The sequence below is a fragment of the Cupressus sempervirens genome, chromosome 3, assembly GCF_028749045.1.
Source record: "Cupressus sempervirens isolate cs-2001-9-10 chromosome 3, ASM2874904v1, whole genome shotgun sequence".
Classification (NCBI taxonomy): Eukaryota; Viridiplantae; Streptophyta; class Pinopsida; order Cupressales; family Cupressaceae; genus Cupressus; species Cupressus sempervirens.
Genome location: NC_143120.1, coordinates 656,891,349 through 656,963,437, shown reverse-complemented (window position 1 = coordinate 656,963,437; position 72,089 = coordinate 656,891,349). Strand labels below are relative to the sequence as shown.

Below are 72,089 nucleotides of genomic sequence, written 5' to 3'. Positions count from 1 at the left end.
CGGTGCTACGTGCACCCTCCATGGAGGTGGCACGCACGTCCTCCATGGTGGCATGTCGCACACGCACCCCTCGTAGAGGCGCACTGCGCATACCCTCCATGGTGGTGTCGCGCGCGTGCCTCATGAAGGAAGCTCTCATGAAAGGCGTCACGCACGCCCTCCTAGTGCATGCGCTCATAATAACAAACCACGCACCTTTGCCACAAGCTCTGCGCTCTCCTCCACGCACGCTTTTGTACCACACACCTACACATTTCTCAAAAAACCAAAAAAATAATAATTAAAAAATATGATGATAAAAAATAAATAAATAAATAAAATAAAATAAAGGACGTACCTAGCGCACCTCTAATGTGTGCAAGGTGCACTAAAATTTGTCTTTCAGAGGTGTTTGTCTTAAATTAGGTATTTTTCATCTCTCTAAACTAATATTTGCTTTTTTTTGTATGTAAAAAAGGTATCCTCAACTTGTCGGGGTCATAACTTTTGACTCGGAGCTCGAAATTCAAAACCGTTTACACCATTGGAAAGAAGAACTAAAGATCTAATTTCAGTCCCTAAAATAGTGAGCCTTTGGCTACCCATTTTTAAGGACCGATGAAGGTTTTGACTTGAAATTTGGAGCAGAACACCTCCAAAAAAGCCATTTAATAATGCTTAGAAAAATTTGTGAAAAATATGAAAAGTTTCAAACATTTGATCATCTAGATGACTTCGTTTCTCATTGGGAAGGATAGGGTAGATGGAGAAAAGACAAAGGTCAAAGATACAAAGGTTGGACACATGAAGCGGAACAGGTTCCTCATCTTATGCAGCCATTAATGACAAGATTCAACGCAGGTGCCTTGGAATTTTAGATTGAAGAAGTAGAAGGAGTTCAAGTTTATGAAAGTGATTGGCTATAAAGAGGGGATAAATCATCAAAAAGGGGCAAAGTATGTACACAAAAAGTGATCTAAAACCCCATTTGAGCATAACCCAAAAATCATTTTCAAAATTGACAACTTTGATTTTTTGGTGATTTGACCTAGTCGAGCTCCGCAGGTCCACAACTCCGCATTTTAATATAGGTGCGCAGGTACATAGGTCTGCAACTCTGCAATTTAGTGATGTGCCACAGTTAACTACCAGTTCCAAAAATATCACTTTCCATGCATCAAGAATGCATTCTGATGATAGTTTAACTCCGACACACACCTAGTGAAGGACCAACTTCTATTTTTGGCACCTCCAAATTCTCCTACTTTGACTGAAGGCTTCCTCTTACTTTCTCTCTCATGCTTTCTCTATTTTTGACATGTAAAGGGCTCATGCATCCAATTGATGAATAAAATATGGATGGAGTCCCTCTAAGCACCAAATTAATTGTTAGTCTATATATATTTAGTTTGTTTTAATGTTTTAAAAGCATTTTATTGCATGAAGATATCTCTCACTCTTAACACAAATTGAGGAGATGATTTCCTATAAATACCTCATTGTAAATTGTTACAAAGGCCACTATTATTATGCAATAAAATTATGCTTTTGGTGCTCGCATTTGGAGTGTAGTCATTCTTTCCTAAATGTGTCATTGTTTTGTGAATTTTATTCATGGGATTGTGATTGAGCCAAAGGTTTATTGCATTGTTTCTGGTTGTGCTATCTTTTAGTTCTAGTGTTTTCTACAAATTTACAAATTCTACTGATGTATCTAGCTTGAGGATAGATCATAAATTGTGCCTGCATAACTATTTATCTCGCATGAGTGCACTTTCCGTGGCCTTGCGATTTGATGAAGAGTGAAACATCATTCGGTTATTGAAATTTCCCATTGACGATTGCATCAGTGGATTCTAGGAAGCGTTGCTCCTATTTTCATTGGTTTTCTACTGATTTCTTCCAAATTTTAACTCACAGTGTGTTGTTTTCTGTAGCTTATGTCTATTTAGGATTTCAATTTCAAGTTATTTCGATTTCATGTTATTTGCTTTTAGTTTCATTATTTTCTTTGCTAACCCCTTGTTAGAATAGGATCTCATATTAGCTGCATTCATCAAAAAAATAGAAAATACAAAAATATTGTTCTATTTGGTGTGTTATTTAAATGAGACAACGAACATATTTACTTCGATTCTGAGACAAAAAGTGTTTTTAGAACCAACAAAGGCCTCCTTGTGAACAATCACATTTATCTTCAATTGAGCGATTCTAGTGTGTCACAAGATAAACAAGGAACCTTGGAGTTGATCTCAAAAGGATTAGCTTTTCAAGAGAGGAATTACGCAACGGATTCTGGTCATTAGCCTTGTGCAAAATGAGCCCCCAATAGTTCATGGCCCAAAGAGCTCTCTGCAACCCTCTCCAAAGGGGAAGGTGGCTTCCTAGTAGTTGGATACCTTGGCTGACATAGTCTTCTACAATAGCCACATGCTACTAGTAGCAGTCATGACTGGGGGGGGGTGGAGGAGTAACCCCCTCCAATATATATAGATGTATATATTTAAAAATCAATTAAATTTTTATTTGTATAAAAGTTTTAATATCTATTTTTTTGTATTTTGTTTTTGGTGGAGAAATTTTTCGAACAAGATAATTTTTTTTTTTAAAGAGAGGAATATAGTCAAATTTGTAGATTTAATCTATGTAATTTTCCATCAAAACCCTACCCGATCAAATTCATTTTCTCCCTAAAAAATAATTCTAGTGGAAAATCAAATAAGGGTTTGGTAATGAATGAGTTTTTGAATTTCTTCAATTGAGATATAAGTTTCATTTCATTTGCACATATCCAAAATAATAAAATAAAATGGTAATCAAATTTCAAGCACCCAAAAGTCACGAAGAATACACATCTTTTCAAATGAAATATATTATTGCTAGTTCAAATCTTACCTTATATAGATGCTAACAATCTAGGAAAATCTAATAAAACCCTTCCAAGCTTCCAAAAATTATTTTGCCCAAATTCTTGGAAATCACTCCTATGTGAAATAGTGAATTGAAATCCTCTAATATAGAGCCCTCACTTTTCTTTAGGATAAAATAGAATTATTTTTATTCTTTTTTACTTGCTTTATTATCTCATGCACACTTAAAGCATTATTTATTTTTAAAAGATATATATATTTAAAATTCCTCACTAATTTAATGCAAGCATTTAAAAACAAAAATTTATTATTTTAATCAATAAAGATAGTTAGAATTCATGATTTATATGCAACTCTAATTTTAATCAAAATTAAAAATATTCAAAATAAAACAATATTCATTATCTAATACTTCTTCTTTTTTAAATTAAATCTTTTAAATTAGACATATATTCAAATAATTCCAAAGAATTAAATATCATCTTGTTTTAATATTTTTCTCTTTTAATCAAATAACATTTAATTATTCAAATATACCAAGCATCATAATTAAACCATTTACCAAGCAGAATCACAAAGTCAAAACCACATAAAATTCATAAGGAAAACTAACCAAAGAGAAAGTCAAACAACATACACAAAGAAAGCCTCACAGGTGAAAAAGGGTAGATAGTCAGATGCGAGTCCTTCTTCTCAAGACAAGTATTTTGGCTATGGCTAGGATTGGATCTAATCATTATCTTCCTGTTCTTACCATTGGGTTACTACAATATGGCACACTCATCCTGATAATTCAAGGAAGTTGATATCTAGTACTTGCAACCTCCATAAAAGATGAGCATTTAAATATGCATATATATAACTAAACTAAATGGTAAATGGTAGGGAGTGGTACATCATGTAGATCTTGATTAGCAGGTGACTATGACTCCCTCCCTTAACGACATCAGACACAGTAGATAGAAAAGTAAAATAGACATGCACACCATACACATACAAGTATGGTGTAAATACCATAGCAAATATTGAGTACAAATCATTGCATATTCAAACATAACAACTCATCGTCATGAATATAAAATAATCATTATTTAGAGACCTCTCATACGACATCATTATGAGAGTAATAACATTAACTAACTAAGAATGATTACAACATCATTAATACACAAGTAATTCTAATCATTAGATATAACTCATGAAATATAATCATCCAAGTAATCAACACTGATATGTAATCCAAATCATCAAATGATATCCTACTAAATATCTTTGAAACAAGCACATGCATAAGAATAGGCCTAAAAGAGCTTGGCAATCAGAATAGACAAGCAAACTATGGCTGGGCATTACACTCAATAGGCTGATTATAATCCTAGCAGGTTGCAAACATTCTTAACTAGATGTGTTCCCATAAGAAAAAAGTTGTAGCTCTTAACCAGGGAACCTTTTAGCTGCAATAAAAGGCTAGTGGGTATATTATCCCCACTATGATTTTCATCCTCTCATCAAATGTTTCCATATATAAATCCATGTCTCCATTAATGAATTCTTTTATGTATGACTTTACATAATTCTAGTTTACTGCATTTATAGTTGTGTTGGTATTTAAGTAGCTATTGTTTACTATATTTAAAATAGTAAAGAGGGATGTGTTACTATTTCACACCTCCTCTCATTACCAATTAGGACCAATAATTGGTATCAAATCACAGACCTTGATAGCTACAAGCCTAACAACTTGAGAGAAGATCAAGTCGAAGCCATAAAGTACAAAAAGCAATATGAGGAAGCTCTTCACACTATTGATGACTTGAAGGAGAAGTTGAGAGAATCATTGGTCAAGAGAAAAAAACTCATGAATAAACTCAGTGAAATCCATGAGATCATTGAGAAAATGGGAGATCACAATAACACAAACAATTTAGAGGAAACAAACTCTAACCTCGTGACAGATAGCAAGAAGTTAAGAAAGTCTATCACAAAGTTGTAGAAAGAATTGGAATAAGCATTAGAAAGGCTAAGCCAAGCACAAAAAGAGACATGTGGTATTGTATAGGCAATAGAGAAAGATGAAAATGCGGTAAGGGAAGCACTGGAAGCTAAGAGAATGGCTGAAGATAATTCTAGACAAAAGGATGGGCAGATTAAAATGATAAATGAGGAACTAAGAAGCACAAATGAAAGGAAATTGAAGCTGAAAAAATTCAACAACAACTCTGAGAAGATTGACAAGCAACTCAAGGTTTAGAGGAAGACCATGAGAACAACTAGTCTCTGCTATGAAGGCAAAAATAAGACTAAATAAGGTGAGCCATCTTAAAAAAGAACCATACACAACAAGGACAAGGGAAAATATCATCTAAAGGTAAGAAACCTAAGAAACCAACTTGTCACTATTGTGGTGAAGTAGGTCACACATCAGCGTCGAAAGGTTGCACCCACAACACATAATACCTTCTATAGGTATTTGAATACATGTCATTAGTATGGTGACTCTGTTAGAAATTTGTTCAACACTCCCCTCAAGATTCAAGATAGGACATCCTATGTACTATAATTTGAGTGGTTGTATCGAGCATTGATAGATCGATCTTTTGGTGCAACAAAAATCCTACTCTGACAAGTGGTATTAGAGCTTCATCACAGGTTCAAATCCTCAGATCTTTGAGTAATGTTGAGGGGGAGATTGTTAGAAATTTGTTCAACACTCCCCTTGGGATTTATGATAAGGGCTTAACTGCCTCCTATGTACTATAAGTTGAGTGGTTGTATTAGGCATTGATAGATCAATCTTTTGGTGCAACGACAATCCCACTCTAACAGACTCTTCTCAAAAGTGAAAATTTCATTCAAATGAGAAAAATATTTAATGGGTATTATTACTTATGTAACAAGTGCAAACATAAGGCTGAGGTTTGTAGAGCAGGAGAAAGGTTAATCTAGTAGTCTTAAAGAACCTCTAGTCTCGTCTAGAAGTTCAAGTTCATTGCATTGATATGTTCAATCTATGAGAATAAAGGATATATGATAGAACACTACAAACTGAGAGTTGATCAAAGAAACTACTCATGACCAGACATGACTTGTTACTATTGTGGCAAAATAGGTTATCTTTCTATAAACTATAAATAAAGAAGAGGAGCCCAAATGAAAAACCTAGATAGAAGATGAAAGAGGAAGATCGTGGACAAAGAGGAAGTTATAAGAGACTTCAATAAAGTACAGGTGCAGAGGTCTGATGAGCATGAAGTGGTTAAGTCTAAAGAAGTTAGAAGCTCACCAAGAGAGGGTGAGATTTATGAGGAAAACTAAGCTAACCCAATATTAGAAGGGTTTGTGTGTGAAAGTAAATATCATACATTGGTCCCCTATTCAAAATTGATGAAAGGATACACTAGTGAAGCATGAAGAACTAGTGACAAAATATGAATGTGTAAGGATTATGATCATTGTTACATAGGTTATTGGCATTGATTGTGAAATGATTGATAGGTGAGTGTTTTTCTTACCATTTCATATTAATGTTAACCTAGTAATTATTTATTAAAGGATATACTTAGTTTAACAAGGTGTTATTAAATACTTTGCAAATTCAAATCCTTGAGTAGTGCAAAATTTACAAAAAACCCAGTTGAACAATTACACACCATTCTATCTATGAAGAAATCCCTAACCTAAAGGTCTAGAGTCAAAAGTAACAAGAGAAAATTAGTTTCATAAAAGCATAAACGACATCATGGCACATGGTATTCACAAGATTGAGCTTGTTAGCAATAAGGAATTTGATGATCCAAAGTATGTGGTTACCCCACTAAGGGGATACATAGGGAACTAGATAGTAACATTATCCTCACTTCCTACAGACGTACTACTTTTTGAAGATGTGAGTGCATATTTAAAGACAAAAATCATGAAATTGAGAGTAGACAAGATTTATGAGATATTTGAAATGACCCTAGCTATAAAGGTCACTAAAAAAAACCTCTAAAACTGAAGTGTGTAATTACGTCGAACACTTGGCATACTACCGCTGGAGATCAATGTGAACTTAAGATATGGTTGTGTAACAACAAGCTGATGTAAAAGATACCAAACATGTACTGAACTAAGACAATATATCAAACAATTGGCAAGCAATTAGGAACAAGATGAACCATCCCAAACTTTGCAAAACTAAGTACTAATTTAATAGTTTATCTCCTTCCAACCACTCATTACATTAGATATTACCTTCAGCCAATACATGAAATCTGTAAGTTCGAATTGCCTCAGCAAGAAAGATACAAGCTAGATTCGGCACTGTTAAATCTTTTCTACAACATTTAATTCAAACTGAAAACTATCCTCTTTAAATCCAATTGATTAGCAATGACAAAACCTGGGAATGCTGAAGCCAAAAATGATAGTGAATGTCCAAACTGAAGTTCGAACTGCTTGTGAAGAATGCTGGAGTTGATAGCCAAATGTCCCTTCCAACCGAGCGATGCAGTCCTGTAACTGGCAGTGCCAGACCTGCCCAAAGAGTGCTTCCCGCGTGCGATATGGTCGGCTATGATTCGGCGGAACTGATACGATTTCCTCTCCTTATTTTGGTGTTCTGTAAGTAGTAATGTGGGGATCAATTCATAATACAATGGGAAGTCGAGACAACTGGTTGCAAAGGGGAATTGATGCTGGTTGATCTCCAATCTGACTCTTGTGCGATTTTGAACCTCCAAAGATAGCGCCCAAACTATTATGGATTATGCGGCCCAGTTCAACACATAATCTGCCTGTAAACAAATGCGTGGTCAATCTTTACCAGCCTTTCAAACTCAATCACAGTCCTCTACACCTGCGAAAGCCTTCTCCCCTTCGCAGAGGACCTCAAGATCATATCCAAATGCATTGAAGCTATCACATCCCCCGCATCAAACGAAACAGCTCAGAAAGGGGCTTTCCAGGCTCATAGCCAGCGGAAACCAATCCGAATGGCCTTCATCTCAAGAACATCAAAACCACCAATCCACAAAACTCTCACCACGGCCTTCATCTCAAGACCCACAAACCCACCGAAAATAATAAACCTTGTGAAAGCTTAAATCTACGAATATCAATTCTTAGAACTGATCCACCAAACTTGGCCTTAGACCACCCGATTCTGCCCCCTGATGAAATGACTGAATGTCACCTCCAATCTGCAATAATTCAGATGATATTTCACACCCTCAAAATTGCGTACCTATTGAGAGTTATCGTTCTCAATGGCCAACTGTGACAATTGCGAAAACCCTAGGTTCCACAATGCACCTGTGATTGAATCACAATCTGAAAACACAAAGAGAGATAATCAACTGCTTGATTCGAATGGAGCCCCGGGGTGCCTATTTATTCTTTTCCTCCATCCTCTCCAGAGACTTCTAGAACCTTTTTGATCTTATCCCTCAAGTGACTTTATTAAATACTCCAAGTAACTTTATTAAATATAAAGTTATCTTTTAATAACTATTTATTTAATTAAAATAATTAATTAGTCTTCCTTGGACAACCATTAATTAAATTAATTAAATCGAACTGTCACCAAAAATTTTGGGGACATGACAGTCCGCCCTTCCTGAAATTGCTTGTCCCCAAGCAATGGCTGAACCATGAACCAATCAGTCTTCCTAGATCCCAAATGTAAATCTGTGTATCATCCCAATCCTCATCATACTCCCGTGGAGAAATCATCAATACCAGTATCTGAGAAACTGTACTCAACATCCAAACAACTGACAATTCTGATGAAATCATCTGAAAACCAACTGTAGATGTCAGTAGAAGTAACCATTTTGCCGAACTCAAGCCAACTGAAACATCAACTCTATCAAAACTCAAGCCCCTGTCAAAAAGACACCTGCACCCAACTGTATTGTAGATATGACAACAGCCATAGGTACCTGAATCATTGCCATCAAATCCAATTTCTGAAAAACTGCTCCGAGTGTGTCGATGTTGCAGGCTGAGTAACTTACTACTACCAATTTTATTTTCAAAAGATGGTGCCAATCTGTCCCCTAATGGATGATAAGAAGCTGGAGCCAATCTACATCTACGTGAAATAAAATCTTCTATCTCTGTGTCAAAAGAGAAATGATGAGCGTACCCTACCGTATAATGCCGATAAGAACCTCCAAATTCTGCTGCTAGCTCATCATCACTGAACTGGTAATCAACATATGGCTCCAATCTCTGACTCCGAGTGACTGTAGGTCGGATAGGTCCCTGTGCACTTTGCTCAACAAACCCCTCCTCGAGATCCCTGTGAGGTAGCATGGTAGAAAGGACCCCTATAATCTTCTCAACCAATCCGCGAATAACACTAGTATCTTGGATGAGAACACCTTCTGTCACCTTATGCGAGTCTAACTGAACACACGCACTATCCAGCAAATATTCCATGAACGGTTCAGTGCAGTAAAAATTATACAAGGAAGCATCAATATACTTCCCTGCACACCACAACTGATCCTCCTGTGAAGGTGGCATACTCCACTGTACCACACTATCAGCTAACTGAGAAGAATCAGTCTGGAAACTTGACTCTATCGGTATCCCAAACTCATTAGAACCAGCGACTTCCAAATCCTGGACATGTGTTTCAGTCTTAACAATAAGCTCCTCAAAAGCAACTGTAGGAGTGTACTTACCATCATCTACCTCAATAGAAAAATGAACTGGGTCTGGGGCTGGTTTTGACCGCAAATGCTCCAACTCCACGGTCACCTCCTTCAACTGAAACTGCGACCTTTGTAAATCTCGCCGTGTGTCCTCTAACGCCTCAGTAGTCGCTATGAGCTCTTGGGAAAGCTCACTCACCTCCTCTTCACGATCCAAGAGTGCCTCATATGCTGTACTCCCCCACTCAACCAAGTGATCACGGTCGGCTACCAGTCGTAAATAATCCTGCTTCAAAATCCGAACAGCTTCACGCAAGGCATGAATCTCTGCCAAAGAAAAGTAACCACCGCTGGAATCATCTGTCATAGAAGAACCCCAACCAGTAACAGCCAACAACTGACGAGCAGTATCAAAATGCTCACAAGCGATAGCAATGTCTCGCTTACTAACTTTCAACTGGCTAACCACATGATGGCTCTGGCTAGACTGTCTTCTATAAACTCCCTTTGACACATTGACTGGAGGAATTTCTTCAAAGATACTGGTCTCTGGATTATTACCATCTATATTTTTGGAATCAACTTCAAAACTCATATCAACATCTAGAGTGTCAAAATCTGTAGTTTTGCTGTCAAGCTCTTCTGTACCTAAAGAACCTATCAAGGAAGTTGAATCTTCAAAACTGTCCATTTCATCCTCCCGGATGTCATCAAGGTCAAAACGATCCTGGGACTCACCTGTACATGCTTCCAAATATAAAAAGCCTTCAACACCTTTCAGCAAGGATGGTCGACTGGAAATATGAACCAAACCCAACAACGGTGCATAAAAACTAATACCAACATCGGATGTTCTGCTGGCACAAGGGAAGACAACACTGTATATTCTGCTAATCAAATTCATGATAGCATTCAAACAAACATTGCTACTATTAAGTGTTAAAGATCTCCAGTTAACTGAACCCCAAATGCCCCTGAAACATTCTCGAGTCCATATCCGTAAACAAGAAACAACTGGTAACTCAAGCAAACTCCTTACTTGAGTAATGTGACCAATACCCACTAACTTCACATACCTGTCTGCCATTGTCCTTGTATCCTGGATGTGAATGCAAGATGAACTCGTAACATTATCAGCTACCATATATGATCCGTCAAATGTAGAAAGCTGAGTGTTAGACATACCAGATGAAATTAAACTTAGCTCCATGCCATGCTCATTCTCATGTCTCTCCCAGTCCTGTAATGCCAAAGTTGCTCGAGTGTCCTCAAGCTCGCAAGAAAGCTTGACAACTTCCTCCTCCTTCCTCCTCAAGGCATCTGAATAATCTTTGGTAAGGCTTAGAAGATGATCACGGTCTGATAGAAGATGCAAATAGCTCAGCTTCGTCGTCCCCATTCCTTCACCAATTGCATGTAAGTCACGGCAGGAAGAATTTGCCTGAACTCCCTTATGTCTTCCTTGTAACTGAATCATCTGGATGTGCGCTTCTAACATTTCTCGCATTCTGTCATGATGAGATAAAGAAGCCACAATACTATCTGTGCTTACCTTCAGCTGGCTGGACAAATCATGTGAAGTACTGCCATTCTCATCCTCATGTGATGAAGCATCTAACTGAGCCTGGTACTCTCTCTCAGCAAAATCATGAATGCTCGATGTCTGCTCATTTCCACCAGATCTCTCATCACTATGCATAATGAAATCTTCATCATCATCTGAACTCACTTCGCTGTAATCATTGCTTGTCGGAACCAAACTACCTTGAGTACATGAGACATCACCTTCGGGAAACTCGTATTCAACTGTCTCAACTTGAGTGTCAAGTTGACAGTTACTATCCATCAGCGTAATGTCCTTCACCGCTTCTTCCTGTGACCGAACTGAAACCTCTGACTGGTTGCACACTTGTTTCTCGAACTCCTCATTAAGGTTCCTAGTAGCATCTCTCATTGTATCTGTCAACGCTTTGTGAGAAGATTTGTCAAAATGAAATCCAGTTGATTTATTCACCTTAGCTGGGACGGATAGCCTGTCAATCATATGGCGGTGCTTAACCAACAGTTCAGACATGTTATGTTTGATTTTTCTGAGCTCATCCTGAATACCTGAATAGTCCTCCTTTCCACATTTCTGACTCTGAATACTACGTCTATTGCTTGTCCGAGATTGTGTCCTTGGAGACTTGGTGCTGTACCTGTCCATCTTGGTTGAAGTAGAGTGCTGATCACTCATGTAATTCGGTTCTCACCCCACAGGATGGCAAGAAAACTGCTCTGATACCACTGAAATGACCCTAGCTATAAAGGTCACTAAAAAAAACCTCTAAAACTGAAGTGTGTAATTACGTCAAACACTTGGCATACTACCGCTGGAGATCAATGTGAACTTAAGATATGGTTGTGTAACAACAAGCTGATGTAAAAGATACCAAACATGTACTAAACTAAGACAATATATCAAACAATTGGCAAGCAATTAGGAACAAGATGAACCATCCCAAACTTTGCAAAACTAAGTACTAATTTAATAGTTTATCTCCTTCCAACCACTCATTACATTAGATATTACCTTCAGCCAATACATGAAATCTGTAAGTTCGAATTGCCTCAGCAAGAAAGATACAAGCTAGATTAAATCTTTCCTACAACATTTAATTCAAACTGAAAACTATCCTCTTTAAATCCAATTGATTAGCAATGACAAAACCTGGGAATGCTGAAGCCAAAAATGATAGTGAATGTCCAAACTGAATTTCGAACTGCTTGTGAAGAATGTTGGAGTTGATAGCCAAATGTCCCTTCCAACCGAGCGATGCAGTCCTGTAACTGGAAGTGCCAGACCTACCCAAAGAGTGCTGCCCGCGTGCGATATGGTCGGCTATGATTCGGCGGAACTGATACGATTTCCTCTCCTTATTTTGGTGTTCCGCAAGTAGTAATGTGGGGATCAATTCATAATACAATGGGAAGTCGAGACAACTGGTTGCAAAGGGGAATTGATGCCGGTTGATCTCCAATCTGACTCTTGTGCGATTTTGAACCTCCAAAGATAGCGCCCAAACTATTATGGATTATGCGGCCCGGTTCAACACATAATCTGCTTGTAAACAAATGCGTGGTCAATCTTTACCAGCCTTTCAAACTCAGTCACAGTCCTCTACACCTGCGAAAGCCTTCTCCCCTTCGCAGAGGACCTCAAGATCATATCCAAATGCATCGAAGCTATCACATCCCCCGCATCAAACGAAACAGCTCAGAAAGGGGCTTTCCAGGCTCATAGCCAGCGGAAACCAATCTGAATGGCCTTCATCTCAAGAACATCAAAACCACCAATCCACAAAACTCTCACCACGGCCTTCATCTCAAGACCCACAAACCCACCGGAAATAATAAACCTTGCGAAAGCTTAAATCTATGAATATCAATTCTTAGAACTGATCCACCAAACTTGGCCTTAGACCACCCGATTCTGCCCCCTGATGAAATGACTGAATGTCACCTCCAATCTGCAATAATTCAGATGATATTTCACACCCTCAAAATTGCGTACCTATTGAGAGTTATCGTTCTCAATGGCCAACTGTGACAATTGCGAAAACCCTAGGTTCCACAATGCACCTGTGATTGAATCACAATCTGAAAACACAAAGAGAGATAATCAACTGCTTGATTCGAATGGAGCCCCGGGGTGCCTATTTATTCTTTTCCTCCATCCTCTCCAGAGACTTCTAGAACCTTTTTGATCTTATCCCTCAAGTGACTTTATTAAATACTCCAAGTAACTTTATTAAATATAAAGTTATCTTTTAATAGCTATTTATTTAATTAAAATAATTAATTAGTCATCCTTGGACAACCATTAATTAAATTAATTAAATCGAATTGTCACCAAAAATTTTGGGGACATGACAATATTCTACACATTTTTTGAGAATGGAAGACTGGAGAAGAAACATGATCACCTATTGAACACCACATTGCATCATGCAATAGACATTCCTGACCTCATCCAAGAAGACTAGATGAGACTTATCCTATGAAAGGTACACAAAGAATACATGTAGCTTGACCAACCTTACATAATCACCAAGAAAGTCATTGATATGGTAATAGGGTTCAATAGAATTGGAACGAAGCTAAATAAAGGAAAGGTCACACTTGATGAAGTTACCACAATGATCGAAGCAAGCAAGGAAGGATGGTCATTAGCTATTAATGATATACCATGCCCTAGAATGAGGTTTTCTACCATCATAATTGCATACTAAATCTATTATTCCAATAAATAGAACAATGTACCCTACATAGTGGTACACTAAGCATGCCAAATTATTCACAACAATGCCCCACTTGACCAGATTAGATGGTTGTATGAGTAGTTAATGATGAACTTGACAAAGATCAAAGAGAACTAAAAGGTACACCCATTCGAATACAGAGCCATATTGGTATGTATATTCTTCTATTTTAAGTGAGAATATCTTGAACATGGAACTGTCAATTTGTTAAGGGATAGGCCTATTTCTAAACAAATTTGCAAAATGTATATGATGCTAGGAGATAATAAAGATGATTTGTTCAAAAAGTAATTTAATAGATTTAGGGAGGTAATGCAAATAAGGGAAAGGATACACTTTACCCTAGTAGATGAGAATACAAATGTGTTATGTTTTCTAGCATGCACAAACATTGCATGATATAGACTGTGAAACCTAGAACACACTAGGTTATAGAATTCTAGTATGGGATGATAGAGAAAGAGGCTAGATCCTCTATCAAGTTACCAATTTTAATGCTTGTTGACCGCAAGTTGCCAATATGTGACACTAGTACAGTGAGGAGGAGTGTGGTCGCCAAAATTGAGAAAGACAAAGACAAAACTAGAAAAGAAGCAATGAAGGAAAGAAGAAACAAAGGTAGAACCAAACCTTAAACCGGTTCAAGCAAGAAGATGAAGGTCACTAGTGAGGAGACACCAAGTCCAAAAAGGTAGGAAGATGAAGAAATAAACATTAACTCAAGAAGGGAGTCATCCTTTCCTATACCTAAGATGAGTGAAAAGGATGTGATCAAGAAGAGGAGGAGCAAAGGTGATGCAAAGAAGAAACACTCACCAGTGTAGAAAAGATCAAATCCATCTACAGAAAAATCATCGTCAATGACAACAAGACCTATAAAAATATATTGTAATCCAACCCCTTGACTTTCAATTAAGGATATAATAAATGATATACTTCATAATGGAAACTAAAACACAATAAAGTATAGATTTCCACTTATGAGTGAGAAGGATCATAACAATATTATAAGTGATTTATTAGTTAGTATGAGGACATACAATAAGACACCTGTAATGGTGAAGAGTGAGTTGTCAAAAGTTTTATTTCCTATCATTTGGAAAAGATGGCACACAAGAATTGTTAAACTAAAAATTATTCTTGATGATGCACTAACTAAGGTCAGGCCAAAATATGCCTCATTAGAGAGGAAGATTTATGTGGATGCATATTTTAAAGAATTTTGAACTCTAGAAAATGTTGCAATGATAACCACAATAGGAGAAAAAGAAGTATTTGAATTTGTAGTCAAAGGATGGAAGAACATAGCAGAGGAAATGGAGTTGATATGTGCTCAGATGTAAATTGAGAAAGTCAAAGGCCAAAATTTGGTAGATCCAAAGGGTAAGGGCATTTAGATACAAGAAAATAAGAAGAATATGCTCATTGGATCTAGTAGATTAGCTGAAGAAAAGAGATACGTTGAATAACTTCCAAAGATGCTAGTTAATTTCAACACTCTTACATCACCTAGGAGAGTAGAGTACACAAACAATCATAGTTGAGTTGTTCCAAAAAGTGAAAGATCACAAAGGATGATTTATCTACAAAACACTCCAAGAACATTAGAACAAACTAAGACTCCCAAGCAAACTGAGCTACCATAGGTAGCTGATACAGGAAAACTATGCACAACACATCAAGAGGAAAAAATAAGATAAGGGTGTTAGTCAACTAAGTGTGCAAGCATAAAATCATCAAGTGAGGCTAACCCTTACAAAACAAATGATGTAGTACAAGGTAGGTGAACCTCCAAAGGAGATGACCAAGCCTCCAACAAGAACAACACAAAAAAAGTATAACAAGATGCAATTGTAAATAACAAACTTTATTAACACCATATATTCATATACACCAGTAAATATTGATTGATTATACAACTCACATGAAAATAATAAGCAATATGTTGGGCTATAAGGCCTTCAAATAATAGACAATACATTCTAGATTATAGACCAAAAACCAATACTCTTGAGCTTCCTCCATGTATTAACTTGACTACTTAACCATATTGACTTTAAGACTCAAGGACATTACATATATAGCCATTAAGACACACATGTTGACTTTAAGTTCACAATATCCAAGCATAGGAAACATGTTATACAATATAGGACTGACCCTCAAATAATTAATGACTAGATACATAATACATTACAAAACATTATGCAACCTTAAGTATAGGTTAACACATTAACCATCTACCTAGATCCAAGAGCACTTACAAGCTAACTCTTAAACATATAATCTCATTGAATTAAATACCAGACAATATATAAAGAATAACATAGGAAATCAACACTTGAGAAGATGAAGCATAACTTCTGTCAATTATAACATTGAATTCTATGCAATTAGGATAATGTTGATAGGTCTACAACATGAAGCTAATATCACAAAATCTGGACAGGACAAATAGGTGTTTGTCGAATCAAACTATCAGATAGATAATTAGAAAATAGAAAACAATCAAATATCTTTTTGGGTGATGCAAGATTGCCAAAAGACCAAGGATGCTTTTGCATCAGACACCCAAGATGACAAAAGACGTTCCATAGGGAATTATGTACATTTGAAGGAATTTAGAAGATAAATTACATGCTCATTCTTAATCCACAAATCCTCTTCATCAATCAAAATAGAAGTCTATCCAAACTCACTATTGCAACCAACTCTGCCATCAGATATATCAGATCTCCTATTGGTGCATAACTTCTAGGATCAAATGAATCATACCTAGTGTACACCTTCATCTAATTAGAATATGTATATCCCTTACCTCTATTCTTAATTACAATATTAGATAACTTTAAGTCAGATTGTCTTTCATCAGAAATTGCCTTAACCACAAATTATGTTGTGTTCAAACTACAAGTCTTGAAAACACTCAAGTTTTTTGCTTTGTCATCTTCCTCGTCCTTAAAGGAATCAAAAAAAAATTCTTACTATCCTTCTGAACTGTAACAATATTCTTGCTAAAATCATGTACAACTCTATCAAATTGTCAAGGTCTTCCAAGTAAAAAATGACAAACACTCATGTCTACTACATCACATAAAATTTCATTCTTAAAAGGTCAACCACTACAATTAACCAAGCATTATTCTCTAACATGCACCCAGTGATCATCTTGAAACTAACTAATACCATAAGGAGTAGGATGTTTCAATCTTTGCAAACCAAGTTTCCTATCCATTTCTTCAAAAACAAGATTATTAGTACTACCTCCATCTATAATCTTCAAAAAAAAGATTATTAGTACTACCTCCATCTATAATAACTTTACACCATTTACCTTTAGACTTACAAATAGTTTGGAATAAGTTGCTTTTTTGCACTAGGTCCTCATCATGCTTAGCCAACATGATTCTTTTCATCAAAAGACATTCTTCAACTTCTAGTGAAGCCAAATCAACATTAGAATGTTATACTGTCTAATCTTCCTGTACTACCAAGTTTTATTCATCAACTTTTACACTAAGACATTCAAAATCTTGGTGTCCATCCTAAACATATTTAAAATAAGTACCTTTGAATACAAATTTCTTATCAAAAATAACCTACTTACCCTTATCAACCTTAGTCACTTACTTACCTTTCTTTCTTCCTAACTTTTCTTCAGCCTTAAATGCATACTAACAAACATCTTCAACTAAACTAAGTTTCAACATACTCAATTCATTTGGAACATTGAATTTCAAACCATTAATATACCTTGGAACCTTTTCCTTAGAATATTCACAATGTCTAGATCTGATTTGTATCTCATAATTTTTTTTAGTATAATTCCTCATAGAAATACATTTATTCTTCAAGTTCTAAAATTTCTTAAACAATTCAAGTTTGTATTCTTTAGGGATGAAATTATCCTTCAATCTAGAAATCATAGGTTTCCATCTAATAATCTTAGGTTCATCAGTATCTTCTCTATCTTTCTATAATTTTTCCAACATAAGGCAACATGACATTTCAACTTGGTTTGTACTAACCTAAGTCTCTATGGATCTATATTCCATGTTATAGACCAAAAATTGCTACTCTCGAGCTTCCTCAAATTATCTACTTAACTACTCAACCATACAACCTTCTAAGACTGAAGGACATTACATATATAGTCATTAGGACACACATGTCATCTTTGATTTCACAATCTCCAAGAATAGGAAACATGCTATACAATATATGACTAACCCTCAAATAATTAATGACTAGATATGTACTACATTAAAAAATATTATGCAACCTCATATATAGGTCCACACATTAACCATATTCCTAGATCCAAGAGCACATAAGATAAATCTTAAATATAGATCCTTCTTGAATTAAACACTAGGCATTGTATGAAGAACAACACAAAAAATCAACACTCAACAAGATAAGACATAACTTTTGCTAGCTATAACATTGGATTCTTCTCACTTAGGATAATGTTCCATGATAGGTCCACAATATGAAGCACAGTTCCAAAATCTAGAAATAATAGACAAGTATTCGCCGAATCAAACTATCAAACAGATAATTGGGAAACAAAAACAAGCAAATGTATTTTTGGGTGACACAATATTGCCAACAACCCAAGGATGCTCGTGCATCAAAAAGTTACAACAAAAGCAGACAAGGATGCAATAGATGTGTTGACATCGCAAGGAGATAATGTTAGCAAGGATAAGATGAGTCCCTAAATGGTTATGACTAGGGATGCATAAGAGAAACTAGTACAACAAGTCAAGTAATAGGAAGCTAACCCACTAATCCAGCAAGCTACACCAAACAAGTCTAGAATGACTATTAGAGTCATTCAAAGGCCTCAAGACTCAACTAAGCCCAAACTGACAAAGAGGAAACTACTGTTGAAAAGGAAGAACTAGTATAATGGAAAGATAAAAGGAGGCAAAGAAGAATATTACCCTCCCCATCTTCATTATCTTCAAGCTTTGAAGATGGATTATTATTTTAGAAACATGATCAAGAATTTGAAGACCCTAAGAAAATTCAGGAAGAATTGGATAGGAATGCAAGGAGAGTAAATGAGATGAATAATGAAGAGCTTGATTGCCATCATCAATTAGCTTAAAAGCTCAAAGAAATTAGTTAATCTCACTTGAAGAAGGCACAATAATGAACATTGATCAAAGTACGTAAGTGATCAAAGGAATACATATTGATGACAAGTATGATACTAAATTAGACCACATTGATCAACTTGAGAAACTACTCAAGACTATAGATATCAATGAGTCAACTAGTGAAATTGGCAAAAGAAGAAAAAAGGATAAACTCATGCAACTCATTGAACACCGTACAAAGGAACTTGTAAGAGGAAAGGACACAACAATAAATTTACTAAAGAATGTTATACTCATTCTACTAAACATGACAGTCTCATATTATTACATGACATATTTAGATGACACTCTAAAAAGGTCTCATGAAGCACTATAGGTCACTCAGACATCATTTGACATCACAACAAGTTCAATGATTGAGTATATAGGTCAAATCCAAGAAAAGATAGACCCAATCAACCAAATCACTATAGAGAAACACAAGAGAACCTCTACACTCTTTGAGCTATAATGGTTTCTATCCCCAATGATAGGAATTATCCAAGGACATGTATTAGAGGCAAACAAACTACTATCCACCAACTCCATGAATACCATCAAAGATATGGAGAGTCACCTACCAAAAATCACAAGTCTTGCACTGACACTCAAGAACCTCCACTAGTAATGGTAGACACACTTGGATGTTGTCAAGACAAGATACCCCAACATTTTGTGACCCTTTGTCATTGATGAAAAAGGGGAGATAAAGTAGAAAATAATAAGGGAGAGATAATGAAAATAATAAGGGGAGATAAAGAAGAAAAGAGTAGGAGATGAAGATATACCAAAGGAGGAGATGATGAAAAATGATATGCTAAAGAGGAGATGGCCCTAAGGGGTAGTTGAACATACTATGGAGAAGATACAGAAAAAAAGAGAAAGAGAACTAAGTAAAGATGAACAGACATAGGGGAGTCACAAAGACAAGTGATAAAGAAAATGGCTAAGTCCACTTATTGATGAGGATTCTACTAGTATCAATCCCAACAAACTAAAGCATCAAGGAGATCAAGTTTAGAAGGATCGTAACTTTTTCCATCAATGCCAAAGGGGGAGATTGTTGACCTTACTAGTCGCATTACAAAGGGTAGTCGGTGTTGTAAATACTTTGCATACCAAAATTTTGTCATTGATTGGCAATTGGTCAAGGGGAGTATACCATCTCATGAGTACTAGCATATATCTCACCTTTGCATAGGAGATGAAAATAAGACCAAGATTGTTACAGTTATCATGAAGAGTCATCACTATGACATGGCAGGAGAAAACATGGCAAGCATTCAAATGAAATTAGCATTTTGACAAAATGACAAAAAATAGAAAGGATAAAGGAGTTAAAGCTAGACCTAGATCAGACTGGTAGAACCACCAATCTAGACCCTATGATGTAGGTGTCATTAGTTGTTCATAAACCACTTAATGGTGAATTTTAAATTTTAAATTCACTAGTTTTGAGCGGGATAGGGCTTTGACACCCAAACATATAAGATATCATACATATGAAAAAATAGTGTGTGAGTATGTAAGAAGAGAGATGAGTGGTGTAAGCAGACACGTTGAACCAGATTGAAAGAAAGGACAATGAAGAACAAGTGTTGTTGAACTGAGTAGAGGAATGGAAGGTAATATTAACCCAAAATAAATTTTATGCATTGTAGATAGGGGAGAGCAAATAAAGAAAGAGAGTATCGATACAAAAGCTATCACAGTAATCACCAAGCGATTAAGAGAAGATAAAGTCATCTTCTAGGAATGCATGAGAGATCTATTAGGAAAGGTGTTCCATACAATCTAGATCATATGTTATTGCTCTCTAATTAGTATAATCATGTTGTAAGCTCTTAATTGAGCATGCTTTAGTAGAAATCATACGATAAATCCTCAAACAAGATGCCTCTTAATAGAAGGAGTGTTAAAATCTCATGACAAGGTAGTCTTAATAGGCTTATTGTAATCCTAATAAGTTGCAACCATTCTTAACTGGATGTGTTCCTAGAAGGAACAAGTTGAGCTCTTAACCAGACAACCTTTATCTATAGTAAACAGGTAGTGGGTATATTATCTCGACCATAGTTTTCATCCTCTCATTGAGGGTTTCCACATATAAATCCATGTTTCCATTGATGAATGCTTTTGTGTGTGAGTTTACATACTTCTACTTTACTGGATTTATAGTTATGTTGATATTTAAGTGGCTATTGTTTACTATATTTGAAATAGTTAAGAGAGTCACTAGTTTTGGAGGCAGTATTGATTCACTCCCCCTCTCAGTACCGGTTGGACCTACACTTTAGGTATCCTTAAATATTGATACCACCCATAGTAGACTAGAGAGTTGAATTAGACACAATTAGGAAGTAAGAGTGTGGACTATACTAGATCAACTTTGCTTCTTAGAAATTGAATCTATGTTTGTAGAGATTACTTAGTCCATTACTACAACCCTTCATAAATGTGACTAACTATTGTAATCCCAAAGTGAAAAACAATCATAAACTTACCATTCCTAGTTCGAAGACATATAATTCAATATATTGTAATTTTATTAAAAAATCATTCATTTCAAACTAAATGTCCTTAGCTTCTTGTACTAAATAAAATAATATTCACTATCTTGTATGTACAAACTAGGAACTTTGGGACTATATCCTCTTACATTGGAAAGAAGATGATTCACTAGGCTTAAGGAGGCTCAAGTGCAATGTGAATCTAATGATTCTTCATTGCCTACCCCTAGTTTACTTTTCAGGTTGTTTAAAGTCTTTTAGGTTAGTTTTATGGTTATGTTTTATGATTTAGTTATACTCAGTTACTTGATTTGATTAGATGTTATTTCATACTCAATTGATATGTTTGATGAGCTACTTGATACTTGGTTATTTCATGTGTTCATGATTATTCCCTCAATGATGATTTTTATAGTAATTTCAGTTATTTCATGATGATAGCTAGATAGATGATTTATATGTAGTTTCTATGGATACTTATCAACCCATACTTGCATGTGCGTGGTGTACATGTATGTTTTGCTTTATGTTTGATATTTCTAATGTGGTTGAGCGAGAGAGTCATAGTCACCTGCTAGTTGAGATCTACATGATGCACCACTTCTCATCATTTCCTATTTAGTTTAGATTTATATGCATATGTACATGCTCAAATTTTATGTAGATTTCAAGTACTAGACATCAACTTCCTTGAATTGCCAGGATGAGTGTGCCCTATCATAGTATCTAAATGGTATAGAGGGAAGATAGTTCTTGAGTCCAAATCCTAACCTTAAGCCAATTGTCCTAGAAAGTAGGACAAGTATCTGAGTTATTTACCCTTCAAAATTTGTCAAGTGATGTGAATTCAAGATTTTGACCCTTGAGTTTGATTTAGTACTGTGTCTTTTAGATGGGTTTTCTGATTTAGTTTTATGGGTCTGTTGTGATTTTTAATTATAATTAAATCAAATAAAAAGATTATTAAATGATTTAAACTAACAAAAATTCTATAAATAAAAATACATTTAAAATTATATTTAATTAATTGAGAAATTCATTAAATTTAAAAAGATCTGATCAAAGTTCTAAGTTTGGCATAATTATATTTATTTAATTTAATAATAATTTATTTAGAAATTTCATTTTAATAATAAACCATAAATATTATTATTAGTTGAATTAATAAATATATTATTAAAGATGTCTTGTGATTTAATAAAAGATAAAGAGAAAATAAATTAAATAAAGTTAATTTTAATTAAAAACATAAAAAGTTGCATGAAATTAAAATAAATTAGAATAATAAAGAAAAAGGGGTTTGTGTGTTTGCAAAACCAAAACTCTAAAGGAGAAAGCTCTTTATTAAGAAATTAGAGCTCATTTCTACGCACATAGGTTTAGAGGAGCAAATTTTGAGAAAGATGGTTTTCGAGGAGATGAGAATTTCTTGCAAGCTCTGAGCATTCATCTGGTTAGCATTAGAGCGAGGTAGGATCTTGTTGAGATTTGTACAATAGTTTTCCTTTCGAAATTTCTCTATCTTCTCCATGTTTGTTGTGGATATGTTTTTAGAAATAGTTTTGGTTGAAACCCTCGTTGATAAATTTACTATTCTTTGTTAGTTAGACTCTTGTTGCTAAATTTATTGTTCTTTGTTACTAAAACCCTTATTTTGAGAATTCATGTTTGGTTTATCAACCTAGATGGGGTTCATTTTTATTTGAGAATCAGATCTCAATCAAATTGGGAATCAATTTGGGGAAAAAATCGTTCTTATCATTATTCAAATAAAATAAAAATGGATTCGTTGTAAAAACTTGCATACTAGGGTTGTAGCAGTAAGTCTTTAAATATATATATATATATATATATATATATATATAATAAAATGTAATTTAATAAATTTTATATTAAAAAAAATTAATTTGAAATGTTTTGAAGGTGGGGCAGGGGCCACCACATCCCCACCCCACCCACGACTGCTTTAAGTAGGTCATACAATAGCTTGTTGCTACCGTAGCAGCAGGTACTGCTGTAAGGCAGTACAATGCTGCTACAACAACGACATTGTTGCGACTGTACAAGCCAATCGACAAGCCTTCAACATTTAATGTAATTTTAAAAAAAAATTATATTAAAATTTATTTAATAAATTATATAATATAGTTTATTTTAATATATATAAATAATAATATTATTATTATTAATATTTAATTAATATTTTATTGATTAATTTAATATTTATTATTAATAATAATTTAATATAGATATATTATTTTATTAATAAGTTAATAAATATTATAATTAATAATTAATAATAATTATTAAATTATGATAATAACATTTAATTATATGATTTTTTAATACTAGTAATTAATTGAATCTTTTATTAATTACTTTATTATTAACATATTTTTATGAAGTATATTGATAATTGTAATTCATTTGGGGAAATCGATTCTTTTTAATAAATTTGGGTTTTGTTTAGATGGTTCAACTTTATATGCAAATGTTTTCTAATACTAAGGAAATTTGAAATACTTGTAAACTCAAAAACCTTAGTATTTATGACACTTTGGAAATAGAAATCTGGAACCTATTTGTAAATTGAAACCTTATGTGTTCAAAACCAAACAAATTATGAAACTACACTTTTTGTGATGTAAGTTTTACTTTATGTTGGGTTTGGGGTTGACTTAGTATGTTGAGCAATTTTGGATGTTTACTAGAGGTTCGTGAGTTCCTATTTTATGATATATGAGATGTCGTGGTTTATGTTTTGATCTTTGAAATATGGATAAGTGTTATTATTTGGTTATGATCTTTTATTTCTAACCATTGTGATGTATTCATGCATTTCTATGATGAGTTTTGATTAGTTGTTTGTTCATGCATTCTGGTTGCTTATATATAATTGAGATGAATGGTGTGATTTTCGTAGTGTAACCTTTGAGTTTCAATCAATTATCTTTTGATTCTTTCTAGTTGCTTGTATAGGACTAAGGTGATTATTATGACTTTCTTGCTGTAACCTTTGAGTTTTCAATTGGTTATCTTTTGGTGCTTTCTAGTTGCTTGCATAGGATTGAGGTGAATATTGTGATTTATCTCTAGGTGCTTTCTAGTTGCTTGTATAGGACTGAGGCAAAAATTGTGATTTTATGAGTTGTACTTGTCATGAGCTTAGGGTAGGTAATCTGTGTTTATGTTGGGAAATGGCTTGCAATGGAGGTCGGAGCCCTAAAGAGGCTGCTTGGGTAACCCATTGTAAGTTGTTTTAATAAGTGATAACATCTCATTAAATGGGTTTAAAATGAATTAGTAAGAGTCGTTATTTTTTCTCCATGCCTCGAGTGCTACTACATGCCAGGATGGGAGTAGAAAGGATGCTTGGTTGTGACCTTGCCTCATTAGTATTTCTTGTCCGTACGAAAGCATATTGATGTTGCATGGAGACACTAGGGGGTCATAGTCCAAAGAGGTTGCCAGGGTAACCTTAGAGTTGGCTCATGCGATGACACTTGCCCACTTACATAGTAGATTTCCTACATGTTGTCTTTGTTGACTCTAGGTTTAGATGATATTTGTGTATTGGTACCTTTGAGATAGATTGCTATTATGTTTTCCTTGACCTAGATGTTGGTTAGGACTTTTGGGATTGATATCCGTATCAGACTTGAGATTATTTTCTCAACATGGGACTTGAGATTATCTCCTTAGCACAGTGGGAGTGGACCATTTAGGTTCCATGAGGTTAGGTGGTAGTGTTTCTTATACCATTGAGATCCGATAGCTTGATGTCATTATTGGATGTACTTGTGTAGTTGTTCTATTCTGATCTTGTGTTTCTAATGGATGGTTATATTATGTTGTATTGTATTTGATTATCAAAGATCTTATGAGATGATGTATTTTATTCATGATGTTTATTCTTTGAGCTTTTCATACCCTGTGACTTGTACACTAGATGATTATGCATTTTGGTTATGCCAAGTGACATCTTATCTATTTGTATATTATTTAATTGGATCAGCACTTGTAGTTATTCTATAATGTAGATCTTGTTTATATATCAGATTTAGTATTTGTTGGAATTCTTTAGAATAACTGAGAGGGAGGTGAATCAGTTATCAAAGGTCCAGATGTACAAATAATTTTTTTCACAACTTAGTGAACCCATATCCATAAAACATTTTCATCATGCACGTATCCTTTAGATCATACAACCACTTAAACTTGTAGGTCATTGTCAAATCAACTTTGTAGAAATGTAAGCATGAAACATAATAGATTCAATAACATATTTGACACAATGATTTAACATGGAAACCCAATTTGAGAAGAACCACCAGTAACATGCTACTCATTCTCACTCTTTTGAAGTGATGCCCTGTGAAAGGCCAACCTTGTTAAAGGTTACAATGTACACTGTTAAATGTGACTTGATTATGTTGGCATTAAGTTACTATTGTCATTAGTGACAACACTTATCTATATCAGTATAGCTACCGAGGTCAGCACTCAGTTTCCTACACTCACCAAGCTTAGAAGTGTTCAACAGTTTCCACCAAGCATCTCAGTATCCACCAAGCATCTCAGTCTCTACCGAGTAGTCAAACTATGTCATGAGAATTCAGTGTAAACTGAGCATGGAAGTTATAATGTTTACCGAGTGAAGCAAGGTAAACTCAACACTATATCTACTGAGTAACACTACATCTACCAAGTCACCAGTGGTCACCGAGTTCAGAACTACGTTGAGTGATTAGTATGGACCGAGCCTTCACTTCTACCAAGTGCATGACGATGCCGAGTAATGCATTGGACACCGAGTATTAGAAGGTCACTAAGTCAGTTTAGTGAACCTGAGTTATTTACTATTGGGCCGACTCAATAATGTTTTGTTCACTTGTGTTCTAGCCAACTTGCAATTATAATTATTGGAATGATATATATGTAATGTATTATATCATTTACAATGTATACATGAGAGTATCAAGAAATAGACATGTAATGTTTTGAGAAGTGTAAATGTGCATAAGCAATAGAGTAGAATACTCAACAAGGTCAACAAGGAACAATAAAGATTCATCAAAGGTGATCTGTACTTCAAGGATCTAATTAGCAATCAAGTTGTAAGTCAAATCTACTGTTTCATCTTGACAGGTGAACCAGTTTCTAAATCCTTTAACAAAGTAGACTTAACAGTCTTTTGTAAATCTCTTAACCGAGTGCATACTTCATTGTATGTTTATAAATCCTCTAACAAGGTGGAGCTAGCAGTCCTTTGTGCTCCTAACAGGGCAGATCACCATAAGTGGTCAATGTAAGCCTTAGTAGGCCAACTTTATACTGCAGTATTGAAGTTTTGTGGGCATCATCCCCACCCCAATTTTACTTTCTATTTGGAAGGTTTCTGGGTCACCAAATCACTGTGTACATGTGTTATGAATGTTTGATCTCTCATACATACAGTAGATTAGATGAATGAATGGTGAATAGTATATATGATTAAAGTGCTGAATTGTATTAAAGTTTTGAGGTTACTGATTCACCCCTCCCCTCTTAGTAACCTGTCATATCTTGAATATTTCTAACATGTTAAAGAATTTTAATCACCTTGTTAGGAGTGAGCCTTGTTAGAGGACTTTAGATCATTCACTTGGAATGTCACCTGGTTAAAGGATTTACAAATGATTGTTAGGTCAACTTTAATCCAAAGGATTTACCCTAGACTGGTACAATGATTAAAAAGTAACAATAAGGCTTGATCTGATAACAACTTACAACACACTTATAGATTACATATCTCTATTTTCAATCCTCCATTCTGCTTGGCTTTCACACACTTCAACTCCGATAGCTTGTTCACCCTTCAAGCATCTATACCCTTAAGCCTTCTTGCTTTGCTTGCCAATGCAGTCTCTTCTCTTAAGTCACTGAATGAAGCAATACCCTTGACTCCTTGTCTTCTTTAGGCTCTCGCACATGACAACCTTTGCTTCTGATCTATCATCTCTATAAATAGAAAATTAAGATCTTTTGTTGTTCAACCTTCATAACTCAACCTTTTCTCTAGGTGCTATTGTTACCTCATTTGATCAAATCCTCTTCATCAGTCAAACAAATGATAGTACTCATAATCGAAGCAATTGTCTTACCAACAAGTAGTAGGTTTGACATCAATGACAAAACAATGATTGAAACACATTATCATACTTGTATTAATCTATTTTTAACAATATTAATAAAACTTATATATATGTGATTCAACATCATGGGACCCTTAAGAGATGTAATATGTTTATGGATTGTATGTATGTTTGTGAGTTATTACTTTTGCTATGTTATCTCTTGTTATTATAATATTATTAAAAAAATGTTTGGAAAACTTTGTGAAACTTTAGGTTAATTTCTTTTGGGTTCCTTGGTGGGGTGTTATAATTATGGAAGATGATTATGCAATTGAAATAGAAAAAGGCAAAGTAGAATTAGAAATGCAAGATCTACGACTAGGTATAGAGAGAAATATGCTTTTTGCATATAAAGCTAGTTAATAGATGAAGAACCCAATTATAATACCATATCCAAGAATCCAAAATGTGAACTAGCCTACAATTCAAATCTCAATTCAAAATAGCAAGAACATGGCAACTTGAAGGGATCAAGATGACCATACTTGCTTGAGACCTTGGGAGGCATCTTAGATCCAACAAATTCTAATAAAAAATAGTTAACTATGACTCTTTATCAAACTTTCTTGTACCTTTTTTCTTAGCCACCCCACTTGTCACTTGCACAAATAAATGGGAAAAACAATATGGAAAGGGGTTTACCTTAGTCAAACCCCTATCTTGAAACTGACCATGCAATGAAAATAGAAAATTCTTGAAAAGAAAGTGTGCTTATAGGAAGGAATGACTAGATTTGAAAAAAAAGAAAGATGTCTTGTGCCTTAATGATGCAAATGCTCTTGCTATGAAATCACAAGTGTCAATGCAATAACATGACTCCATAAATGTCCACCAAGAAATCATAAAAATATGTTTGTATAATGGTTGTTGAATCTTGTGATAGTGGAGGGGTGAAACACTTCCAATTATTAAAATACTCCTTAAAATATTGAACTTGATTGAATGTCGATGGAACAAATTACAGATGCTTTTTTGTGATTACCAAAATAGGGAGGTATCTTTTCTTTTATACCTCTCCAAACCATTTCAATGCTCAAAAATCAAAGTAAGCCAATGAGATTTTGAGTATCTCACTAAAATCATGAGATGTTCTCCCATTTACATATAAGTCAATTTTATAGGGAACAAGGCTCCTCCGAAGACATGGGGTGACCTATCTCACTGCATGCCTTATGAGACATTTTATGTCAAGCAACTAGGGCTTAAAATTAAACTAGGGAGTCAATATATGGGAATACTCAAAATACACATGAAAATGAGATCTCAAATTTAGAGAAATACACAAGGTCACCCATAATTAAATAAGTCTTATGTATGCAAGAGGTGATAAATGAATGAAATAATTAAATGAGGCACACCTAAAATTAAGGGCCCTTGTAGAAATTAAACTAAGAAGAGATCTATTAATTTATTAATTAAGTGTATAGTAAAACTTTGCGATATATAAAAAATGCATATATTAAAATGCATACTAGAATACCAAATAAATGTAGAATTATAAAATCATATACAATTTACAACAATATACTTTTACATTTTACTAACTAACTTCACTTCTAATTATTTATTTGACACACATACAACTATATACATTTGAAATACTGATTTAAATTAAATTTGAAAAAATACGTTTAACATTATAAAAATAATTTCCTTTAACAATATAAAAACAAGAGCTTTATAGAGCTAGAGTCCCATCTAATGTTAAAAGTAAGGAAAGATAATTTATTATGAAATGAGTTTTTACTCATTACATTCCATAGCTAAATGATAAAGTGATACATTAAAAATTGTACCATGAAAAAAGGTTAAGTCATATTGTTAAAATAACTATAAAAATATATAATTATAAAAAATCTAAATATTCTTGATATTTCACACAACTATATGTTCATTTAGTTATAATTGCATAAATTTAGAAAATATTTAAAAATGTATAAATATAAATATAAAAAATGTATAGATATAAATATGTATCAATATTTTTAAACTTTAAATATAAAAAATAATTAATTAAAAATAAATTTTTAAAGAAATATTAAATCATTTCTTGTTTGCATATTTCTTATTATTGTATTTGACCTAGGCAATGTACTATTGCAATCAATTTTACTTAAATTGTGATTAATTTTATTTACTTCAACCAATTACATTTTAGTATTTTTATTTTGAACTTCCTTTTTAAAATTTTTCTAATGTATATATGAGAGATTTTTAATTTTCAAAATCCGTAAAATTATTTTACTTCACTTTTATTGGCTCATACCTTTGGGGTGTACCCATATTATGTGGCAATATTTTCGGTAAAAATATATGAAATGAAATAGATCAAACATATTTTAATACATTTTAAAAATACTAATACTTTAAATGCTAACAATTTATAAAAAATAGAATCATTAATTTAAAAAATTATAAATTGAATATAAGAATTTTTAACATTTTAAATATTATGAAAATATTAAAATTATAATTAAATTATATTATACATTATCATTACCAATCAATAAATTAGTTGCCTTATAATTATTAAAATTATAAGATTTAATGTACTATTCTATCTAATTAATCTATTATCTAATTAAAACTATTATAACTTGATGGCAAATACAAGCCACTATGTGACACTTGTTATTATTTTAAATCAAATTGTGCAACATTTCGTAACTTTCAAGAAGATTATTAAAAACATTAGAAATCTACAAAATAATACATTTTTGAGTCTTTGAATTAAAAATTAAAATCTACCAAATAGCCAATGACAAAAAAATATATTTGATAAAAATTAATATAAAAATAATAAAATTAGAACCAAACATTACAATTGTAGTTTAATATTATAGAGTGCAGGAAAATAAATTTAATATTATAGAGTACAACAAAATAAATACCAAATAAGAATTTAAGGTAAAAACATAAGTCTCGCGGGGCTAATAAAACAAGGGGCGCAAGCGCCAAAGTTCCTGCCTTCATGATTTTATGGTTGATTGAAGTAGGTTTTGGTTAAAATATAATGTATTTAGTTTAATAAAATAACAAATAAATAGTAATGACAAATAGAATATTATAGTGGTAAGCTAAATTAAATTATAGAGTATAGTCAGTATATTATTAAATTATATAACTGCAATGATATATATTAATTAAAATAGTAAAAGAATATATAAATAAATATTATAGTATCATGGTAAATTAAAATTAGATGACATCGTAAAGAACATTTATAATACCAAAGATATTTATGAACTAATTATATATAAGATATAGATAAAATTATATATTTTTAAAAAAAAAGAGTTAAATTGATTAATTTTAATGATGAAATTGTTTGATATATCTTGTTTAAGCGATAAATTCATTTAATTGAAGAAGGTGGACAATATTCTTAAGCTTAAATCTAATGCATAAAAATAAATAAACATAAATTAATTTAAAAATAACATTTATGCTTTAAAAAAATCGAACACACTTATCATAAATAAAGTTGATAATATACAAAACTAAACAATTTGAACTTTATTAAAATTGATACAAAATTAGTATTATGTAATTTAAAGTATAAATTAAAAATATCAATATAATAAAAATTATATATAAAAATAAAAAATAAAAAATAAATCTATTAAAAGCATTGGTTTAGATATGTCAAAATAAAAGAAACTAAATTCTAATTTAAACTTATATATAAATTAAAATTAAAATAAATATGAAATTAAGCTATATAAAAAATAATTTTTGGAAATTGACAATTTAAAAGAGTTAAAATGTCTATATCTAATTAAAATACCTATACTTGATTAAAATATCTATATTTAATAGCATTTTACAAATTACAAAAATAAACATCAATTAAAAGTGATTGTTTTTAAAAAAAAAATTTGTCCACTAGTCACAAATGTGAAAAAGATAAAATTGAAATTAATGCATTCATGAGATGTTAGGAAAATGATTATTTTTTAATAAAATTTATCCACTTGTCACAAGAAAAGAAAAGATAAAGTTGGAATTAATGCTTGCATTAATAGATGTGTTGGAAAAAATAGTTATATTTGTGTTGAAGAAAATTGAATTTTTTCATTGCCTTTTTCATCATGAGTCAATAAAGTTTTCAAATGATTATATTTTTCAATTCTAAAAAATTATGCAAATTACAAAACTTTTTGCAAACATTACTATATGAATGAAATCTAAAATCTGATTGGTGCAGCTATTAATACAATGGACTAAGCCAAAACCTACCTTAGAGAGGAACTAATAACATCTGGATATCCCTATCCAACTTATGTAAGACCTACAATACTCTTAAACGATAGACCTTACCGAGAACCTCAATCAACTCGAAGATCACAAGAAATACCAATATTCTGGATGTTGCCACCTTCTTAAGCTTACCTCTCAGAATACTAATCTGGAAGTAATACCACCGATTAATACGTTTTCGCACAAATTGGATTGTCGATTTAAGAATGAAAATCTAACTGTTTTTTGCTTTTATTTTTATTTTTAATTAGAATCGCTTTTGGTATATCCTCTTCAAGATTTCATATACCTTTGAAGAGTTTGAAGAGGGCTCAACTTCGCCCTCCTCCTTATCTCGTGACACGCTAAGATTGCTTCCCTATATGCAGGTCCGAAAGCTTTGCCTTCGTTGCTTAGCAGTGTCCAACACGATATGTTTCCCATCCGAGCATTTGAATTGGGTCTCCTTCGAAATGTCATTTGACTCTATCAGACTAAATGGGTGTGCTTCGTAGCCTCAGACTTGATTACTGGCACTCCACATTGAGCAATGACTTCAGGATTGGTGGCACCAATTGTCTCAAGTTGAAACACTTCGGCGGCAAAAATTCAGTCCCCATTTGGCCCTCAAGGCATCACTACCATTGCACGAGAATTTCAGTGGTTAAAAGCAACAATAACAATGGCAACAGTAGCGACAATTGGGCATTTATACATGGGGTTTCCTCAGTGGCCCCATTGCTTGCAGCCTTGGCATTGGTTTTTCAGAACATGAGAGAGAGAACAATATTTTGTGGGGAGCAGGGTCCTTCCATCCTTGGAAAAACAGTGAAAAAATGGATGGTAAGACTATATAACTACGGGGATGTGGTGAAGGAGGCAGAGCTGGGAAACGATAGGTTTTTACAGCAAGGTGGCATTGGAATGGCTCTAATGAGTACAACTTTAATGGCGAAGCAGAAGTTAAGCCCTGTTTTGGAGACATTATGGGCAAACCCAACATTTATGTCTGGTCTCTTAGCGTGGGCAATTGCCCAAACCCTGAAGGTCGTGACCACCTTTATCGTCGAAAGGAGGTGGAACCTAAAAATGTTTGTGAGTTCTGGAGGAATGCCTTCTTCTCATTCTGCTCTCTGTTGTGCCCTTACAACTTCTGTGGCCCTCTGTCATGGGGTTAGTGATGCTCTGTTTCCTGTTTGCTTGGGTTTCAGTCTTATAGTTATGTATGATGCCATTGGTGTGAGAAGGCATGCGGGCATGCAGGCTGAGGTAAATTAGTGGTTGCCTTTTACAGTTGATTTTTTCATCATCATTTATCTCACGTTTATTCACGTTTTAACTATTCTTGTAAGCGTAACTGGGGGAGAATTGCTGTTGAGAAATTTAGCGTCCTTTCTACATACAAAGAATTTAATGCCTAGAATTTAGAAGCTTTCTAAAAATTCCAAGTTTCATTAAAATGGCGTGTTCACACAAAATCTCATGTGAAAATTAACACTATTGCAGTCACTGATTATTAATCTCCTATCATAAACGATTATTAAACTGCTGAAAATAAATTCTTAGCTAATATCGAAAAGTAACATAACTGCAACTTCACCAATAAGATACGGAAAGAAATTTAGAACACAAAGAACACAATATTTTCGGACAAATTGTCCTTGGAAAAACCTCTAAGGGAAAACTAGTTCTATAGATGAGAAATTATATTAACTTCAACAAATCAAGAAATACAAAATTTCTTCCCTCTCACTGGCATAATTCAGACAACCTCTTAATTTCTCCCACTGATATTCATCCGTTGTTATCCCCAACATTATCATTGCGCCCTTGCTAACACTACAAGACTATTTGCTATCATTGCAAATTCATTTGCTAACACTGCAAATGCTTCTACAACTCTTGTTGTTCTCTGTTCTGTTTTGTTCTCCAAATGCCTCCCTTGACCCCCTTTTATACTGCTTAACTAAGAGGTTTCTAATTGCTTCTTGATCAAGACAACTTAATCAAGAAGTTAACGGGAATAAGTAGTCTCCATGCCCTTACGTTCGGGTAGGTGACCCCCTTAGGGGGGTCAAGGGGGTCACCCACCCTCACTACAGGGCATGTTGACTACAAGTGCACTGGCTTGTCTTAAAAGGCTAGTCAAGGGCAAGGGCAAGGGCAAGGGCAAGGGCTAGGGCTAGTCAATTTTAAAGATAGTGTGCGATGGGGGGGACAGGGGGGGTTCCCTTCGCGCCCAGTGGACATGCCTTGTAGTGAGGGTAGGTGTGCCCGCCCCCCTCCCTAATTTGCTAACATTGCAAATGCTTCTACAACTCTTGTTGTTCTCTGTTTTGTTTTGTTCTCCAAATGCCTCCCTTGACCCCCTTTTAATACTACTTAACCAAGAGGTTTCTAGTTGTTTCTTGATCAAGACAACTCAACCAAGAAGTTTCTAGTTGCTTCTCGATTAAAACAACCTAACCAATAGGTTACTAGTGGTTTCTAGAAGGAGTCAATTAATTAACAAATATTTGTTGTAACTCTAACAATTGTTTGTCAATTAATCACATATGGACGAACAGCTGTCCAAGCTACCTAAAACTAACATCTCAAAGAAGCAAGTGTAACATTACATCTAGCTAGTTTGGCGAGAACCAGAGATGCACTTATCTCCTGTCCAATACTTGTACTTGGTCTACATTGTTCTCCCCTCAGTCAAATGTTATATTATGGCCTATAACGTATGACTGCATTCTCAGTCAAATGCTCATAAGTAAACCACAATAGGTTGTTAATTGTGTCATATGAATCTTCATTTTCTAGCATTTCCTCCTCTTCATAACCGTGGAGCAGATAGGAACAGTTGCCTTTACCGCGTAATTATACAGTGGCTACTTCCGCTAATGGTATGAACTAAGAAGAACTAGATAAACTCACATCTCTTTTTGAATTGAAATTGTGCCGATTGTCATTGCATTTAATGGATTATACTTTGAGACTAGATAAGATGATCTTTATGAGAGTTTATAATCTTGTGTAGGACTTTCGTATGTTTACTTTTATGTTCTCATTTGGATCTGTGCTTGGTTGGCCTTCTTTGATATTTCCATTTATGTTGAATGTGAATTAGATACATCGAAACCCCCCATTTCTCATCGAGCTTTATTAAGTGCTATTGTCAATGGGCACCATCATATTTTTTCATCTCCTTTTTCGCATCATCCCATTCTTGTTAAAGTTGAAACATCATTCCTTAGCGTATCTGCTATTTTCTAAATGGTATCAAAACAAGCAAGTCTTTCAAGACATCTCAATCTAAAAAATATGTTCCAAAGGAACCCTAATTTTCAAGAATCATGCATATTATGTAAACCACGTGTGATTTTTTTTAATGCAAAATTTCATAGTATTCAAGGATCCACGGAAGGTAGCTAGACTCTTAATTTCAGTTTTCTAATTTCTGTGGTTGTTTTTCACCAAGTTGTTGCACTCTTAGGGTTTTTCATAAATTTGCACAATATTTGTAATTTGTTTGATGTCTTTGCATTTCTGGAAGCTTAAGGAAAATTGTTGTGACATCATCTTTCATTCTGAAATCAGTTAGTCAAATTCTGGCCATTAGAAAATAATCTCCATGCTCCCACATGGGGGGGACAGGGGGGGTTCCCTTCGCGCCCAGTGGACATGCCTTGTAGTGAGGGTAGGTGTGCCCGCCCCCCTCCCTAATTTGCTAACATTGCAAATGCTTCTACAACTCTTGTTGTTCTCTGTTTTGTTTTGTTCTCCAAATGCCTCCCTTGACCCCCTTTTAATACTACTTAACCAAGAGGTTTCTAGTTGTTTCTTGATCAAGACAACTCAACCAAGAAGTTTCTAGTTGCTTCTCGACTAAAACAACCTAACCAATAGGTTACTAGTGGCTTCTAGAAGGAGTCAATTAATTAACAAATATTTGTTGTAACTCTAACAATTGTTTGTCAATTAATCACATATGGACGAACAGCTGTCCAAGCTACCTAAAACTAACATCTCAAAGAAGCAAGTGTAACATTACATCTAGCTAGTTTGGCGAGAACCAGAGATGCACTTATCTCCCGTCCAATACTTATACTTGGTCTACATTGTTCTCCCCTCAGTCAAATGTTATATTATGGCCTATAACGTATGACTGCATTCTCAGTCAAATGCTCATAAGTAAACCACAATAGGTTGGTAATTGTGTCATATGAATCTTCATTTTCTAGCATTTCCTCCTCCTCTTCATAACCGTGGAGCAGATAGGAACAGTTGCCTTTACCGCGTAATTATACAGTGGCTACTTCCGCTAATGGTATGAACTAAGAAGAACTAAATAAACTCACATCTCTTTTTGAATTGAAATTGTGCCGATTGTCATTGCATTTAATGGATTATACTTTGAGACTAGATAAGATGATCTTTATGAGAGTTTATAATCTTGTGTAGGACTTTCGTATGTTTACTTTTATGTTCTCATTTGGATCTGTGCTTGGTTGGCCTTCTTTGATATTTCCATTTATGTTGAATGTGAATTAGATACATCGAAACCCCCCATTTCTCATCGAGCTTTATTAAGTGCTATTGTCAATGGGCACCATCATATTTTTTCATCTCCTTTTTCGCATCATCCCATTCTTGTTAAAGTCGAAACATCATTCCTTAGCGTATCTGCTATTTTCTAAATGGTATCAAAACAAGCAAGTCTTTCAAGACATCTCAATCTAAAAAATATGTTCCAAAGGAACCCTAATTTTCAAGAATCATGCATATTATGTAAACCACGTGTGATTTTTTTTTAATGCAAAATTTCATAGTATTCAAGGATCCACGGAAGGTAGCTAGACTCTTAATTTCAGTTTTCTAATTTCTGTGGTTGTTTTTCACCACGTTGTTACACTCTTAGGGTTTTTCATAAATTTGCACAATATTTGTAATTTGTTTGATGTCTTTGCATTTCTGGAAGCTTAAGGAAAATTGTTGTGACATCATCTTTCATTCTGAAATCAGTTAGTCAAATTCTGGCCAAAAGAAAATAATCTCCATGCTCCCACATGCTCTCTGCCCAATATTGCTAGTAAGATCTCTGGATATTTGGAGTGCAATTACCAAATCACCTAAAATCTGGCATTCGCTCTAGTTTCATGCACTGATACATGTTCGGATAGTTATCTCTTTAGCAGCCTCCTTCAAGTGGGAGCTGTATTAGAGGAATATTAAGAGCACACTTCTTCATGAAGATTTTTATTATATCTGCATGGAATGACCTTTTGGTTTCCAGAAGGAATTTGATTTGCCACCTGCTTATTGCTTTTACTTTTTAGAGATCAATTAATTGACTTAAGTGTGCTCCTTATGCATGGTATAGTCAGTACGCTTTGGATTTACTACAGTGATTTGTGCAAGACTAATCCTCCCCTCCTTCCTTTATCAACAGGAACATGATTATACCGCTTGTGGATGCTACCTTATAGGTCATTGGTGGGAATTCTCATATATTTCACAGCTACTTGCTTGAACATCTCCTTATTGTCAGTCTGGGTTCTTGTTCCACACAGACTCCTTGGATCTTCATCTTCAAGAAGCCAAGCATATCCTTTGATATACCAATGGATCTCTACATCTTGGCATTATTTATTAATTAGCCCCACTAACTTGGTTGGTTATTGAGATGCCAATTATGTAGGGGATTTGGATGGATAGAAGAAACATTTGGTTACATGTTCACCTTTGGTTGAGGACCTGTTTGCTGGAAGAGTAAGAAGTTAAGAACAAATGTCTCTCTCTGCTTAAAGTTGAATATAGTGGAGAGGAAGCCCCCTGCAAACTTGTATGGCTTGGTATCGATTTCTCTCGGCTGGGAATTTGATGCAGGAGCATCTTGCATGGGAAAATTTAAAAAATAAAAATAAAAAAAATTGGAGGAGAGAGAAAGTGACGAAAATTAGAGGAAAAAAAAGAAAAAGAAAAAAAAAAAGAATTTCTATTTTTGAGGTGCATAGGTGGCGTAAATAGAAAAATTAAATAAAAATGGTTGTCATTCCATTTATCGAGGTGTGTAGGTGGAATTCTAGAAGTTTGTGGACATTTTATTAAATCATGCATTTAATATTTGTTGGGCCACATGGTGGTGCTTAGTTGCATTTGGGTGGGAATTAAATATTTGTTGAAACGTAGTTGCATTTACCTTTTATCCCACATTGGTTGCGTTGGTAACATTTTGGGTGGTAAGTGCCTATTTAAGCAAGGCATATGAGCATTTCTAATCAAGCTTGAAGGGATGATCTCTTCTTAGTAGAAGCTTGGAGAGAAGGAGGAAGCAAAGGAGTGAGTTTTCCTGAGTCTATGGATAGAGTGCCGAATGTGAGGCAGTTTACAGCAGGATTGTGGTGGAGTTGTGAGTGTGTGGACAGAGCACCGAATGTGAGGCAGTTTACACTTGGATCTTGGATAAAGTTGGAGAAGAGCTAGTGGCTGCGGTTTAGAAACAAAGAGGTTGCTTGGTGGCTTGCGAGTACAAGTTGAGATCTTGGAAGTTTCTACCAGAGTGGTGGATCTAGACTAGTTAGTGTTTGGATTGGATCTTGAGAGATCTTGCAGAACTATTATTGTAATTGCTATTGTATTTGGCCATAACTGGGAAGGCCCGGCACATTGCATGTAACAGTTATTTTATGAATAAAGAGTTGTGATTTGATATCAGATCTTGCATTATTGCTTCTTCTTGTTGTGTTTCCGCTGCGTGGTTAGATTGTTGGAGGCTAGGACATCTCCTTTGGGGTTACTCCTGCCTTGCACTGCATTATAATTCCTTAAGAGGAGACTCCTCTTATCTACCCATGGTTTAAAAAGTCAGACTTGGGCATTACTTACCTGACCCTAAATTTTTGAAAACTCAGGACTTGGGCAAAAACTCAGCAAATAATCAGATATCTAAAGATAAATTTTAAAAATATTTATTTGAAAACATGCATGTTACTGAGTTTATGGACCATTATACCAATTTCCTTTATATATACAAGCATATGTATGTACATACCTATGTACGCACATGTGTACTTGCATATATATGTATAAGTTATAGTTCAATATACTTCATGGACCTTGAAACAAGTTCGATGTTTCAATGCATATGAACTTGAGGTTTGACTATCAGCAAAATTACAAATCATAAGTTCGTTCCATGACTAAGCTCATAAAGTCTGCTGCTGTTGTGTGGGTGTAATGGAAGTAGGTGATATAGCCGTATATCGCTTGGGCATAGGACCAAGCTGGGCATGTGGTGAACTTGCATCTGATCTCTGGCCATTGCTAAAGAATAAACTGTTCGCCTTTGTCTAAATTGATGTGAATCCTTCAACAGTTGTACCTAAACAAAGTACTTTTGGAGTTGGTACAATCTAGAAAGAACTGTGATGGCCCTTTCTTTTATAGTTGGTAGGCCAACTCCTGAACTTGTAACCAGTTGCTCGAAACATTAAGTTGCCTCACCATTTACCTCTTACAGAGGGTGACCAGTTATTCCTGTGCACTTTTCTTTTGTTAATAAAGAAAATGTTTCGAGATCCTTTTGCTTTAATCTTGCCTTCAAAATTTGTGGTTGAAAGGAAAGAGACCAAATGAAGAATGATTCGGCAATACCAAAGTGTCTCAATGAATGCATGACCAGAATGACATGCGAATCTAGCAGATCAGCTGAATGTTTCATATGGTTGATAGTTCTTTCCACCAACATGGGTTGGCTGTTGATAAAATATCATCTGAAAGAGCTTTCTCAACAGTCCATCCATACGGAAAACAGATGAGCCAGAGCAGTTAGTATCATCTTTACAACATTTACAGCACAGCCATTTGGAGATTTTGTGAGCTTAATACTGCCATCTAGGTGCTTGCATATTTGGAGGAAAATTTTAAGCGGATATTGACTGCAGCAATTGAGCAAACCTTTTCCTACATCTTTCATTGTCAACCTCATGTCTGTAAGGACTATCATTAAGAACGTCATTTGCATTGTCATTTTGGTGGACTGGACTATTTTGATATTTTCTTACAGCTTCCACCATAGTGATTTTGAGTTTTTCGAGAGATTATTTATTTATTTATTTCACATGTAAAATGAATTTGTATTTTGGAAGGGAAAGGTATTTAGGAGATTTTTCATATGAGTTTTAACCGTTTTCATTTCGTAAATTCAGTTGCTGATTAAGTTCTGTACATCTTTGAAGAAAATCTGTCATTACCAGGGCTTCTCCCATGATGCTGCAAGACTGGCTATAATACCATTGTTATTCATGGCTGTTCTATTATGAAATTGTCTCCATACTTGTTTGCTTCCAATGCTTGGACCATCACACCTGTGAAATCATCTGCTAATGTAACTACTAACAACTTTAGTGAATAATACCATGTTTTTGAAATGAAACTGGATGGTCTTACATCTGTCGTATTGAAACAACCCTAAGTGACATCTTCTCTTGAAGTTGCAGTAGTTAGGGATTCATTGTTACACATTTGACATTAACATAAAATGATGAAGTCTGACTTTTTTAATACAGAAGGAAATCTATACACTCGCACAGTTTAAAGTAAGTAGTATCAATCCAATAAATTACTGTGAATCAATTGTTTTCCACCAGATCCAAATTTGAAACTGTAGTTCTATAAACATTAATCAATTACTGCAGTCAATGTTCTGACCATATTGAGGCCGAGGACCTAGTGGCTGAAATCTGCATGTCTGTGACTGCTGTTAATTTTCTGTTGGTGACAAGAAACCTTTTAATACCCTCCATTCAGATCTGTGAACAAAGGTTCAACTGGATTAAGCAAACACCTTCAGAACTCTGAATTGAAATACCCAGGGACTGAGTAGATGAGCTGGATATATAGTAAAGATCAGGCAGGTGCGTCTACAGTCAGATGTGTGAAACAAGAAACCTGGATGCTAGGGTTTGACCAGAACTCTCAATCAAATGTGGAATCAATTTATACTCAGCTGATTTGCTGTAGACTGGAAGTGTATAATTGCCCTAGGCATGAAGATCCCCAAGCTTGATTATCGCTGAAGTTGCTGGTCTAGATTTGATTGATGATGTGGTTCAGTGCTTCTTCAAATTCCCTAATTTGGTCTTTGAGTTCATTGCACAGGGGCCTGCACCCCCTATCCTTCTCAAGATATGTTAGTGGCTGTAGCAAGAATTGCCCAGCAGAAATTAATGATATTCTTGTGTGCTGAAAACTCTTCAGTCCTTCCCATGCAGCATCCTCAAGTGGAAGATTCTTCCATTTTGCCATATATTTTGGAATAACTTTGTTTCTCAGCTTCTTTTCTCTTACAACCATGATTGCGTCAGGCTTTAACAGCAATTTCCCTTTGTCATCAAGCAGGGGCAGCTCTATTAAAGGAGTGACCTGCTGTCCAAAGGCCTTTTTGAGGTATGATACGGAAAATATTAGGAGTTTTGTTGTTCTCTAGAAGTTTCAGTGCATATGCAACCTCAAAAATCCTCCTAATTGCGGCTTTAATTTCTCAGCATAACTTCACTTGAGGGAAAATTGTCTATATGGTTGTAATTTCAATAATACCATGTCTCCCACCTCAAAAACCCTTTCAATTCAGTGGCGACCAGCGTACATTTTTTCTGGTTTTGCAATTACTGTAGGTTTTCTTTGAGTGCATTCACAATGTTTAAGCTTTCTTGAATCAAATATCTAGCCTTTGGTACTCTACTATCCAAAAGAATCAAATATGAATGAAATGGTATCAAATTGTAGAGTGCCTTGAAAAGAGTCATACCTGTTGGGAAATAAACAGGTTCAATACCAAAGATTGTGAAGATCAATCTCTGTCCAATAAACTGATCAAAGGATGAGATACAATGTTTGGATAGTTACAGCATGAAAAACTAAAATGCACGCAAATCTCAGAACTAAGTTGTGTTAATGTGGAGAACCATGATTAGACCCTCTTTAATGATGTGAAAAATCGGCCAATATATCATGCTTAATAAATCTATCTTATTTGAATTTAGAACAACAATAAATAATGATTAACATCAGCATAAAATAGCAGCAATAAGACACAAATCAGTGATATGATGAACACATGACACAAGTTTTTTGTGGAGAAGCCCTTGAGGGAAAAAACTAGACCATGAAGAGAGGCCAAGCTTGCATTATCAACAATAAATGTGCTTACAATACATTCACTTTTATTCACCTCTTTACCTCAACCATAGAAGAACCTGTGGACATGTGAACAATTTCCTTATGTCTCCCATTTATTGTTTGTTCCTACAAAGAAATCTACATTCAATTGTTACTCTTATAAAGTCTTATGCTTACAAGGTTGGATTGATAGAACGGCAAGAGCTCCAAAACCACCAATAAAAATGTCTCAAGAAGCATCTTCATTCCTCATGTAATGCCCTGCCCAGAGATCCTTTAAAACATACATTGAAAAATTCTTTTCTTAAGATAAGTAAGATAACAACAACATAAAGTAACCAAGTGCAAGAATGGAACATTCAAACAAGGTAAAAGAAAAGGAAACATGGCTAAACTCACTTGTTCACTTACACCAACAGAAGCCTAACCAACACTTCCAAAGATCCCCAAGCACCAAATGAAACTCAAAATCGAAGATCACACGAATCATGAGAATACCTAAAAGAGATGTTCTTTCTAAGCCCAAGGTAAAATTTCCTAGCATGGTTAAACATACAAGTCCATTTCCAACTAACCATAACATAATCAAGAATTAGAAGCAGAGACCCTCAGATGATCAAGCACAAGACAAGGGCTCAAGGTTACAACCACTCATCTATTGGGCACCATGTTGAAAGACAAATGCTGAATCATGAAATTGGCTAAGTCTGAAATCTTGAAGCCCTAAAATCTGACTAAGTCTAAATTCTTAAAGCCCTAAGATTTGCTAAAATCTTTATCTTCACTCCTAGATGGCTGGAACCTATCTCAAATGAATCGTTGCATATATATATAATATATCTTAACTATAAGAAAGAATAAGGAAGAAGAAGAAGGAAGAAGAGAATGCCAACTTATATATAGGAAGCAAGAACCCCCCAAAAGGGTGCCCAAATCACCTTTAGAAGCTGCACGATACTTCACACAACTATCATGTGATACTTCTCATTACTATGGTGAGATATACTTCACCAATATCGTACGATATTTGATATAATTGTGGTGTGATACTTTACTAGTATCGTACGATACTTCCTCCAATTGGGGGCAATACTTTAGTAGTATCGTATGATACTTCTTCCAACTAAGGGTGATACTTTACTAGTGTCGTACGAGATGCTGTCCTAGTGTTGCCTAAGGATAACAACAAGGGTAAAAGGCTAAACTAGGATGCAAATAAGGTTAGAACCTCCACACTATGGAGTATTGAAACCACCAAACTTGAGGAATGAACACTTGAGAGCATCAAAAGCATAGAGAAGATATAGGTAATTCACATAAACAACATGCTACTCTAAACCATGATAAATAACATTGTAATGAAGTAAAACAAGATCCACACAAATACATGGACATAAGCAACATCTCAAGAAGGAAAGTGCAAGCATATGATGAAACCAAATCCAATTAACCGTGCTTGTTTCCTCCCTACCATAATGGCATCATGAGACCTCAAGGGCCCTAGCCATACCTCCGAGCATGAATCTAAAATTGCCAACAAGATAGTTGGAGTTATCTCATGAGATCGTTCTTACCAATAACCATCAATTAATATCATAAGAACAAGTACATCCAACATGCTAATCTACCAATAGCATCACTAATCCAAAGTAGTGGTAAGAAACATCATCTAGCAATATGATGCAACATCATGATAAAGGAATGCATCAAGTAACATGCTAATCGTCATCTAAACATGATATCAATGCATCCAAAGTAAAACATAAATCACAAGAGAACATACCCCAGATACACCAAAGTACCAAGTAAATATCTAGCACCAGCCTCAAATTGGAAATATACCATCTCTGTACACCAGTCCCCAGCAGTGGTATAGGTAGCTACGCCTCCCAACCACGTGGTAACTTGTAGATCCACTCCTGTTGTGCTGATGGAGATAATGACTTGACCACAATCACATAAGACAATCACCCAAGGCTAATACACACCAATCAAGTATGATACCGACATCTATATGATCATGAGGACAATGCAGTAAATTAGGTCATTGGTCAGTCCCACTATAGGATAACTATGTAGGGACTCTAGTGGAGTGTAAGTGCTTGGCATTCGAAAAGCCCAAGCTATATGTGGCATGGTAACACTCTCCCCTTGGGAGGCCCAATACCTGGTCTGGTAACACACTCTCGCAAGAGGCCCAACACCTAGTGTGGTAACATGCTCTTGCAAGAGGCCCAACACTACACCCTCGCACCGGCTCCCTCAAGACGCTTGAAGAACGTATAAGTGTTAACCTATCTTATAATTAAGTTTATTTTCCATTTATTAATTTTGATTATCACTTGTTAGAACCTCTTCACATTACCTTGTTGACAACTTTCAGGTTGGGGTACACAAGAGAAGCCACTCCACACGTCTATACTACATACCCATGCCCATCACACGATGTAAGTTCCCAACCCACCCCCCAAATGAACAATCTCTCAACCGGCCTATCTAGGAGTTTGGGTCTCACAAGATCCTATCATACGCACGCACATGTGCTCGTGTGTGGGCACAACCAACTTCACGAATATAATCAATAGAACTAATGCAAGGGTTGGATATGATAAATGCAACAAAAGAAACAAGTATAGCAATCTCACTCAATGGGCCTATATCCGGGAGTATGGATTCTACACGAATCTCAATAAACTCGCTCAATTAGCCTAAATTTGGGAGTGTAGATTCTACATGAATCTTAGTGTCCTTGAAGTAGAAGCACATCAAGACAAGAAACATGGAATACAATCCATTTCCCCAATCCAATAAGCCAATGCCAAAATCCCAACAAAATATGGCTGGCATGCAAAATGAGGCAAGACTAAAAGCCCAAAATTGAAACTTCTCAAAAATCAATAAAACTGAAACCTCAACTCAAGAATAAGGTCACAAGACTAAGGGTCCAATAAAATTCCTTAAACAGGCTCAACTTCACAAACTGTCAAATCTGACAAAATGTAGAAGTCCACAAAATCCAATATGGAAACATGAGTTCGGATCGGGAAATAAAATACCTTGGAATGTCCTATAACCATTATGATTCCATGATCCTAGTCATTAGGGCAAGAGCTACAAGATCCAAACATTAAATAAGCCAAACAGAGAAACGGGCGAAAACTAGTTAGCACACAAAACAAGACAATGCCAAAACACCCAAAATTAAAACATCTTAGAATTCGACAAAAACAAAAACCCATTGAAAAAATAGGCCCAAACTAAAATTTGACTTCCACGCAACCACATAAAAACTGACAACATAACAATGCCTAAACTTGCATTTCTAATTTCTTGCGAAAAAGAAATGCTCACCCTTGTCCAACCGGGTGATAGAAATGCATAAAAATAGAGGGGAACACTAGTTCTCCACTCCCTAACATTTAGTAACAAGAATCAAAAGCTAAAACCATTAAAACCAGAAAGCCCCACCTCACAGTCGAAAGGGCAAGACAAGAATTACCATTGTAAAATAATGGGATGTCGAATCTGATGAAATCATTGGCATAGTAGAGCAATCTTGATACGAATCCAACGAGACCAATCTCGCGACGATCTACCAAGCCAAACCCTTGCAACGAGCAAAACTCCGAATTCTCACAAGAGGGTTTTGAGGAATTTCCTTTAAAACCATGAAAATAGAGAAGTGAGAAGTGAGATTAAACTCACTTTTTAGCTAATATATGAACTTTTACAAAGTGACATAAATTAGATTATTTAAATTAAATAATCCAATTGGCTCCCTTAACCCAAATTAAAATAGATGATTCCAATTAAATTGGATTTCAACCATGGCAAATTAGTTGGCAATAAAGTAAAGACTAAATCAAATAATTAAAATCCCTCTAAGCCATTTAAATAATATTTTCTGTGGCAACTATGAATTCCTAAATGCATAAAGACTAAATCAAATAATTAAAATTCCTCTAAGCCATTAAAATAACATTTAAATAATAAATTCTGTGGCAACTACGGATTCCTAAATGCACAAACACGCTCACAAGTTCAATCACATAATGCATTAGGAATCCGGATTTACCAATTACCAGAGGGTAAAAATAATAATAAAAGATAAATCGCTCATACAGGGACAACAGTGGCTTATCATGAAAGGTCTGATCAATAACTCGATGTACCACTGCCGGGGATATAAGTCCTACACAATGAATGAACACAATCAAGTGTAGATGCACAATAATAATAACTAAAGCAACAGTTACGTGAAAGTACGTAATTACAACATCTAATTAATCTCATTTAAATTATCCATTTGCATAAATTATTGAAATGATTAAGGTAAATATCCGCAGCACATAATTCCGTAAATCTAATATGGATAACTCACTTCCAATTATTGTAAGCATTTAATAATGGAAATAATAACTAGTTACTCAATAACAATTAAGGCACAATAAACACATAAGTCAACATGGTCAAACACACGAGTAAACACTGTTGCAAGAACCTAGTCAAGTGCAACAAGACAAATAATACACAGTGTAACCACTACACACCTCTCAAGGTAATCACAGAATAACATTGCGATGCCACATCAATCTAGGTAACTACTGGCACAAGCCTGAGTAAAACCACCAAATACATCATAATCTCATGAATCAGGCATAAGCATAAATTAATCCAACTGATACAATAACATAAAAAAATCACCCCAAGGTGTAGACTATGCATGGGTCCCAATCATGATCACTTACAAAGCAAGATCATCAAGGTACCATCCATCAGGATGACTTACAAAAATCAAATGGGAGAGGCACTACACCTCACGACCACAACCCTTGGGATACCTCAAAATTGGAAAAGGCACTAGTTTGGGCTCCAATACTTTCCTTCCAACTTGTGTACCCATTCTTGCAAGGTAAACATTACATTAAATGCATCAAATAATGACAATACTAAGAGGCACTTGTTGCCTCTTCCAAGCACTCACTTGAGAAGCCTAGAGATCACTCATATGTTCCACTTTCCAAGTCATAAAGTATCTCATTTAGATCTGTAAGTGAGGTACTTGAAAACAATATCTTGTGTTCTCAACCCACTTTTGCCCCTGCTAGTGGAACTCATCACCCCTTATGAATTTGCAATAAACCATTGTTGAAAAACTTAGACTTGACAATAACTTAGTTGGCCCAATTTTTTTTCTTTAAAAACTCGGTGAAAAAATCAGCAATAAATCAACACTTGTATTGAACATTTGAAAATAGATAATTTCTTAAAATATTTTTACAAAAATATTATGAACACATAATAATAATAAATGTAAATTTTATAAGCCTAAATATAGGTTCACCATAAATAAAACTAATAATAAAATTAATATGAAAATTGAGATTGGGGGATTTGTAGGTCCGAAATGGTACATCAATGGTTAATGTAGCAAGTATAGGGGATTGTTTAACGGTTCAACCCTCTTGAACTCATGATAATGACACAAGTCTGCCCCATATATGTTAGAAATGAACTTCTAGGGTCTAGGTGCCACCAATATGTTGTATAGTCTACAAGACATATAATGGTCGAAGCCTAAGGGTGTAGAAAGAAGTCAAAGTTGAAGCTTGAGGGTGCAAAAGTTGAAGTCATTATTTGCAGTTGCATTTGTATTTGTGGTGCTAAAATACCACTTCATCCATTGTGTCTGAAGAAACCTAAAACCATTTCATGTTTTATAATTTTTTTGTTTTAATGTTTTTACTTTTATCGTTGATGATTTTATGCCCTACTCTTGCATCTTTTGTCAAGTTTTTTACCAAAATATCACCGCACGGCATTGGATAAATCGCAAGCAATTTTAACTGCGATTATGTTGCCCTCCTTTATGACTCATGATATATCACAAATATTTTCAACCATGTAAACAATAGTGAGATATAAACAATAATATTACAAATTACCTTCCCAATACATAAATAGGTTAATGGCTTATTTCTAGTGCTTACGTAACCATGGGCTGAAACCGTGCACCCAACTTAAGCACTCCAATCTGTAGTCTGAATAGCCAGTGTTTCTTCATGTAACCACAATGGCAGTACCCATCCATTATGAACACCTTCTCACTCCATATGACCACAAGGTAAAGGAACAAAACCATCAAACAAGAGGATACACACATCATTAAACAAGAGCTCCAGGTTACCAAAACATAAGAAACTCCATGAAGATCCACAATCATGAGCTTTCAATGCACAATGTAGATCACATTGACAATGTCCATAGCTTCCAGTCTCAAATCTGCAAAGCGATTTAACTCACAAATACATTGCAGCTTTAAAAGCCATTTGACAACCTGTAATTCCTTCTAATAGATTCCCATGAGCTTGCCAAGTTAAGAAACCAAAACTAGAGGAATACCTAGAACCAGTAACCTTCTACTGTAATACCAAATGTTGGGAAATAAACATGTTCAATAACAAATATTGTGAAGATTAATTTTTATCTAATAAACTATTCACGGGATGAGACATAAAATTTAGATAACTACAGCATGAAATTCTGAAACTCATGAAAATCTGAAATTTAAGTTGCCTTAATGTGAGAACTATGATTAGATCCTTCTGCTTAATGTTGCCAATAATCAGGTTGTAGGTGCTTAATAAACCTATCTTATGTGACAAACAAATAATGAGTAACATCAACATAGGATAGCAGCATTAAGGTATGAATTGGCAACATAAGGTCAACACATGGCACATGATTCAAGTGGAAAAATCTTTCCAGGGAAAATCTCCAGCAAGAAGAGAGGCCAAGCTTGCATTATCAATAGTAGATGTGCTTACAATACAATCATTTCCATTCTTCCCGTAGCTCCACCATTTAAGCACTTATGTACATGTGAACAATGTCCTTAAGCCTCTCACCTGTCCTTTGTTCTCACAGAGAAATTATAATTAACTGTTACTATTACAAATCGATAAGGCTGAATTTATAGAATGGCAAGAGCTCCAAAACCACCTATAATGATGTCCAAAGAAGCCTCTTCAATCGTCATGACCACAACCTTTGGAATGCCTCCATGATACTCGAAAAGTCACTGATTTTGGCTCCAATACTTTCCGTCCAATTTGAGAACTCATTCTTGTGAGATTAGCATTAAATTAAATGCAATAAATGATGTAGTATTAAGAGACACCTGCTGGTTGTTTCAAGTACCCACTTGGAGAAGCCCAAACGTCACTCATTTTAGCCAGTTCCCAAGTCATTGATTATCATTTTCTAGATGTCCATAAGTGGGGAAAGTTATATCAAATAATTGTGTTTGCAACCTACTTTTATGGCCGCTAATAGAACCCATCACCCTTCATAGCCTCAATCAGGTTTCTCTAGTCTCCCCGAGGATCCACAAATCAATCCACGCTAACTTCAAATGTAATCCTGTAAATTCATGAAGCTCCAAGCAAATGATTAATACTCAAAACTAAAGAGAGCCAACCACACCTCACTAAAGACTCAAGTATCCTCCATGGTACCAAAATGTCACCATCTCCAAACTGCATGAATATAACATTCATCAAATGATGAATTTGCATCATTGCCAAAGCTCCCATTGGAATATGTAGCCATCTCCTAACTGAATATCTTCCATGGCCCCAACATGATCAAAGAACTCAAGCAAGAGCTCCCAAAGGGAAGAATCAAACCATGATCTCAAAACCAAGAAGATACAAATGAACATCCTTTGTCAATGACTAAATAGAACCAAACATTTTAAACTTACATTGCAATTTGCAGGTAGAATTGAAGAGAACCAAAATTTTGAAATAAAGAAGATATAACACATTAAATAACTGTGTAAAGCTCCCATCGAAAGTGATACCAAGTAACACAACAACATGAACAATATCTTGCCAATAGTTTCAACAGCAGACACCCTTTCAATGTACTTGAAGAACCCTGCCTTCACCTTATCATCCTAAATCAATGTAAATCTACTAGACCTAGGTATGTACTACTTCAGATTCGATGCATAAGGAACTATGTGTCAGGGAGTGTTCAGCGTATCCCATCCACGTTGAATGATTGACCAAATGTCCTTTTTGTAGATTTCTATAGTGGGTCCTCTCGCACAACAATCCTCATCTGATCAAGCTAAGAATTGGTGCACTCATGCACCTCCAAGGTTAGGTGCATCCCTGTCCTCATATTTGATGACCTGGACATCTGAAGCAATGATAACGACTATGTATGTTACATCACTCAAAATATATCACTCTACACTATCTCTCCTCTCCTCCCCTACTCTGTCTTGGATCCCATCCCAATGATTCCAATCATTTGTCGTAAGTTTGTGACCATGAGTTGGAGTGACTCTTGCAACTCAAGCATTGTCTCCAAAAGATTGAAATAGGATGCATATTTGGTGTCTACTAGTTTCAAGAACTCCTTCATGAAACTCCAAAAGAGTGAATGTGAAGTGTTGTTGAGGATAAACATTTGCACATCTCTCGCATGTTGACCACTCCTTTAACTCACTTAACTTTCCCTGGTCCTTCAGTGCATTGTTCATGGCATGCACACAACATAGAGTGTAAATATGCATGTAAAATGGCTTAATAAGCTTCCTTGTAGCTCTACACACATGTTGCATCTATCACTACTTGGACCACATTTTGTGGCCCCATCTCCTCAATAGCTGTTCGAAGGATGTCAAACTAAAAATCAACATCTTTTCTATGCCTTGAATAATCAACCACCCTAAGAAAGAATGGGCCCTTTGAGCATGCAATTGTGATATTTATTAGTGGACAATGCCTAATGTCTGTCCACCCGTTCATAGCTATGTTGCATTCAGACTCCTCTCAACATGCCCTCATCATCTCCATCAATGAACTGGTCTTGGCATAGTTATCCAAGATCATTGTCCTTATTTTGGCTTCTGACGTGGACAAATGGCAAGTGATATGGCATCTAAAGTGGAGATGGGATCTCACCATAGTGTGTGGAGGTCTAGGCACAGTTGGCAAGTAATATTGTTTTTTGGATAGTGTGATGCTACACGTTTGAGATACTGTGGAAGTTGTTCCAATAATTGCTGATCTGGTATTGGGCTATGTGTAACACATTCATGGTTCCTTGTTATCCTGGAGTGGGTCATGCTTCATGTTTTTGGTCCGTTATTATATCTCTAATGCAAATGGGTTCATGTTATGATGTAATCTATATTGTGTTTGATTTTTATCTCTTATCTGCATGGGTTTATGTTATGTGTGGCCTATGTTTTGGTCCGGATGCTTTTGGCATGAACCTTATTGTAATTTGCTATTGACATGACCGACTTGTAATTTGCTTTTGGCATGGCCAATTGTTTTAAAATTTTAATAACCTATTTTGTATATAAGTACGATATGTGCTTTGGCAAAATCATAGACAACAATGTGTAGCGTGCAAGCAAGTGAAGATCAATAAGAAAAATTTCAGAAGGGTAAAATTCAGCTGACAACTTGCTATTTTGTGACTGTGGTGGAGAAGCAAAGAAAATGACAGTGAGTTGCTGAAGTTGATAGAGCTGCGTCGGACAGCTGCATTGTCAGGAGAATTACTCATTTATCTATTTGTGAAGAGTTGTATGTATCTTGTCCCTAGGACAGTGTCTTGAGTGCACAAGTTCTTTTTCTGTATCTTGTTACTTTGGCAGTGAGCCTCTGTTTCAAGTCCGGAGCAGTGAGCTCCTATCTATATTTATTGTTGTTTGGGCAGGAAGCCTTTGTTTGCAAGTCCAGAATAGTGAGCTCCTACTTTCTTTGTAATATACTATCAATGATTTATCTTTGTGGGCAAGTGGTCACTGTGGGTTTTCCCAATTGGGGTTTTCTTTCATGTGTTGTTGTAGTTCATTGTTTGCTGAATGTGTTGTGAGGTGAATAATCAAATGGTTCATAAGGTGAGGTTTTGGTGTATGTAAGCAATTTTTTTAACTTGCCAAGATTCTTTTAGGCCATAAGTTTTTTCTTTTGGCGAGTTTTTGGTTTTGGTGAGTTTTTCAACTATGATTAGATCTACTCTTCTAATATATGCTTATTTCTAACTAAAGAGATCTATTTTTTGAATCGTGATTATAAATGATTCCCAACTTGTTTGTGGGGTCTCAATAAAAGTGAAAGGTATCTCTAAAGTCTAAATTGTACTTGTTTCAATTAAACATTGTGACCTAGAGAAAAGTTTGGGCATTTATAATTTGGGAATGTTACATGGTTAATTTAGAGTGAAATAAATGGTTTATGGAAACTACTGTAGAAGGGAGAAGCACCAAAAAAATTATTGATGATAATTGGTGGTCTATTGTGAGGCAAAAAATTTTTATTAAATTTTTTAATAACATATTGATTTTCATCTTATTAATACATTTCAAATTTATAATTTGATTCCTAATTTTTTTTAAAAAAAAGAAAAAAAAAAGCTAACTTATTGCTTTGCAATTTTTTGTTTGTAGATATATTTTCTCTTTTATTTCACGAGCTATAAATGCCATTTGATATGATGAATAAACTCTAAAGCCTTGGAAAGATTTATGAGACATTTGACGACATGCTTGGAACAATAAGCAAGCAATTTCTTGCTATGAATCATAATTTGGGACAATTTGGGACTATATGAGTAAGAAATTAAACACAGTTGTGGAACACTATGAACACCTCAATTTATATGGGAATATTTGCTCCCAATGACAAATGGTATGCATTAAGGTCTAGTAGAATACCTCCTTGTGATGACTTGAGAGGTAAAATAGGCTTCGTGAAGCCCCATGCAAAAACGTATATAGGTGAGGTGGCAACTACTTTGTATACAATGGATTGATGGCCCTTAAATTTTTATTTTTATTTCATTAGCACATCGACATTGATTATGGAAGCAGTGAAGTAGTATTATTAGTTTGTTCAACTCTCATCACTAATTTGGTGTACAAAGATGGCTCATCTCCACACTTAAATACATTTTTGCAAGGGCCTTCATAAATCCTATTGTACCTCTTTGTCATCACAAGGAGGTATCCTACTATGTCTTGTGCATACTGTTGATGCGAGTTTTGTATCACTACATAACATATGAGTAATTGAACATCCGATACGGAGTATCAGGCATACAATTCCTCTCTTGAAAAGTTATTGCTCATGGGATATGAGAATAACTCAATGTTCCTTGGACTTGTGGATACTCACTCAGTTTTATCGATGTGATTTGCTGGTAATCACGTAGGTGGCCTTATGCTATTCATTCAAGGATGACTTGGGTTTTTGGTGAGATGATTTTGTATGAGTGCCAGGTGATGTTGATGGTGACGGTGATGGTGGAGGATGTAGCGCCAGATAATGTTGACTGTGCGAGGAGGCGATAATGGTTCTAATGACTTCTACCTTCCTAAGTTTCTTAGAGTGAAATTCGACTACCCAACTACTTGCTATTCTACTCCTACTCCTTCAACTACTCACTATTCTACTCCGATGAATGGAAAGGTTAGCAAATGGACGGTGATTGAATTTAATGAAAGCTAACTAGCGGCCCCACCTTCGCAGATGCAATGATTCAAAAGAAAAATAAACTAGTTTGCCACACAAGGCTTCCCAACAAGCCGCTAGGATGCTAGTGGTCTAATATTGATCCCTATCAAACATCTACTACTGCTACCATACAACTATCCATCTACTTTACTCTTACTTAGCAACTTGAAATGAAATTTGCTTCAACAACTTGAAAAGAAATCTACTCTAAATTTTTGGAAGTAGAAACCATGCAATAATACCAAAGGCCCTTAATCACCATCCAAGTCACAACAATGAGAAAGAAATAGCGAATTTTGGTATTATCTTATGCAACAATTTTCTCCCACCCTTACAAATGAGAGCAAACGACCTTATATAGAGGCTGAAATTACAACCGACGGTAGAGATAAAGAGGTAAAATCGACGATCCAAATTGAATCCTAGAAACTCTAATTAGGGTTGCCACCCCATGGCCAATGAGAAGACGCCACCTTGTCAATAGACCAATGAAAAAAGTGTAAAAGTGGCAACCAATGAGAAGGCACCAAAATGGCGGCCAATTAGAAATAGACACTTGTCCTATTTTGGAAGAAAGAGAAATTGCCACTTGGGCTTACATTAAATTATCTTCTAATATGACTCTCCCCTTTTCTTTCGTTCTTTTAGCTAAGGCAATGAACCTAGCTAGCCTTTCATTGAGTTCCTCTATAGGAGGACAAGGTGTGTGCTTTATCTTGAGCTCCTCTGATTTCATCACGTTGTTTGCTGCTTGTAGTGTCTTCTCATGATCCTTCTCATATTCTTTTGCAAATCCAATGAAAGCATTTAGGGAGGAAAGGGTATTCAAATGTTTCTTCTTGATAGCAACCTTTCTTAGCTCATCCAATCTCGATCCAAGCTTTGCTTCATTCATGTCCTCTTCTCTAATATCTTCAAAATTAAGTGTTGCTCCGATGTCGCTCACCACGGTTGTAATGGAAGTATCAACACTTGGTCTGTGCTGTGTAACCACCTTCTGTATATCTTCTTTGCCAAAGGGGATTGTCCTTCCTTGAGTCTGGCCTTTACCTATATCATGTTTAATGTACCGACATTGGTATCAGTTATTCACTTCATTTTCGAGAAGAAAGTTGTTTTGGGCATCATATCCTCTTTGTCTTTCTTAGTGTTTGTCCCCTTAGGATTGTTGCTTGCACTAACATCCTCCATCGCGTCGCCCTATTACGGGATGGTAAAGTGGTGGACAATTAGACTAGCAGAACCAAGGGAGGCAATCCTTAGACTAGAACGAAAGAAGGAAGTCAGCTTAAGGACCCCTTTCAACTCTAAATGATTAAAAGTCACCTCTACCAATAGCTGGATCTTGACTTTTTGGAATTTAGGATCAGACCTTGAGAATTTCAAACCCTCTTGCAAATTAGAAATTTAAACACTTGAAACTGTCCACCATTTGTCCACAAGAATTCAGACCTTTGATCTCAATAATTTTCCAAATAAAATTGCCCAATTTAGGGCAGAAATCGCAGCTCCTTTAACAAAAATCAGAATTTGCAAAAAAAATCGCCTAACACCTTGAAAATTTGTCTTCCAACAAAAAATCGCCCAAAAGAAAGAGCCAATCTTCCCTAGGAAAATCGCTTATGAAGGAGAAATCTGCACTTGCAAGAAAAATCGCCCAAAAATGGAGAGCTGCTCCAAGACAAAATTCACCCACAACAAGAGAACACTGCCCTTGCCAAAAAATCACCAAACACCAAAGAGGAGAAGATGAGAAGTGAGGAGAGAAGAGGGAAAAGTTTCCTCTTATACCCAACTCCACATGCCTTCCCCAGCTGGCCGACTTGGACCTGGAGGGGAAAAGAAAAAACAAAAAATTAAATCATAAATCTGGCCCAATAATAAATGCTTAACCAAAATTAACTTTGCTATGATGAAAATTAAATTTTTAAAATTGCCAATTGGACCAAAATTGCAAAAAGAAAATAAATAATGCCTTGGAGGTGCTAAATATTTCTATTTAATGAAGATTTAATAATTAATATGTCATTAAAATCGGATTTTCGCTAGCCAAAAGCCATTTTTCAATGTTAAATCACCAATTTCATTAAAGGCTAAAAAGTTTTCAACGCAATATTAATCCATTTAAAACCAATCTTTTGCAATTCAATTGAAATCGATTTTGCTAAGCCATTTAATTTTTTTTTTGACAAAAATAAAATTATTTCTAGAGTCTAAAATCGATTTTGCAATTTGATTTCGTCTTTACAAAATTAATTTTTTCACCAAAGAAAAATTTAAGATTTTCCAAAACTCAAGTCTAACAAAATTTCCCTTTTGAAAATTATTCAAATTTACACAGTTATATCCAAATTTTCAAAAGAAAACATCTAAGTACAAATTTACAATTTTATCTTGCCAAGTGTTGTTTTTGAAAATTTTGTCCGGCCTAAGGATGAAATTGGTCGTTTTGGAAAATCAAGCGAAACCAGGTGAAAGTAAACCTAGCCCTCTCCCCATCTGGCCTGAAGGTGTCTAAGACTCAAAACTCTAAAAAAATCAAAATTATTGGACAATCCAAAAATTTGCCAAGGTGATTAAAAAAGGGGGGTCCCCAATTTTTTTTTTGGGGTGATGGTGTGAAAACCTCACAACACATACCATTTAAAATTGAGAGAAAAGGATACCATATGAAGCAGGGTGCTCATAGTGTTCCCCTGCCAAATCACGATGGGTTTAGTTTCTTTCTTGTATAATCACAAATTAGGATCCCAAGTAAAAATTTATTGCTTCATTTTTTAATGCGCACTGTCAAATGTCTCATAATCTTTCCAAGACTTGGAGTTTGTATCAACATATCTAATGACATCCACAGCTAGTGAAATGGAGCAAATACATATGGAAACAAAAAGTTAGATCTTAGAATTTTAAAATCTGATATCGTTTTTGTGAAATCAGCAATCAAATTATAAATATAAAATGTATTAATAAAATGAAAATCAACTATTTATTAAAAAATATCAATTTCAATTTTTATACCTCACATTGGACCACCAATTATCATGATTTTTTTGATCGGTGCTTATGCCTTCTCTAGTGTTTTCTGTAGACCATCTATTCCTCTCTAAATCACCTATCATTGACTATAGAGCCTCCAACACCCCAAACAACTCTGTAATAAAATGCCTCCTCTGCACTGGCTTGAGGAATTCCTTCTTTGAAATGTCCTAAACATTGGAATATTTCTAGCCTCTACAACTGTCTGCTACATCCAATCTATCTTCCCTGTCTTTCAGTGCCTGAACATGGAGGACCCCAAAAATGTTCTTGCAAGCACCCTCAACCATCAAACCAGCTAATTTGCATGTGTTGAATCAATGACCACCTGCACAACGTTGGCTGCCCAACCTCCTCTATAACATCACTAAATGACATCAATCAAATATGAAACCGAAATTCTGCATCCTTGTACTTCCCATAACAATCAAGGAATATGAACCAGCTGAACATACTATGATGTTGATGAGTGGGTGATGTATAATATAGGTCCACCTGTTCATGATACAATGCCCATCCTAATCCAACACAGTCTCATCTCCACATTTTAATACTTTTTTGCAAGGCCCTTCGTAAACCCTATTGTGCCTCTTTGTCATCACAAGGAGGTATCCTACTAGGTCTTGTGTATACCATTTGAAATTGAGAGAAAAGGATACCATATGAAGCAGGGTGCTCATAGTGTTCCCCTGCCAAATCACGATGGGTTTAATTTCTTTCTCATATAATCACAAATTAGGATCCCAAGTAGAAATTTATTGCTTCATGTTTTAAAGAACACTGTCAAATGTCTCATAAATCTCTCCAAGACTTAGAGTTTGTATCAACATATCTGATGACATCCACAACTAGTGAAATGGAGCAAATACATATGGAAACAAAAAGTTAGATCTTAGAATTTTAAAATCAGATATTGTTTTTGTGAAATCAGCAGTCAAATTATAAACATAAAATGTATTAATAAAATGAAAACCAACTACTTATTAAAAAATATCAATAGCAATTTTTTTTACCTCACATTGGATATCCAATTATCATGATTTTTTTGGATCAGTGCTTATGCCTTTTCTAGTGTTTTCTATAGACCATGTATTCCTCTCTAAATTACCTATCATTGACTATAGAGCCTCCTATGCCCCAAACAACTCTCTAATAAAATGCCTCGTCTGTACTGGCTTGAGGAATTCCTTCTTTGAAATGTCCTAAACATTGGAATATTTTTAGAGTCTACAACCGTCTGCTACATCCAATCTGTCTTCCCTGTCTTTCAGTGTGTTTTTCAGTGCATGAATACAAGGGACCTCAAAAATGTTCTTGCAAGCACCCTCAACCATCAAACCAGCTAATTTGCACACATGTGCCGAATCAATGACCATCTGCACAACATTGACTGCCCAACCTCTTTTATAACATCACTCAATGACATCAATCAAATATGAAACCGAAATTCTGCATCCTTGTACCTCCCATAACATTCAAGGAATATGAGCCAGGAATATGAGCCAGCTGAACATATGAGTGATGAGTGGCTGATGTATAATATAGGTCCACCCGTTCATGATACAATGCCCATACTAATCCATCACCACATCCACCTTGGAATATTCTTCGTCAAGAAGTGTACTGTGTAGTTTATGTTCTCCAGGGAGATGAATGAGGTACCGACAGCTACCACATCTCCACTCATTTGCTCGAAGTAGGAAGAATGTGCTATATGGAATGAGATGACAAGAACAAAGAAAAATTTGGCTTTGGAGGTCTCTACTACATATTGTACATACACTTTGAACAAGCTAGCAACTATATTTGTCTGCTCGCTGCAAGTAATAGCCTTCCTGCCCATTTTGTTGATAAATGACTGTCATTTCTAGTACCAACATTTGACTACCAACATAGAGGGCAGTGCATAGTTGAATCTATAGATTGTGTTTGCATCAGCTGCCTTGTAGACTGTCAGCCTCCATCAGCATTCTATAACTGCCTACCCTCTCATTTTCTTTTATTTCTTTACGAACCTTGACCCCTTGTCTTATAAACCCCAATAGATGAGAACAGACTCTTGTGTAGCTCCCATTTAATTTTTATTTACAAATGGGACATAACCACTATCTACTACCGCCCATGTTTTTTCCCTTTGTTTTTGTATAAGTGTGTTGGAAATCAAAGAAGAGATTTTTTAGGATTAAAGGGGCTTGTTGCATATGTTTTCAAATTTCTTGGAAGGGTATTCAAATGGATTTCTTTGAGGCTATCCCCCATCAACTGATTGACATTTATTTTGTTTATCATCCTCAACATGCTCACGATTTTTACTTTTGCTGCTCATTTTGTTTTGTTTTGATTTTTACAAACTGAAAATATAATAAAAAACAAATAATCGTACATTTCATCACTTACGCTTAGGTAAAATTGGAAAAAACAATAGAATAGAAATAATCACTTCTCTTTCTGTTGCTGCCCTAATGCTCCCCTTTGTTGATATTAAATGCTGGCCTTGGTTTTTCTTTTTTGAATGTAAAAATGAACTCCAATGGCTTAGAGAGCAAGTTTTATGTTTCACTTTTGGGTTGGGAGGGCATGGGGTACACTTAGAAAGAATAATTAAGTGAATATTAAATTTTCGGCATCTTTTTTAAATTGAAATAAGTCTGAAAAAATAGGGGATATCTGGCTGTCCCTATGTATGGTGTTTCCAGCCTGTGCAAAATTTTATTTTTGGGAAATCAAGGAAACATTCTTAAGGTATCCCAGGGGGCCAGAACCTTAGGGGATGCTTCCGCATACCCCTCAGATTTTGGTGTTAAAACTTTGTAATAAAATATATTAAAGACTAAAGAGAAAACGTTATGCAGTGTGAAATTGCAAGGGTGTGCAATCTATTACACCACACTTGCTTTCATCATCCATATCAATTTTCTGCAACCAGGTTTTGACTAATTCATTTGTGAAACTTATACTCCAGTCAATAATGTTTTGAATTTCTATAGTCCAGAAAATTCTAGAGTCCTACATCTGGCAAGTCAAATTTAGACTAAAAATGTGTTGTACATGCAGAATTTTGTTGGTTTTGTGTGTGATGGCATAAATCTGGTTTTACATGTATAATTTTGTTGATCTCGTTGTGTGTGTTGACATGAACAGTGGGAATAACTTAATTGACTTATGAAATCTTAATGTGTATATTAACTATATTTAGATCAGAAGGGCTTCTCTTCAATCCAGATGTCTCATGAAACCTACTTGAATTTGTAAAAGCACACAAGGCCTTCCTTATCAGCAGCTTCAAAGGATTGCAACTGAGCAATGTACACTTCCTCCTCCAAATCTCTATTTAGGAATGTTTTCTTAATCTTCAATTAGCACAATGCCCAGCTAAATTCCAATGCAACCAAGATTACCCCGATTGTCACCCTCTGTGTAGCTGTTGCAAAAAGTATCTTTATAATCCATTACTTCTGTTGAGCAAATCTCTTTTCCAATGACCTCACTTTATATTTCTGTAAGGGCTTCTCGGCCTTGTACCTTGTCTTTTACATCCGTTTACAGCTGTGGGACTTGTATTTAGGTGGTTATTGAGTATCCAAGCTTTTGCATTTCATTTCGGCTTCATCCCACATACAGAGCCCTTTCATTCATGTTTCCATTTGCTTCATCAGAAGTACTGGGTCAAATGTTGTGAAGTGATAAAATGCTGAATAACTATTCAAATTTAGTGAATTTAGTGAATTTGACACTTTGTTTTAAAAAAAAATGTTACCTCATGCTTTGAGAGAGCTCATTATTTTTTCTATGGTTGAGTAGTACCAGTTGTCTGTATTATTTGTTAGCAATTGCATGCAAATGTGTGAAATGGAATGGTGATGGATCTGCAAAGAGTTGGCAAACACAAGAGGACTCAGCAAACGGAAATGGACAGGTTTGAAGAAACTAAGAAGCAAGATGTGTGATTTTATGTACATCTGGTGTGTCATCTCCACCAACAAACAAGATAATCTTCCTTACAATCATTTTATGTACTCTATAAACTTCTAGAAACAATGGTAGCCACAAATGCAGGGCTACAAACAACGTAAGTTTATTTTTAACAAGCACTCAAAAATTCTGGATATAAAGATTACCACTAAATAAACAAATGCGGAAGCATAAACAAATAATCTTTCTGAATAGCAAATACAAAGTCTGTTTGAAAACAGACCTAGTGAAACCTTGCTTTGCAAATGCTTTGGCAATGACCAAAATTATTCTGAGGATCATCTTTCTTCTTTTTGTAAAGATCTTCTAATCTTTACACTCTTGTTGAAAACATATGATTTTCTTAACTTGCCTGTTTGATCCAACCATTTCAATTGCTTCTCAAATAAGGTTCTTTAGATTTTGAATGTTTCTTGTGTATAATCAAAATCAAAATATGAATGATAACTTTTACCTATGAAGCATTTAGAAAAAAGAAATAAAACTAAAATTTAATTTTTTAGCATTACCTCTGCTTTGGGCTATCTGCCTCTAGGCCAGAACAATCTTTTCGTGACAGTTTGATTTTCTCAGGTTTTAGAAAATGTTGTTTGGTTTATCCTTCCTAATTTTTCCAACTTGGAATGGTCAGAAAAATCAGATCAGCTGCTATCACAAAATATAAATGCTCATTCACAGAAGAAAGATAAAGAACCAGTTAAATGCATGACAGTTATCCCCTACTCTGTATGGGAATCAACTTACATTTTGATGTTGTTTTGCATCTCAACATATGTATATCCCCAAACCATTTGCACACATCCAGAATTTGATGATGTGGTATTCCATGGCCTATCCTTTTTGAAGACATTGAAGACATACAGAATTATTCACTTCAGGAAATTACAGAAAGGTACAGATTCTGGTATTACAGGGAGATTTATAGTATGACTTACTTTATTATTTTTTAAATTACGTTTGAGGTACCTTTTGTGAAACTTAAGTTACCTTGTTTTGATTCTCAAACCTTCTATCTGAATGTAAGGTAAGTGGCGTTGTATTTCAAACAACAATTGTTGATGCATAATGAAGTTTTTTTCTTGATGGGCACAAACTGCTTGATGGAAGGGCATGAATAAAATATTTTCTGACAAACTCTGGGCATTCTAACTACTTAAGAAGAAAATTTTGAATATCTTAATGATTGATTAATTAGTAGAATTCACTCAGCTAACTGCTGGTAATAATAGGTGTTTTAGGTTTTAATTGCTTGTTTGAAAATAAATCATGTCCAGCACTGATATTTTAATCAGCAGATAAGGTTATGGTGACTACAGTGTGGGCATCATCTTGTTTGGAAATCTGCAGTTTTGTAAGTGCTAGATACTGTCATTTGTCTTTACGTGGACAGGGAGGATCTTAATATTCTCATCTTGCTATCAACATGTTTTGGCACTTCATCAAAATTAGACCATGGCTAGCATTGGTTCTCTCTCAAAATCAGTTTCCTATGCTTTGTTTTTACAAAACATTTTCATTGCTAATCTTGCAGTATTGAGTCATAGAGTTCCCAATTTCCTAAACATTATCCAACTTCTTGTTATTATATCTAGTTGTACTATTATGTCTTACAATCCTCATATTACTGGTAATTGTTAATAAAATTTAATAATAATTTTTTTCTTAAAATTCCTTGTGCATTTATACATTTTGAGGATTATTTTGACTGTTATCCCTATTATTATTACCATCAACTACTTTCCTTCTCGATGACTATATACTTGCAATATAGTTTTGTTCTTGATTCATATATGATCCCATCTTACTAAATCTCTTATCAATTTTTTTTTCCTCTAAAGCTTTAATATTCCAAGGACAGTTCCATTTCCACATTGGCATCCAAGACCATAATCATTTTTGGCGGTGTTTTGATTTTGTTATTTTGAGTATGCAGCATTTTTCAATAATATTTGTGAGACCAAGGCAATGCATCATGCCCTGAAATTGCTCAAGTGTTCTAGAATAAATGCCATGTTCGCTTCAGCTTAAATCTTACAATTTTCTCTAATACATATAGTGAATTTACAGTGGTTTTTGATTTGTCATTAGATACAAATGGAAGGAATTATGCCTATAGTATGTTAGGTGATCACCTTTTTTAAATTTAACTTGTGCACAGCCGTGGTTCTTGAACTTGTTTGATGCATCAACTGGTCAAAGTTGGAACGTTTATGTGTAATAATCGTGGTTTATTGTAGTTGTACTTGGTGTCTTGGAAAGTAATGACCCTCAAGAATAACACAGCCAGTTTAAACACGATGGTAGGTAATTGCAGCATCTGATAAGTAGGAGATATTTTCCACAGTAAGTCAAACTGTGATATTGCTATCAGGATTTAACTGTGTGATTTTTGAGTCAAACTCATTGACCCATATTTCATGAGTAGTGGTTCATCGAACCCATCTCTCATGAGAACAAATGGAACACTTAGCACACATTGGATCTAGGTGATGAAATATGTGTCAATGAGTTTGACTCAAAAATCACGCAGTTAAATCCCGATAGTAATATCACAATTGCAGCATCATTTACAGTAAACAGATAGGAGCATATATCCAACTTGTCTGCATGAAAGGCTGTTCAATAACACAGGGACTTTGATAAGATGATACTGTCTTTCAAAAGACAAGCCCCTCAATAAATAGCACCTGGAACCTCATTTCAGATTGAATTTGGCAATTTCTGATGTATTTACTGCCTAACAAGTCAATGCATAACTAAATGTTCAACCTACGAGAGTTTTCCAGGTATTTCATAGATTAAATTTTGTGGTTTGCATCTTGTTCAAATTGGGAATAACAGATGATTTTTGTTTCATTGATCCCAACTGCATTAGCGCATAAGGTTGGTCGATGATATCAATTCATCAGGTTAGACCAATTTTGAGATATATTCATGAATCTTAAGACAACAGATGTGCATAATTTAGTTAAATTACCTTGACAGAAAATAATTTTCCATCTTCTCTTCAAGTCTAAAATAAACTTATGAGCAACAGTGCATTCTCAAATTCCTCTTCTTTTCTTTGATTACATCAGTCAAAGCTTTTATTGAATGTTAGATTGATTAATCAAATTAGGTGAATAGTGTGTACAGTATTGCATAACATTGCATTATATTATCATATATGCAATGTCTCATGTGTTTAATTAAAGAAAAACAATATACCATGAAGAAAAATTCAAAGATCACCTTCTCCATTGTAGTGAAAGGGATATATGGTGGATTATGTATTATACTATGCTTTGTTATTTAGGCACTCTCAATGTGAAATATTTAATGCTTATTCTAATAAATGTCTTTACAGGTTTTAAACTTGATTGTAGAGGATCTATTCAAAGCACATCCCATCTCTGATAGAAAACTGAAAGAACTTTTAGGTCACACACCTCTGCAAGTGGTTGCTGGAGCCTTCCTTGGAGTGCTGGTTGGATATCGATGTTCTCGGCACTGCTCAGTTGTGTTCTAAGAAGTGCTGAACTTGAAATTTGGATTCATTGTAATATTTATGTAAATTAGAGGGCAGCAACACATACATTCATTTTTATTAAGATCTGACCTATCATTCTTGATTTAACTGTTTCAACTTTCAAGACTTCTTATATTTACTCCTTTTTAAATCGTTTAAAATTTAGTCTTTACATACAGACCAATTAAATATCACACACTAAGGTTTGATTCCTAAGCTATAAGTGTTAAATAGTGAAAGTTGACTTCTTTTTTCAAGTAAATTTATTTCTTAATGTGATGTTTAAGGGTGGCCCTTTACATACATGGCTTGTTGCCTTTGACTATTACTCGTTTCTTTATTGAATTTGCAGAATGTGTGCTTGATAAACATTTATGCTATGTTACCAGACTCCACATAACCCTTTGCTGTATGCAAATTGAAAGGGTTTTTGGTTTGGTGCCTAAACATCTTGGGTTCCTCCGAATTGCCATGTCCTTCCTAGACATGAATTAGATGACTTCGCAATGGTGATTGTTTACGAACGTTTAGAGAGTGATTCCTTTGACGTGATCATAAATAGATCGGGAGATAATAAACTACCTTTTCTCATACGTCTAATATATTGAAAAAGCTCTTTCATTAGGTTCTATTACAACTCACTCAAGAATATCATGTTGGCAATATAGATTTCAATCCATTGGCTTAGCTCGTAAAAAGTAAAGTTAAAATAGTACAAGATTGTTCGTATTAGGGTTCAATTGTAATTGTCAAACTCTTTACAGGTTTTAAGGGAGTCCAGAAAATTAACAATCTATTGAACATAAAATTTAGTCTAAAATATCATTTATACGAAAGTTCCTTTTATACAATGATCTTAATTATTTGTGTTGCAGTTTTAAACTACATATTAAATGACAGCTAATAAGTATTTTGAATTTTAGATGCCAAAAGTTGTCTTCGTTTACCTTAGCTTTTATTATATTTATTAGAAATGAATTAGGCTAGTGCATAGAATAAAAGAAAGAAGAATCTAATTCAATTAATAAGTAGAGACAATGATCATAAAAGAATATAGCATACCTTACATAAATTTCTTAAATAAATAAATTTAATCTTAAAGATTAATCAATTTAATATGAAACAGAGGATCAAAAGCAATGAATAGATTGAATAAATGTTCGAATTTGAAATTCCCCCAACTCTATGGTTGATAAAATCCTTGATGTGCCAAAAGCTCTAGAATTATTGATTTAACATGTTGGAAAATTAGGATCAATCAAATAAATACTTTAGGACAAATAATATATTGTTCATTACTTTGGTTCACTTCCATGATCACATAATGGACCTTTGTGTTTGTGAATCTAAACCTTGTGTGAAAATTTGAAGTTACTCTATGGGCATAAAATGCTTTTAGAATTTTGAAACTATTTTGTATAATGTTTGCAAGTTTGGGCATAAAATGCTTTTGACTATTGATCATATTTTTTGTAATGTTTGCAACCTATAATAGTAATGACTTGAATACTCACCATGTTAAGGCTTGCTACACTAGAACTACTCCTTTCTCAAATTCATATATAAGTCAATAGTGTAAAATACTAAATTGTCAACACAATGTACTTGAATTACTAATGCAAATATTGATATCACACTTCTATAATGATGAAACTTGTAGCGGGTTTCTTATATTTGGTCCTAGACAATTTCTCACATGATTTACAATTGTTCTTTTACACCCTATTGTGCAATTTGAGACTTTATTCAACTCATAATGACTCATTAGAAAGGACATAAATTATATCCCTACTTTAAATTTTAGTTTTTAATTCAAAATTCAAAGGTTTGAGTGTCATTTTGATAATTTTATGGAATTGACATGGGTCATTTCTATAGTTAGATATGATTTTGTATTATAAATAGATAACATAAGGAGTAAGATTGATCCTTGGGGATGTGAGCAAATTGAATTTAGTTAATCTTATGTTAGTTGTCAACTTCAAATCAAGAATGCATCATTTTTAAAACTAGCTATCACATTAGAATCAAACCTCTTAAAATGGACTAAGAACGAAGAGCCAAAATATAGTATATGTGTTGTCACCATTACATTCTAATCATGCTTTGATTTGCATGTGAATTGTTGTGAATGCTCACTTTAAAGTAAAACAAACATTCAAGTTGAAAGTAAATATCTAGACACTTTAAATTAGAAACATATATGAGGATAGATTCTACTTACTATCCTCACTACATGTCCTCCATCTTGAAAGCTCCAAGCACAAAATAACTTTTTATAATGAGTAGCACTTGTAAAACACTTACAAATAAGCATAACATAATTGCTAAAATTATTGTGCTAAAATTATTCATAGATCAAAAGAAGAAAAATGGTAAAATGGACAGTCTTGGAACAAAAATCAGATTTTATTTAGAATAAAACTAATAGAGCTTTGTCTTGTATGAAAATATAAATCCATTTTGAACAAAATATAATATTATGAAAAAAATAGTATTAAAAATCATGAACTAATCACTATAAATTATAAACAACAAATAACTTTAATGATATTATATCTACTCCTCTAATTGGTTGTGTGCAAAGGATGCAAGTACTCAAAGTAGAGGGGTAACATTGTGTGATAGATAGTTGCTCAACATATGAAGACGTAATAATACAAGTTCATATACCAATAAATACTCATGTTAGCACATATAGCCAAGGTGATTATATGCCCTTCTTGTTGCCTCTAAAATTGGGACATGTAGGAAACTCTATATATAGGTTTTGGTCAGAGAGAGGACACCTAAATGGGATGAGAGAACTTATAAATTATTTGAAACTACCATTATAACCATAACATGCAAGGCATTAAAACTAAAATCCATTAAAAAGCTAAAAGTAATTAAAGTCCAAAGCAAATGAACAATTAGGAAACTAAAATCCTTTGAAATTATAATCATAAGAATTATAACCACTTAAAATCTATAAGACCCATTGATATTGAAATACACTAAGAACTAAACAACATTAAATGAATAAACCATCAATAAAAAAAATGCTATAAATTGGATATTTCAACATAGTCACTTATGGAAAACAACCCAAAATCTCTAGTTCCATACCTTGGAGTGATAACAGAATGTCCCAAAACCAACTAGGTCAAAATCCATCTCTTAACTATTCTTCAACACAAAAACACAATCTCCAATCTCAAGAATTCTTTAGACATTTCCCTTATTATAAGTTTTCTTTAGTTTTGTATTATCAAGTGTTTCAAGCCATTTTATTGATTTTATCTTTGCATGCATAATCATCAATAATTTCATAGCATGAGACAAGCAAAGATGGAATCTCTAACTCTAAAGGCACAACAACCCCACTACCATACACCAATGTGTAATACTTAATCGTCATTTAGTTACATAACAAGTAAGGATGGGATTAAAAATGATAATAAACAAAATGCTAGTCCAAAAATAAGCACCATAACATATTAGGCTTCATTTATACATGTTCAATCTATCAACACAACTCATAGTAACTTAAACACATCATTATTTTTAATTGATAGTAGAATCTATATTTCATAATGTTCATAGTAAAAAAGTGTATATCAAAGTTTACCAACTATATTAATTCTCATTTTAAAAATGAGTAACATTCCAACACTGCTCGAGTTTCTGGTTTGCTGGAAACTGGTTTGGGAGGTTTGTCAGGTTGCTTTGTTCCAATCTGTTGACTCTCCAGAATCCAGTGTTCCTATGGTTGATTTTTCTGGTCACATATGTTGGTCTCAGGTCCTTGCAAAACCTGGTTTAGCTATTTTGCTGGTTTCAGGTCTTCTTAAAACTTGGGTGTGCTTCATGGTTTATCTTTCTATTTGTTGTAAAGGGTTTTGGGACCCCTTCAAAACGTGTTTTTACCTTAATCTAAAACATTCCAACACTACCAAGTAGCCATATCACATTAGTTACATACAAAGTACAAATTACGTTGTGATTTTCTCTTCACAATTGGATTGTTCTTGGAACATCTTCTTTTTCAACTTCAAAGGAGAGACAGTATCATTTAGATGAACTTACCCTCTACTGCAAGGCCAAAAGCTTCTTTGTGCTACCTAATAGGAAACACTTGAACATCATTAACAATCAAGCTAACTATATATACATGTACATTTGTATTATGTGATGATGCACAATAAGAAAAATGAAGCAGAAAAAAGGAGATATAGGAATTGATTCTTATTTCCTATTTTTTTTTGCATATTAGGAAGAAATGAGAATCTAATAGGCATGACGAGTCCAAACACAAAATGGGTTTCTAGGTTCCATTAATACAAAAAAATGATAGGGTAATGTGATAGCCAAGATAAAATGGAGGAAATGAATGAATTTTTATGCACATAGATTGATAGAAAATACAACTCCACATAAATACTAGAAATAGAAATCAAAAGATGTTACTAATTTGTGGTTTCAATTGGATGTAGTTCTAGAGGGAGGAGGTTTCTTGGGGCATCTAGTTACTAGGAAGAGGTTTCTTGGGATGTCCTATTCTTGACACTTTTGACTAATTCTAATTACAAACTATCTCTTAGGTCATGTACTTTCCATATTCAAGTTGGTACAAATGCTAGTTGTACTTGCACACAAAAGAATGGGGAAAGTGTTGTGTAGACGGGGGTTTACCTCAATCAAAACCTAGTTTGGAATCATCCTTGAAATAAAATGAAATAAAGGAGAGTATAATTTCATATAGCATGGGCTAGATCTAGTAGATGGAGTACATTATACCTTGGCATTACGAATACTTCTTTAAATGTGATTAGGTATGTTGATGCAATAGCTTTGAATTTACACATAAACCCTAAAGGAAATCACGAAAGACAAAACCTTGTGTAATAGATGTTATTTTCCACAATGCTTGATCAATATTGAAGAGTTGAAACTTGATTTTCTTGATTGCAATTTAGATACTTAAATGTATATAGAAAAATGCTTGCACTATGATCTTCTTCCTTGATAGTGGACTCTTTTTCTTGGCCTTCAATGAGGGAAGAAGCCCAATCCACATAGAAGATTTCCTTGAAAACACCTTTTAATTCTTGACATCTTATTTGAGAATATTTGAGATCCGTAATTGTAGTAAAGATCTTAAAATCTTATGATGCTATATCAAAACAAGGAAAGATATATTTTTGATATTAAAGCAACCAAAAATAAGGGGGCAGACTCTTATAACAAAACAATGGTTAAACTATTCACATAAGCTAACCAACAACTAAATTACCAACACATTCACAACCCCATCCCTTAATGTAAAAAAAACATCCCCCTAGAACTTGCACGACCACACCAAGATCTTATCTAACATAGTAGCTAAATTACTAGCATCCAGGGCATTGTTGTCCTATTAATAAAAATATAAACATACCATCTATTGGGATAGATATTGATATTGACCACCTCCCTCCATTCCAATTCTCTCTCAATGCTCCCGCACACCGCCTCCCCTCTCAGCAGGAGCTGAACCAACTTGTCAGACTTGATATTTATAGGCAATACATCTCTACGACTTGGTGTAACTCAACTGGTGGGTTACAACCCAAGATGACCTTTTATGCAGAACACTTTTTGATTATTAGGGACAGTATTATTGAGGCCCCTAGTTACTTATCTCGGCATTGGTGTCATGCCTTACGCATCTCTCTAGGCTCCTTTAGGGTTGGATCCCACCGAATTTGAATTTAGATAGGTCACCACATGGCTAGAGAGGACCAAACCTATCACTTGTGTACCTTGGGCATGATCGAGATGGAGATCCATTTCATCTTTCACTGTCATGCCTACTACAAGATTCATGGGTGATTCTATTGCTTATTTAGGGAGTGTAGCTCCCTCGCGACCTTTAGCTACATGAATTAGAGATGCCTTGCTATGTACCTATAGAGACTATGCAGCTCCACGAACTCACCTTCCAACTTTTATTCCCCTAGAGAGTGGCCCTAGTTTAGTTCATCACCGATTTCTTCTCTCCCTCATCTACAACATGTTGCAAAAAGTGACCTTCCACTACCACCATCACTAGTCACTCTAGATCTGTGAGATCTCATAGTTGTTATACTCATTAGCGACACCCTCCAAACTCTTCTTGACGATGTTCTAGGGCTCTTGCTTGCCCTAGTCGGTACCCTTTGGTACTTGGCTTCTTTCTTCAGAGGATGGACCCTTACTCCTTGCCTCGTTATGGTGCTCTTTGCTCCTTGGTTCCCTTGTTTTTCCTATTTGCTTTCTTTTCTTGGCACCATTTGGTGCCCTAGCTGCTAGTGGTTTCTTATCTTGTTCGCTTTTTAGTCCCATATACCTTTGTGGTCTCTCATTGGACATTAATAAATTTATCTTATCTTATCTACAACTACTTAAAAAGTTATTACAGTCCATTAAGGTCATAACCGACCAACCTAGAAAGTTACTAGTTGGAACATCCCAAAAAATCCAAAGCATAGTAAATAAAACATAAAACAACAAAGTCTTAAACTATAGCCTTTTCCTTTCCCTTTCTCGCTAGTAGGACCTTGGCCCAATCATCTGCCAAGAAGCCAAATAATTTCTTGGAGTCCTCTATGCCAAGACCCTCATCCGCATTTTCTTGTTGGAGCAGTTGAAGTGTTGTAGCAACTCCATGAGTCACCTTCACCGCGAACTTGGACAACATTTTGAAGCTCTCGTCCAGAGCGGTAAATAGGACTTTGAGTGCTTTAATCTCCCATTTTGTATCTTCCACAGTACCCTTAAGTTCTTGGCATCCAACAGATTTTCCTTTAGGTATCACCATATCATGAACCTGCAACACATCAAGGGGTTAGCAAAAACCATATCTTTTTCTTTTTTCCTAGTGCTCGTCGGGGAGGTAGCAATCATTGGGGAAGTGTCATTGGTGGTTTGGGTAATATGATGAGAAGTAGAGGTGAAATCAAAGGTGTTCATAGTGAAACTAGCAGACACGTGTAGAGTCATGATTGGCCTCATTTGTCTTTTTAACTTTCCCCACTTTCAAGTTTGAGGTTTCCTCCTCTATCTCTTTGCCATCATCCTCTTCCTCCTTAGAAACATAATTTTTTCTAACTGCCATCTCCTTTCTTCTCGGCTTCACCTTTTCCGTGGATTTTGACCCCTACTCATCCTCTCTAGTATCCATCTTTCTATTTTCCATCTCTTTCTTCCTTGCTTGACTCTTGGCCAATCTACTCAACCTCCTACAACACCCATCATTCTCCTCTTTAGAGTCAACCAAATCAATCTCAATAGAGGATTCCACTTTAGGCTGACTCCATCTAAAAACTTCTTATATTTTTGGAGTTTTCTGAGGGAGTGGACGATGAGGACGACTAAGGAGTGGGGGTTGTAGAACAATGGGCCTTGGTTATCCGCTAAGGCAATACACAGGGGCAGAGATAGGGCGAGGTGAAAATTGTAGAGATGGAAGATAAGCCCTTGTTGGAGGATAGTATAGTTTTTACCCTTCATCCTTTTATCCTCACCTCCATCACTGTGGCATTTAGATCATTAAGGAGGAAAAAATGAATAAATACCTCATCATCGTGCCTAAAATGATTTCGTCAAGGAAAATGATAAAAATATAACACACCAATTCTGCATTTTAGATTAAGATATTTCATTATCAAAAGACATACCTCGTCCCAGAGGTCATCATGACTAAACCTGCCTCTGAATTTCGTTGATTCTTCATCCGCCCTAAACAATCTTTTGAGACTCCTCTCATCAGAAAATTTTGTAACATTTTATCATTTCTTTCCTCCATAGATAACCCTCTAGCCATTGCAATAATTTCCTCCTTCCCCTAAAAAGAGATATCACTAATGATAACTCAAAGGAAACATATGTTGCTTTTATACCTCTTACAATATATTTTGAGACTCAGAACTCTCGAAGAAGGTTAATAGGAATTTTTCTTTGACCCTATTTATGAAGACAAATTTGGAGGTTTTATTCAT

The 72,089-nt window shown here is 34.8% G+C and overlaps 1 protein-coding gene across 6 annotated transcripts; it reads left to right on the top strand.

Annotated features, from left to right (window-relative positions):
• Positions 1–31,925: 31,925 nt before the first annotated feature.
• LOC149568417 (Acid phosphatase/vanadium-dependent haloperoxidase-related protein) lies at positions 31,926–64,250 on the top strand. 6 transcript variants are annotated; one of them, XM_089821333.1, is made up of 3 exons: positions 31,926–32,038; positions 32,253–33,132; positions 63,928–64,250. In XM_089821333.1, exons 2-3 carry the CDS (start codon positions 32,362–32,364, stop codon positions 64,087–64,089), a joined length of 933 nt encoding a protein of 310 aa, XP_089677459.1. In that variant the 5' UTR covers positions 31,926–32,038; positions 32,253–32,361; the 3' UTR covers positions 64,090–64,250. The 6 variants fall into 6 exon arrangements, 5 of the variants coding, with proteins under 5 accessions (XP_089677459.1, XP_089677458.1, XP_089677462.1 ...); XM_089821336.1 differs by lacking the exon at positions 31,926–32,038 and adding an exon at positions 61,387–61,473 and having other exon boundaries at positions 32,184–33,132; XR_016362560.1 differs by lacking the exon at positions 31,926–32,038 and adding an exon at positions 61,213–61,473 and having other exon boundaries at positions 32,223–33,132.
• Positions 64,251–72,089: the final 7,839 nt, after the last annotated feature.

What these genes read in the sequence shown, in the direction of transcription:
- LOC149568417 (XM_089821333.1), top strand. Translation starts at nt 32,362, where the DNA reads ATGGGTGTGCTTCGTAGCCTCAGACTTGATTACTGGCACTCCACATTG. An exon ending in ATGCGGGCATGCAGGCTGAG is followed by an intron (nt 33,133 to 63,927) that starts GTAAATTAGTGG and finishes ATGTCTTTACAG; the next exon opens with GTTTTAAACTTGATTGTAGA.